At 42.9% G+C, this 72,089-nt stretch overlaps 1 protein-coding gene across 1 annotated transcript; it reads left to right on the top strand.

Annotated features, from left to right (window-relative positions):
- The first annotated feature begins 35,060 nt into the window (after positions 1-35,060).
- Positions 35,061-70,869, top strand: LOC146062534 (visual pigment-like receptor peropsin). Its single transcript, XM_083174648.1, has 6 exons — positions 35,061-35,287; positions 38,772-38,977; positions 60,658-60,757; positions 65,719-65,823; positions 68,254-68,477; positions 70,136-70,869. Exons 1-6 carry the CDS (start codon positions 35,167-35,169, stop codon positions 70,589-70,591), a joined length of 1,212 nt encoding a protein of 403 aa, XP_083030774.1. The 5' UTR covers positions 35,061-35,166; the 3' UTR covers positions 70,592-70,869.
- Positions 70,870-72,089: the final 1,220 nt, after the last annotated feature.

Here is a 72,089-nt window from a genome sequence, read left to right as displayed (position 1 = left end):
AGTAAGTCCCTGGTTACTCCTAGCTCGAGATGACCAGTGCCCAGTGGAAGAACTATTGGATGGTGAGCATCTTGTGACGGGATTTAAACATCTTCACTCGGCTGCTAATTTTTTGCTAGATGTACACCTCCATTTGCAAGGTGAAATTTCTTAATATTGGGGCGGCACCTGCCTAATCACTGGCTGCTGCTAATTCTATCAGCAGCAATCAGGTCTGAATCAGGTTTATAATAAATAACAATAGTGGGTCAAATGTTTACATGATCATCAGAACCGGTGCATTTCTCACTATTTATATACAATTTCTCCAACATACATTTGGCTTTAAGCATGGAGCAGTCATAAAAAAAATCTGTGTTTCCTAATGCTGGCCATGCATGACCAGATAAAGGGCAGGATGCTCTAAACCAAAAATGCTGTAAAAACCCCCTTATCAGGTTTTTACCACATTTTTGTATGCTCTAAAGCCCCTCCGTTGGAGTAGCGCTGCAAAGGGAATCGCCAGCTTTTGCTGGCAATACACTGTACATCCTATGACCTTCTCTCCGCAGCGCTGTGTGAGGGATCCATCATCCATCAATAGGGAGGGGGGGGGGGGGGGGGGATCCGAGCTGGTTTAAGCAGGTGTCAGGCAGGTTGTTAAAGTCCTCTTATTAGGATAATGGTGGGCATATAACGTGTTTTATTGTGTTCACCACAAATTGAATAACTTTGGGCGTTAAACCTGGAGCTGTAGCTGCACCATAAGTTCTGTGGCAAATGGAACCTGCCCCAAAGTGTAATTGAATATGTGATGGCCTGTCCTATCTTTGTCCCCATTTTTTGTCCTACTGTTGCAGTCTGTGGTGTAACACGTATTAATATTCAGTTCTTATGTGTTACATACAGGATACGGTCATTAGGTCTACAACTAGGTCGACAAGCATTGGGTTGACACCACTAGGTCGATAATCAACAAGGTCAACATGGGTTAAGTTCGACATGGGTCAAGGTCAACATATGTCTAGGTCGACAGGTCATTAGGTCGACCCAAGCATTAGGTCGACATGGGCAAGGTCGACAGTCAAGAGCCGATATGTTCCGACAGGCAGTATTTCATGCCCTACCATCCACTAGGGCATAGCGGGAGAATAAAATAGTGTGCCAAGCGAGGCACCATGCCCGAAGCATTGCGAGTGAAGCGAGCGATGCGAGGGGATGTGGTGCACTTCAAACTGTGTCCATGTCGACTGCGTCAACATTCGGGTAAAAAAACAGTGAAAAACCCCATGTCGACCTTGCCCATGTCAACCTTATGCTTGTGTCGACCTAATGTCCTGTCGACCTAGACACATGTGGACCTTGACCCATGTTGACCTAGACCCATGTCGACCTTGCTGCTTGTCGTGTCGACCTAGTTGTTGTAGACCTAACAACCCACACCCTTACATACTGTATATTAGCAAACTTAGGGCAGGGAAGTCTAGTGAGAGGTTGTGGATAGTACCATGTCTCTTTATTCTGTTTGACAATTATTGCTTGAAATTCTTTCTTATTCTGCAGATTTGATGTTGGTTGTTGTATGATCAGGTTCTTTGTTTTCATTTGTCTTTTTTTTCACATGGCAGACATGTGCTCTCCCTGGTGCCACATTCTATCTTCAGTGTTGTGCACATTTTTTATGCACCTTAGAACTCTGAAATGTCCCATCAATGCCCAACAGAAAAACCCACATGAGACCGAAACAGACCACATGCCCATACAAGCCCATCTGACATCTGGCGGTACGCGTCCTCCGACCTTTTCATTCCCCTACTATCCACGTCGGCGTGGAGTTGAGAATAGAATAGTGTGGCGAGCGCAGCGAGCCACCGAGCCCGAAGCGTGGCGAGCGCAGCGAGCCCCGCGAGGGGACGCGTATACCTGTAAAGTTATACGCGTCCCCTTGCGGGGCTCGCTGCGCTCGGCACGCTTCGGGCTCGGTGGCTCGCTGCGCTCGCCACACTATTCTATTCTCAACTCCACGCCGACGTGGATAGTAGGGGAATGAAAAGGTCGGAGGATGCGCACCGACGCCCCTCGCGGGCTCGCTGCGCTCGCCACGCTTCGGGTTGGCGTCTATCGTGGGGTGACGACGGGGACATCTATAATGTGAAATGGGTCATATTGGCCCATTTCACATTTTTCACATTTTCTCACGATTTCAATGTTAAAAAATATTTTAACATTGAAGCCTATGGAAAAATCGGGGGCATCGCGTCGGGACCAATGTTAATGGTCCCGACCGACGCGATGCCCCCGATATTTTACCTTTCCCGACACGATTTCAATGTTAAAATATTTTTTAACATTGAAGCCTATGTAAAAATCGGGGGCATCGCGTCGGTCGCGTCGGGACCAATGTTAATGGTCCCGAGCGACGCGATGCACCCGATATTGTGTCCTAGCCGGCAAAATGGACCTGATTTCAAAGGAAATCGGGTCCATCGTATGGATCGTGTACCTTAACTTAAAGGTACACGATCCATAAGATTGTGGCCGTGCTAGGAAACAAGTACCAAAAAAATATATAATTAAAATAATTATTTATAATGGCAATGTATTCACCATCAATGCACAACCAGTTACACATATAAACTTAAGCTAGGTACACATGACTAGACAATATTTTGAACATATTTGCCAATTCCGACAGGTTGGAACAACAAAATGTTCATATTGTCCACTGTTTATGCATTGTCACCCTTTGGCCCTTATTCAGATCTGATTGCAGTACAAATTTGTTTGGAAACTGGGCAAAACCATGTGCACTGCAGGTGGGGCAGATGTTACATATATAAAGAGAGTTAGATTTGTGTGAGTTATTTTGTTTCTGTGCAGGGTAAATACTGGCTGCATTATTTTTACACTGCAATTAAGATTTCAGTTTCAACACACCCCACCCTAATCTAACTCTCTCTGCACATGTTACATCTGTCCCACCTGCAGTGCACATGGTTTTGCCCATTTTCCTTACAAATCTGTTCTGCGATCAGATCTGAATAAGGGCCTTTGTCGTCTGTAAATGCAGTACAACGCATGGTTCCTGTGATCCCAGAATTGACAGAATTATGCAACTGCCAATGCCGGCACCCCTTCTGGGTCCAATCTGCTGCGATGTCACTGTGTAAACACATCGCCTAGTGTGTATCCAGCATTAGAAACTATAAAATCAAAGTATGGCTAAAATATAGCCCTAGAAAACGGCAACAGTACAATATAAAGTATCTGTGTATAATAATGTGCAATTAATAGATGTTCAAAGTTCTTGTGAATGTCTATGAAGGACCCCAATGAAAATAACCCGCAGTGAATTAGACTTCTATGCAAAGATGTATGGGTTAGCAGAAAATCAACCGTTAAAATGGCAATTGTCTCACTATTATTAGTAACTTGAACGCCATATAATAATAGGCATATAATAATCATTGGTGATATGGTAATTAATGCAGTATTGTAGAGCTCATCACAGGAAACAATTGAATTGCCATTTATTCCAATTCACTTCACCATAGTTCTCGCCACCATAGTTATTCTCTTTGCTGCTCATCATGCTATGATAAGCCTCCTAAAGCCACAAAAAAAAAAAACCATTGTTAATGTCGTCACAAGCTGATAATAAGAGTCAACTTGTAGCTTTTCAGGCAAGTGTTTGGGCCAACTTAATAGGTATGGGATTTAATTACAAGTCAGTTGAATAAAGGTTTAAAGACAAATAGAATATATTTTTATAATATTTTTTAAATAAAAAAATCTTAGAAGGAAATTATTTTAAAACAAGGTTACTCGTTTTTTTTTAAATGTGCTGTTAAAAGAATAGGTATTATTTCAGCAATACAAATATTGCCATATGACTTCTTCCATACTCATGGGGATTAAGCACATACAGATTATTTCAACAACACACCTGCACACAACATACACATAAGTCTTCTCTAGGTCATCTCCCAATCAATGCACATCAACACCTAATATACTTTCAAAAACAAATGTCTTTCAGTTGTACACTAACTCCAACTTTGTGTTTCCGCTATCTGGATGCATGCGCAGTATGACTTACTGTATATGTATGCACAATAAAAAAAAACTCACTGAGAATTAAACTCATATGTTGACTGTTTGTTTGGCTAGCCTTACACAGGTAGGGTTCTAAACTGTCTTGGTTCTCAACCTACACTGTCCTTATCTTTGGGGTGCCCCCATTTAATCAGTGACTGTCACTATTTCTGTACACTCTTCCCAGGGCTCAAGATCACTGAGTACTATTGTTATATAATGATACCAAGGTTTATTCTTTTTTTCAATAAAGTACATTTTGTGGCAGACTGAATAGTTTTGTGGGTGCCCAAAAATATTGGGTGCCCACTGGGGCTATTCAATTGTTTTTCAATTCCTGTTGGCTGTATATGCCCTGTATGTGTGCCAACTAGCATCAAAGTTACTGCACAAAGCTGCTAAACCTGTCTAAAGTGCAGTTAAGGGTTCTTAAACTCCCATTTGAGCCCACAAACTATGAAGTTAGGTACATTTCAGCTTGCATCTCAGGAGGCTGGGGAGACAAACAATTGAATTGGCCCCTATATATGATAATTTGAAAGAAATTCCAAGACTTTTCCATAACCCGATTACTGATTTCATGTTAATATTATTAATCAAAACTACAGATGATTTGACAAACTTCGGCAAAGTAAAATCCCTCCCTTGTGAGTGTGATGGCATTGTCATTCTTCTCAATGTTGCTGATGCTAAATTCAGAGCAGTTGGCATATAGAATGTTCTTGATTAATTAAACACTATAAACAGAATCCTGTTGATAAATCTGGGGTGTAATGTAATGCCGCCCGGACTCAGATTTTTATTTTTTCAACTTTTTTATCATTTACCATCCACGTGGACTGTGATTGAGAATAGTAACCTGTGAAAAGTCCAGTGGCTGAAGCGTGGTGAACCCAACAAGCTTGTAATCGGTTGCTATGGGCAACATTTCATCTTCAAAAGAACTCCCATCTTAGTAAATTTACTCCATAGGGGTAAATTTACTAAGATGGGAGTTCTATTGAAGCTGAGATGTTGCCCATAGCAACCAATCAGATTGTATCTATTATTTTCTAGAATGTGCTAAATATTTACAATCTGATTGGTTGCTTTTGATAAACATCCTATCTTCAATAGAACTCCCATCTTAGTAAATTGACCCCCATAGTGTCTGACATAGGGCGGGATTCACTAATAATCCCCGGTGCACATCACCGGCATTCGCATAGTTAATAATCGCATATGCAGTAACATATGCGATTATTAACGCAAAAGCGATGCCCGGCGATGTGCACCGGGTCCCCCCCTCCCTGCCGGAACCCTTACACAGCTGTAAGGGCTCCGGTTCCTCCTCCCTGCACTCAGAAGTGGTGCAGGCAGGAGGAAATCACTGGTCCGGGCAGCACAGCAGGAGGCTGCCCGGACACAGGTGAGGGAGGGCATCGCAGATCGGCGGGGGGGTGGCGGGGGACACGAAGGGAAGCCCATAGGCTTCCATGGGGTTATGCCAAATAGGAACTGGCGTAACCCCCCGCAGCGAAGCCCCAGCAATGGGGCTTTGCTGCATATGAAAATGCGGTAAAACCCCCGAAAACTGGGTTTTTACAGCATTTTTAGCTTGCTGAATATCACCCATAGTGATTAGTAAAACATGAGACTTCCTCCTAAATATATTGTGTATAGTGGAGCGAATCAATTTTGTTGATCAATTATGCTAAATCCTGGTTTCTGGAAAATGTACCTCCATTTATTTTCCCTTACCACAATAAATGTTTTCATTATAAACTATATGTACTGTATATTCCCATGCACACCTTGGGCTCCTTTTTCAAAATAAATCTTCACTGCTTACTTAGATATCTTTCCTTCCACTTTGGCATGCACAAGTTAGTAGGTATTTATTCCTATGAAAATTGCAGATGTGTGAGTCATGCAGGAGAAGCAAATGTCAATTCATATTTTCTTAAAGTTGTCTAATATCTCCACAAAAAAAAGACACACAAAAAATAGACACACCACATGCGTACACACCAACACAAAAAGAACACAAAACACACACACAACACAAAACATGCACTCCATGAACTACAATTAAAGAAAAGTGAAGATCTTTTCAGGCTGTCCAGCGCATCAGATCTGGAAGTCTTCAGCGCTGAATGCCGTTCGTTAAAGTCGGACTATTTTGAAACAAAACTTGTCAAATGCATCTGGACAGATGACGGCTAATTAATGTGTGAACTTTGAAGAGATTGTGAAAGTAAAATGAAAGGTATTGGATAAATGAGTGCTTATTTTTCCCCTTCAATACTTACAGTTGTTTTGTCATGTGTGTACTTGTACAACCAATTGAAGAGCGCTTGCAAGGATTTCCTTTCATGCCGGAAGCCACGGATGCACCGCAGACATGAACAAGAGGCTTTATGAAACTAAATATATAACCCTTGCCACAGCCAACACTAATAGGTCATTCTATCTTCTATAGTGGCTGTGAGAAAAGGGAGTTTCTTTATATGTTGAGCTTATGTTCTGCTGTAAGCCTTTTTGTAAACGTAGATGTGACCAGGAAAGTGATGCAAGTTTAATAAAAGTGAATGGTCTTTTCATGACCTACTGGTCTCCCATGTTTAAGAAACTTCTTCATTTTGTGTCATGTAATATTTTTAATCACTGAAAACCTCCCTGAAGCTCAAATAATGGTTTGATTCAGACCTGCTCGCTAAGCAGCGTATTTTCGCTACCTACTGAGCAGGTACCTGCCGCCCGCCCCTCCAACCATGTGAATCCCCACATTTGCAGGCAAGGGGATGTGTACGCTTACACATCCCCTTGCATGCGAGAGCATGGGGGGGGAAATCATTTGATGGTCACTGGCTATCGAATGATAGCCAGTCTGAACTGACTTCTATCTGGGCCGGAGATAGCGGAAAAGGGGACGGGAGCTGACATCATGTAATGTCAGCCACCCGCCCCAAGCAGGCATAGGGGAGAACACCCAACATTTTCATGGGGACGCCCATAAAACATTGACCGTTCCCCTGCCCCAGCCCGTTTTCTGCCCTTTTCCCTCCCTTTAGTGTGCAAACGGCCGGCGAGTGGGATACTTGCCAAAGGCATTCGCACAGTGGATCTGCACATGTGTATTTTTGCCCATATGCAGCAACATCGGTCACTGGTCCAAATTTGGCCAAACCACTCAAACGAGAATAAGGCCCAATGGCCAAGATATAATGGGAGACAATTTGGTCTAATTTTGTGAAATGTGCGATTGTCACACAATGTAATAATCTCCAAATTCATGAAAAGGCAGATAGATGTGTTTGGCTCAGAATAAGGTGTTTTGCCCATGTTAAACATACAACTTGGCCCATGAAATAGAGTCTGAGTTAGAAAGTTGGACACAAAACATCTCTTCAAAATCGGACATAGGGCCTGATTCTGGTTCACTTGCAAAAGCAAATTCTCTAATGGACAAAACCACGTGCACTGCAGATGGGACAGATATAACATGTGCAGAGAGAGTTAGATTTGGGTGTAATAATACAACATTTAAAAAAAATTACATGAGCAGTACATGAGCTATTTTGAGAGATCAAACTATATGTTTGATTTTAAGGTTAGAAATATCTATTTGTTACAAATTTGAGGTAATTACTTGTTATTGATTTACAAATTTGCCGAATATAAATGACCTAAAAAAAAGCTTTGTTTATGTCTCACTTTATAGAGCTGGCCTGCAACCAGTATACTATACGACACACTCCCGTTGGTCTGAAAAAGTCTGACGCATCCTGGGTTAAAAATCCAGGCAGTGTACTGGGTAAAAGTCAGAAAAATATAAAGCCCGACTTCCTCCAACTTTTTCCCAGCAGCTAAAATCAGCTCCTATTACAATCCAGTCTATGTGTTTAAAGAAATAGTACAAAAGTGATGCATAGGAAAACAGAACAATGACATTGTAGCTGAGAGAGAAGGTGCAGATATGAGACAGAAAAAAGACAGAGTGGTACAGCGCTGTGCTTAATATAATTAATGAATTTATTAAAACAATTTCATAATTTGAATAACAATTTAAAAATATTTAGTATTCAATGTGGCCAACATTTGGACAAACAAGACTAACAAACATATAATGGAATGAAACTTCCCTCAGGTGAACCCCTTGTAGGTGTTAGTGGGGGTGATTAGTAGCAGCATGCAGTTAGGTTGCAGTAATAGAGGGTTAATAATAGCATTAAAGTTATTGGAGTTATCCCTCTGTTAGTACCGGTAGCTTTTGTAAATCAATCCTTGATTCAATTCAAATGTGCACATTCAATATGATAATACTTAAGTGGGCATCCGGGCAAACAACAGGGAGCTTGCTTGTAGTCTTCTGAACGAACCTCTCCGACCACTGATTATCGATTGGTAGTGGTCCTATCTGAGACCGGTCCGTCAGTGCTGTCAGGTAGTAGCTTCTATCCCCAATCCTCTACGCGTTTTCTAATTACCTCCTGAGGAAGCCGCTGACGGAACCAAAGGCGGAGAAACGCGTAGAGGATTGGGGATAGAAGCTGCTACCTGACAGCACTGACGGACCGGTCTCAGATAGGACCACTACCAATCGATAATCAGTGGTCGGAGAGGTTCGTTCAGAAGACTACAAGCAGGCTCCCTGTTGTTTGCCCGGATGCCCACTTAAGTATTATCATATTGAATGTGCACATTTGAATTGAATCAAGGATTGATTTACAAAAGCTACCGGTACTAACAGAGGGATAACTCCAATAACTTTAATGCTATTATTAACCCTCTATTACTGCAACCTAACTGCATGCTGCTACTAATCACCCCCACTAACACCTACAAGGGGTTTACCTGAGGGAAGTTTCATTCCATTATGGCCAGTATTCAATGGCCGGGGGTCGTGGGCGGCAGCGAATCCTGTGTAGGATTCGCTGCCCTTTCGCCTTGGAATCTCCCTGCTGCGAGATTCGCCAGCAGCCGCCCGTCCCCTCTATTCAATGCGTCAGGGGCTCTCAGCCCCTGACAGCGAAAATTACCCCCCATAGCGAATTGCTCTCCCCTGCTTCCGTGAGCGGAGTCACGGCGGGGGATCACACTAATGCCGCTGGGAGCCTGAGCACGCGTCCAGCAGCAGCATCAGTAGCAGACCTCCGGCTCCAGCGCTGACATCTGCTATCATCGCGCTGGGGCTGCTGGAGGTCTGCTACTGCTGCTGGAGCTGTCTCTCCCTAGCTGCTGAGGCAGAGGCAGGTCAGTGTCCCGCCTGTTGCCCTTCTGGATCGTGGAGCAGAGCGGCGCTGTGTCGGGGGTGTCCCAGGCTGCTGAGCGTCATTTTCCTCCAGGCGCCCCCCCTTTCCCCTCCACAGAGGTCTGCACTGTAATGAACAGGCTGCCGGAGAACTATTGCAGGGGGGTGGTATTGTACCCCAGCCCCGCTGCATGGGCTCCCGATACCTGTGCGCACAGGACCAGGCAGACTCCAGTCCCCGGCTGCACAAATTATTTTATCTCATTCCGCCCGGCTGCCTGGCTGTCTGTGTCCGGGCTCTCTCCCCTCCTACTCTCGCTGCTGCTGCTGGGGCTGTACGTGTACGAGGCAGGGGAAGGAGAGAGGCAGGGGAGGGAGAGCGGCAGCTGTGGTAGAACTAAAAGTAGCAGCATGCCTTTACCAGTGGGACGTCTGCTGGGGCTGCAGGAGCTAGGCTTTCTGCCTGCATTACACGGCCCCCTCACTGCAGTGTCAGGAGTGCATATGTTGCCTTCCATTGTCAGCTGATGGCACCTGCATCCCTACCTAATAAAATAAAGAGGTGCTTGTTATGTGCAAAAAAAGCAAGACCCTTCAAATAAAATGAAAACTTTTTTTTTTTTACATTAAAAAAAGAAAAGAAAACATTTATTTTCCAAGTACACATAACAATTCTCCATAAAAAGCTGCCGAATGCTAAATGGAGAATCATGGCGAATTTCAATGGAGAATGCAGCACTCGAATTGAGCATTGAATACACTGTCGGCGAATTCCACTAAAAACCCCATTGAAAATCACAGGCGAATTGCGGAGAATCATTTTCGGCGAATCGGCAGACATTCGTTGTTCATTTATGGCGAATTGCCTCCATAGAATATGGCGAATTGTTTTTTCTGACAGAAAATTCGCCGTTCACCTAGCGAATTGGCAGATTCACTGAAAAAAACGGCGAATCTGAGGTATTGAATACTGGCCATATGTTTGTTAGTCTTGTTTGTCCAAATGTTGGCCACATTGAATACTAAATATTTTTAAATTGTTATTCAAATTATGAAATTGTTTTAATAAATTCATTAATTATATTAAGCACAGCGCTGTACCACTCTGTCTTTTTTCTTGTCCACAAACCATTAGGGGTATGGTAAATCCCCCTAGGTATTAGCTGCAGTGCTTAATATCAATCAGCGCTAAGTATCAAACCTTGTTTTTGTTTAGATATGAGACAGAGGATGACATTTAATAGGACGCGAAAATGTGATTTTTTTTGCAATTTTTTTTGCCTAAAACGTCCGAAATCGCACTTTTTCCCGAATTCGCACATTTATTGAGATGCGAAAAATGGCAAAAAGCACAGATTTTGCTGCGAAATCGTACATTCTGAAAGTGCGATTTTTAGTCATGCCGGAACTCGCATCCAGATGTTTTTCCCATTGAAAAGTATACAATTTGCATATTTAATGAGATGTGAATTCGGGAAAATGTGTCTAAAAATCGCCAAACATGTAGACCAGGTTCTGACAGGTGAATTGGCCAGAACCCTGCACAGATCATTGAGATCTGTGCATGGTCCTTTGTAAACAAATGTGTAAAAGTGTTTTTTTTTTTTTTAAATGGAGTGGGGTCCCCCCTCCTGAGCATAACCAGCCCCGGGCTCATTGAGCCGGTCCTGGTTCCAAAAATATGGGGGACAAAAAACTGGGGGTCCCCCATATTTTTTAGAACCAGGACCGGTCCAAGAGTCCGGGGCTGGTTTCAGGAATACGGGGGACCCCTACGCTTTTTGTGCCACGTATTTTTGGAACCAGGTCCGGCTCAATGAGCCCGGGGCTGGTTATGCTCAGGAGGGGGGACCTCACACCATTTTTTTTTAACACAAATTCGCACATTACCTCAAATTCAGACATTTTCATGACTAAAAATCGCACATTTTCAAGACTAAAATTTGCACATTATCGCACTTAATCGCACTTTTCCCCCAGAATACGCACCTCATTAAATATGCGAATTCACAGCAAAAAATGCAATTTTAAAAAGTGCGATAATGGGCGAATTTGAAAGTGTCTAAAAATCGCATTCTATTAAATGTCACCCAGAGGGTCTGAGGTCCCTTTGCAGGGGAGAATTCAAAGTTGTACAGCATCAAATTGCCATAATACATAAAATTTTAATCTTTACAATTCTATTTTATAAATACACAAAAGCTTTTAAAATGCATTTTTTTATATCAGAATACTAATTGTTTTGTGATTATTTAAAGCATGGTGGTGATGAAGAGTAATTTATTTTGTAAGCCTATGTAATGAAATTAGATAGACTTCTAATGATATATTTAATTACAGAAACGTGTACATAGATTGCAGGTATAGTCATGTGGAAAAAAAATAAAGTACAAAAATATAATTTGCACTGCAAATAACATTATTCTCAACAGTGCCAATGTGACTGATGTACAGTACTGTATAGAATGCATGATTAGAAGTTCGGGATTTCACAGTTTGTCAGAATCAACACAAACTTCAGCCATATGGAACTAAACGTCTGCATAAAAACCTTTTGAATACAGCGATACAATTGTGTGACTTTATGACATAAACACTTGAGTGCTCACTTTAGAACCACGATTTTGACGCATAAGGCCAGTAAATTGTGTAAAATCGTATATGTCATTTACTTTACAATTGTTATCCGATGCTGGATATCTGGGGAAAATTTAATCGGATGAGAGATTCAAAAAGTGAGAGATTTGGTAAGAATTCTCCAGTTTTTTTTAAAGCGGCAATCATTTACACTGCAAAACCAGTTTGACTTGTAAATGATTGCCACTTTAAAAAACCTGGAGATTTCTTACCAAATCTCTCACTTTCTAAATCTCTCAGCCTATTAAATTTCACCCATGGAGTTTAATTCTACTTCAATAAGGATAAATCGTATCCCCCGGGAAAAGGGGGGCGAATGGGTTCACATGCTATACATCATATGCAAAATGACTGCATATGATGTATCGCATCTAGCCACTGAGGAGTTGCCAAGGTATTGCATGTGAGGCTGCATGCAACACCCCAGCCTAGTGTATGGGGACCTTAGAATTTGGCTGATAAAATCATTTTACAACACATTCTCTGGTATTCTATACATTTGGAAAAACTCAAATCTTAGTGACTAAGTTCTCAGAAGGCCAAGGGTCTAATTCCTAACCAATCTTATTACAAACCTAGGTGCATCTCCTACCTCATTCATCTTTTCGTACCCATTTTAAAACCATGAATAAAGAAACAAGAATCAAGTTTAAAAATGACCCACAGCTTTCTGCTGGATACTTTAGATGTGGGCTTCTGGTAAAACGGTATACCAATCAGATGCTGAATTATACATCGGCTCCTCCATCTTTATGTCTTAGCCAAGAGCATCATAACCCCTGCCACAGGAATGCAAGAAGGCAGCCTTAAAGTAGACAAGAATGGTCCATCTTTTACCTCTAACATGGCATTTGCATATTGGGTATGGAAATGGTTAGAATAATTGATGTGACTGTCATTATTTAGGACACTCATAGACTAAGTTACTCTGTAAAATAATGAACTTCCTCTGAAACATGAAAGGCCCCTTTTTGCAAGACCACATACTAAACTCAGGAGAGACCTTTGAACTTGCTAATAAGATGAACAGTACTGTATATCTGATATGCATGAAAATGGTTCCAGAATACAGTCAACTCCAAAATTATACATACTGTATCTCATGTTCATAAGTAACGTTTATATTTATTAAAGGTGAAAGTAGCTATTTCAAGTAAAAGAGTAATAAAACATACCTGTTTGTTGGTTGTACAAATGTTTTGGATCTTGTTTAAGTTTAAAATACTTCAAAAGGTTATTTGTAACAGATACAGTAGCTTTAATCCACAAAGCCTGAAGACAAAGGTCACAGCGGTCAGGACCTGCACTTGGAAAATTACTTTAACCCAGTCAGCCTGAGGTGGTTCCATGAGAGTATCTACAGGTCAAATCATTCCATGTAAAGGACCGATACAGATTTGAAAAGTTATGGAAATTACATTTGTTTTACTCTATGCAGATTGCAATGGTTTGTTTCTGCCATTTTGCTAAATAAAAGTATGGTTTCTACACACTGCATCTTTCTATATTACTAAAAATATACGAGAGACATACAATGATGACAAACAAAAGCATGAATAAAACATAGGATGCAAAACAGGGCATAAAAACAGGTTACCTGAGGTTATCCTTAGAATTTTTGATGTGCGATAAACAAAAATGTTTTGTAAGTTTTCCATGCCACCAACAATTGGCCGTAACCCAACTCATTAACTAAGAATGCGTTTAGGCCTTAGAGCAAACCACATTTAAGAGCTATGGTATGAAAATGAAATGATGGATTATCAGAATTTCTTCTTATCTTTAAGACCATCGGAGAACTTTAACCAGCGTTGCAATAACTCTTGATTTATGTTTTAATGTATATAAAAGCTTTGTTTTTATCACTGTAAATGTTTGTCTCGTGTCGAAACGTACGTGGTGTACTGACTACTGTAGGGTTGGTTGTTAGTTGATCATTTCTATTCTATATATACTAGTATTATGTTGTTTATTATTAGTTCCTTGTATACAATTTAGAGCATTATGTACTGTTACCCCTCTATGAATAATGGGTAGTTATAATGATAACCTTTAAGATACGAGAGCCCATGGCAGAAAAACATCACTAAATGTTAATGGTGCAGGGTTGTTTCCTTGGTAACCAGTCACCCCAAAATGCTGTCTGTGTGGCATTTGTTTGTACTTCTAGTCTTCATATGGATAATAGTCCCCCCCCAACACACATCCAGCAGGAGGTTCCAGTTTCAGTAATAAATCTCCCACTAACCAGCATTGAACTCCTTATCTCCCAGATTCTTCAAATTCTGCCAGGGGTGCCCACTAAAGAGTTTCAGTAAATGCTCAGGAGTCCATGCTGACGACCCTTGTGGGAACCCTTCAGAGGAGAGAAAAAGACAACATATCACACAGGGTCTTCTGTGATGCTGACCATTGACCCATATTGACTCTTCTGCTGCTGCGCCTGTGACTAAGGGTAAGAATACTACACTATACGCCACACACCATAATGCCACTTACACAATACGCCACCTACCATAAAGCCACTTACACTATACGCCACACATCCTAATGCCCCTTACATTGTATGCCACACACTGTAATGTTTCATACGCTACACACCACACACCATAATGCACCTTAAACTATATGCCACACACCATAATGCACCTTACACTACAGATAGAGCCATTCTCATCTAGCCCTTTAATAGGATTGAGTGAGCCAGAGCTATAGGACTTAATCCTATGATAATCTCCTACTGTATTCTTCTATGTATTGTATTGCAGCTGAGAATAATAGGCCTTGGCTCACCATGGTTATCCAGAGAAGGCTAGCTGAAGAAGGCTCCATCTGTGCATTTCACACATGGTATGCTACTTGAACTATACACCACACACCATAATACTCCTTACACTATACGCCACACACCAAAATGCCCCATACACTATACGCCACACACCGCCAGTTGCGGTAGTAGAAATTGTAAAGGTGCAGGTTTGTGTAGACACAACCCAGATCAAGCGCTAGGGAATAAGCAAAGGGGGTGGGAGGGGTGAGCTGGAAGAGGGGAGAAAGAGATGAGCATTGGAAAATAGAAAATAGACAACATCTACCAGCTTTTCACTGCAGCTTTGTAAGCGGTTCTCCGAGTCCCACTAAAAGGACTGTGATATTCCTAACTTATGATTAAACTAGTTTTATGGGAAATCTCTGTTTTCACAGAATAAAATAAAATGTAAGCATCTCCAAGATGGGGGCTACTGTATCATGAGATTTACAAGCTCCAGTTAGTGCATGGAGCCAGTAACTAAAGTCTATAGGCCACATAATTTACATATTTTTCCCAGTAAGATCCCCCCCAGTAATGTACAGAACCAACAGGTTGTAAATTCCTAAAGGTTTGCACAAGAGCGACTAATGTGTAGCCTCTATAATTCATAAGTAGGTATCGGGCAGTACGGACAGTGTAATGGTTAGCATTACTGCCTCACAGCACTGGGGTCATGGGTTCAATTCCCACCATGGCTCTAACGGTGCAGAGTTTGTATTATCTCCCCGTACTTGCGTGGGTTTCCCCCCACAATCCAAAACTATACTGGAAGGCTAATTGGCTCCCAACAAAATTAACCCTAGAATGTCTGTGTGTGCGTGTACATGTGGTAGGGAATATAGATCGAAAGCTCCACTGGGGCAGGGACTGACGTGGATGTTCAAATATTCTCTGTAAAGCGCTGCGGAATATGTGTGCACTATATAAGAAACTGTTAGGGGGAAATTTACTAAAGGAAATTTGTAAAAAATAGGTGTATTTGTATCCAGAAATACACTTATTTTTGACATTTACTATCCCGAAAATATGGCAATTCATATTCGTATTGATAGCACATCAATGCGACTACGAATTGCCGTATTTCCGGGATAGTAAATGTCAAAAATAAGTGTATTTCTGGATACAAATACACCTATTTTTTACAAATTTCCTTTAGTAAATTTCCCCCTTAATAAATAATGTGTTTCCCATCACGGCACCCTACAGTATCAGAATATTTTTCACGTCACCCCTAGGCCAAAAGTTTGTTACTGAGAATTTTTTTAAATATATACAGTATTAAATTCAATTAGTTGTGATTAAATTTTATCCTTAGGTCCAGTTATATGGTGAGTAACATGATTCCCTTCTTGTCCACATATTTTATAATTGCAAGCCACAAGCACTGATTTTTCCTATTTCATTGACCATAAATAATTTGAATTGGTTCTGGACCACCAACCTGAGGCACCCCTGCAAGTGCTTCAAGGCACCCTGGGGAGCCTAGGCACACAGTTTGGGAACCACTGGTACAGTATATACAACATAAATTATAAAATAGAAACAATAATAGCCACTTTGTATATAGAAATAAAAAAATAAAAAAATACATACACAAATACATAATGTGAGAAGGGTCACTTTAAAATGTATTTGTGTTTTGCTAATAGATGAGTGTATCCCACTCACACTTAATAGGTAGTGTTTAAAGAGGGCAGACTAGATAGGCCAAGTGGTTCTTATCTGCTATCAAATTCTATGTTTCTATGTATTTCAACAGGTTTCTTTATCCTCCGTAAGAGGTGTTTTACCCTTCATCAAGTATAGTAGGTATTGGTGGCGTACCCAAGCTCACTTCTGATGTATCAAGATCTTTAGTTGTTTTTTTTTTGGGGGGTAGGTTTTCAATCACAAAAAGATGACATACCACACTTACAATTCCAATGATGAATCAACACATATAAAGGTATCTTTATCTCCATATTTGTTGATGTTCAATGGACAATCAATCAAACTCCACAGGATCAGGGAAATGTGGGTATAAGAATAGAAAACAACAATGGGTAGTATTCTCACTTTAAATTGTGTTTGTGCTTTGCCAATAGAGGAGTGTACCCTACTCACATGTGGATGGGTGATAGTGATTATCAAAATGTTTCTTTGTTTTTCATAAAAAGTGATGTACCCTTCACCACATAAGGTAAGTAGTATAGGTAGAGTACCCAGACTCACATCTAGTGTATAATGGTGACATATATAAAGGTTTATTTAGTTTTCTAAAGGATCAATAACCAAAGATGGCATACCACACCAACTCCCATGTTCTTTGATAGTCAAGAAAGGGATTTTCTCCAAAACGTAGATGTGTGTGGATTGAATCCCCCCAAAAAGGGAGGGGGAATGGGTATTAATATTAAACTATACTGTATATGTGTTGTTTACTGCGATATCAGTGTATTAGTAATCAAGTGTTTTGCCAAATAACGTAGCGTACCCCACTCACATAGAATGAGTTGTACTAGGTATCAATATTTATATTTTTATGCCACTTAACGTGTGTGACCTTCAGTGTAGAAAGTGGGTGTGGGTAGCATACCCTTACTCGCATCCAATGTATAGAAATAAAGAACGTAAAGGTATCTTTAGTCTTTTCAATGGTCTAAAGGTTTCCCAAAAGGTGGCATACCACACTCCCAATTTCAAAGGTGTGGGTTCTCCTATCAGGGTAGCTTATTCCATGAGTGTTCCGGGGATAGTGATGTTTTATGTGCAGAGAGAGTTATATTTGGGGTGTAATTTTTATTTTTTTGTGCAGAGTAAATACTGGCTGCACTGCAATATAGATATCAGTTTGAAGTACAAACCCCACTTAAATCTAACTCTCTCTGCACATGTTACATCTGGAACCCCCTCCCATGCAGTGTACGTGGTTTTGTCCATTAAAGAGATAATTTGCATTTGCAAGTAAACCAGAATTAGGGCACATAATAGTTTGATAAATAAGGTTTTTATTCTACATACACAAACCCATCGATGGGTTTAAAAATATCAAAAAGAGCAAAAAATATATTCTAAAAACATATTTCTGTCCAGACAAATATTTCGATACACAGGAAAAAATGAAGCACTTTAAAAAGAGGCCACACAACACCTAAACAGTCACAAAAAAGGTGTTATAGTCCAGACTTGTGAGAGACAGAAAGATGTTGAGTAACCTCATTGATGACAGAGGTCCAATAGCGTGTAGAGTCCCCAATGTGCCGACGCTTTTCGGATCAATAGGAACCTTTTCCAGAAATGGGGGCTCTTTCAGAAACTCTGATATTTAAATAATAAAGGACCAATCCCTTCACAGCAGGAAATTGCGTCACATTTTTTACACCATGCAGGCTTTTTCTACCTTAGAACACGTGTACAAAGTTCCAGATGTTTGGGCATCACGTGCAATAAAAATTTAATTTGTAATTATTGGAGTAAAAAGCTAGTACTATAACCAAAATGCTAAGGTGGAATACAATGTGCTTTCCAAACCAGCATATAAACAAAGGCCCGGATTGGAGAGGATAACTACTTCCTCCCATTCCTCCCAGTGCAATGGTGGTACAATTATGCGATTCATGACCACTTATACGCAGTAACACGGTGAAGGCCCCTCTCCAGGAAGTAAAGTGTTTGCATCAGAGATCACATTACACATCACACTGATGGGCTACTATCTGTATTCCTCTGGAAGTGTATAATCATTCATTCAGGTGGTGCATAATTTCATAACAAATTATAAATATCACATCTAAAACCTGAAAAATAATAACTTAAATATCAAATCAAGGTACAAAGTGTAATAAACAATTCTAAGGAATGCAAAAAAAAAAAGTGAATTGATAAAAATAAAAAGATTTAACGCAAAATAATTTGGAATAAACTTTCACATGGTAATGTTACTGTATATACTATATACTCCCCAAAAGTAGTGCTTCAGTGCACTCCTGGCACCATGTACAGTAAATAAAAGCTAATAATAATAACAATAATTATAATAATAACACTGTTGCTATTAAGGTATACAACTAGGTTGATTGTGCGGTCTTTCTGTGAAGTTTCATTAAAAAAAATTAAAATTTCCAGTTTACTGAGGCTGAGATTGAAGACATGTTAGCAACCACAGAGCGTGTTTATTTGAACTGTCTTTTGCAAATATTGGACAACTTCCTCCCTTCAAGCAGGTAGTTGTGTGGTCAAAATCAATAAAGTTCCTACCAGGAAGCTCTGCTGAAGAGCCTTTTAAATACAGTTTGGGAATACTCCGATTTGGGAAATAATGAAGCTCTGTGTAAATGCAGAAATGTTTTCTACAAAATAACATGTAAATCCCCATTTATTTTCTCATGTGATTTAAACAGCTTAACCCCTAATGAGATTATGGTCCTCTTACCAGGAACCTGAGGTAGCAATATTAATCTTCCCTTGGATTTCACTTTAACCCTTTAAATATTTGTGAAGAAAGACCATGTTCTGAGGTGTACGTATATATGCAGTGCAATGCATAGAGAAGTCAAGGTCCTGAGAAGGTTCATAAGCCCACTTGAAACAGGTGAAAGAAAACATAATTACCATGGTGTCTCTAAACTGTAAATATAAAATGAAAGTCTAGTTCTCTTTATCTGTTATTGCACTAGTCAGCCCACTCAAAGCAAATGCTTCAAAAGCTAGTCTGCCCCTATGCGTACGTTTCAGAGACACACAAATGGACACTAGACATATATATATATTTAGAGAGAGAGCGAGCAGGATGCTCTAAACCAGAAATGCGGTAAAAACCCCGTTATCAGGTTTTTACCGCATTTCTGTATTCTTTAATTCCCCTCTGCAGCGTCAGTGCTGTGGGGGCAATTGCCTGCAAAAGCTGGCGATTACCTGCAGAAGCCTATGGGCTTCTTACCACAGCACTGTGTGAGGGACCCAGGGCCGGTGCAAGGCTTCTCATTACCCAAGGCAAAACTTCAACCTACTCCCCCCCCTGGGAAGGTGGCCAAGTCCCCTGCTTTTCCTGGAGGTCCTCTGCACCCACAAAAGAGTACAAGGAGAAGGGGCAGCAATGTAGGAAGTATGACTCAGGGGAAAGTATAGAGGTGAGGTCTTAGAAGTTCCACAGCCACCGCCTGCATTAAATACTACAAGGATCCTCATAGATATATTTGATTTTTTTATTTGCAGACTTGGTGGCGCCCCCTAGATCCCGGCGCCCTAGGCAGATGCCTAAAGCTGCCTAGTGGTAGAAACGGCCCTGGAGGGACCCATCACAGATCCCTCCCATCATGCCCTGTGGCCGGCTCCGGTGCTCTGTGCATGCGCAGACGGACTCCTGGGTCTCAGATCAAGAAGTCCAGCGCCGTGGCCGCATTGCAAGGGACAGCTATTATCGCAAGGGGGGCTTAAGAGGGCTGCGAACATCCTGCCCAGAGAGAGACGCAACATTAAAATGCCACTGCTATGGTACTCTTACAAAGTTTGTATTGTAGTATATATGATAGCTTTGGGGGCATAGGGGGAAATATTTCAAAGATTGGAAAGAAATATAGTGAAGACAGAAGTACAATCCAATCAGCTCCTATCATATTTCAAACAAAAATGTTCCTATAAAATGATATAGTTAGAAGCTGACGGGTTATTGCTTTATCTCTCTTCAAATTATCTCACTTCAAGCTTTAATAAATCTCACCAATTGGGCCTAATTCAGCTTGGATCACTAGTTAGAGAAAAAACAGTTGTCTGTGAGCAAAAGTCGCCATCGACACAGAAACTGCCCCTTGCAAAACTGCGATGCATCACAACTAGTGATTGATTCCCATAGACGGAACCATTGAACATTTTTTTTTTTTACGTCTTTGTCAGTCTAGGGCTTACACTAATCTGCTCAAGACCCAGGCTGGAAGTGGTCATCACTGGCATCAAAAACCCACCAGAAATGTGCCTGGGTACATATGCCTGGGTGTGTTTTTACAAACACACCCCAAAAACATCATGTTTCTACCCCTAAACACCAGCTTCCTGGTGTTCAGACTGCAGATACTCTTCTATGCGCACTAATTGATCCTGTGCATACACAATACGCACGCTGCAAACAAGCAGTCGTTCGGTAATAGCTCAATTTGATGATTCTCTGATTAGTTATCCATCCTGCATTAGGCCTATAGTAAGATAAAAACATGGCATGACATGGTGAAAAGTGGGCATGTCCTACCAGTTTATAAGGGGGAGAACACGCACATTTTCACAAATCCATGCCCATGGGGCAAAAAGTCCTAGTGACATGTCAGTCGCTAAATAAAAGCTGGTAGTGTCAGTTTTATATTTACTGGAGAAATCTAACATATGGATATCCTATGTAATAAAACCGAACGCTGCTTCTCACCTACAGTATATGGTGCGCCAGTGGCCAGTAGATAGAGCTCAGTTGGAGCGCGCGCATACTGTACACACCGGCTCCCAGCAGCTTCGCCATTCGGGCAGGCTGGTCACTAGTAAAATGTTATAAAACTAGAATAAATTGTGAATCCCCCATGCTTGTACATCTTTGGAATTGCCCAGGAACATCAATCTTAGTTTTATGAGTGCTTCTGAAAATGTGTATGGTGGAAAAAGTGAAATGTTAGTTCAATGTCCAAGTTTTATACACAGTAAAACCACTTATTTTACTGCAAGCTATCTTCACCTTATGTGTCATGTGCTTTTGAATGTTTTGGCTACATTGGTTCAATTATGACTAAAGACCCGTACACTCGGGCGATGGGAGCCCCGTGCTGAGTGATGTGCTTAAGCACAGATCGCTCAGCACACATCGCTGACACACATGCAATGCAAGTGTGCTGCGTGATCTGCGCTGACCAGCGTTCTCTGGTGACTGCATGCAGACAAAATCTAGTCAGACGATGACAACATGCGGGACTGCGCATCGCCAATGCCATGGGCTCTACACACGGGGCGATGTGTGCTTAATTTCTAAGCAATCTAGTCAGATCGCTTGAAAATAGTTATGAAATCAGCCCGTGTGCATGCCCATTAAAATGTGCAAAATTCCCTCAAATAACATGTGTAGGAGAAGATCCAGTCTGGAGAGTCACCTAGGTAGGTTCCACATACTGTAGCATTGAAAACCCCTGTTATTAAGCTTATCGATAAAATACTGTTTCGCCAGCAAAGTAACTTCAGTCGATCTTCAGAAAGGAACTTCTTTGACCTAACCAATTCCTCTCTTAAAAGATTAGCAATGCCTCAGTGACTCTGACCTTACGGAACACTGTGCCAATGGTCATTAATTACACTAGATTATCTGACCTGTTATTTTTAGAAGTCTACTGCTATTTTTATATTTACCAATGTATTTAGCTGACCATGAAGTTATATATATAAGTTCATATACTTATTTAAAAATGTTGAATATATAAGATTGTCTCTCTAGGGACTAATATGTGTTTTTCTAATTGGATGACTTAATAGCTGTAATTAATTGTATTGTTAATTCCACAGTATTTAAGAGGACTTTGGCAGCACACTCACCATATGCTTCTGAAGCAGCTGAGTGCTCCTTACTCAGCGAAAGCACCAAGACAAGACTCCTATATACTTCTTCTTAGATCAGAGCTCTGCAGTATAGCTGGATGAGCCCTGTTTCATCTGCAAGGTTGTCTTGCTAAGGATAGAATGGACCCTTCTTTTCCACTGCTTGGTAATATATAAATGCTAATACTGGACATTGATTAAATATCGTGTGACTTACCAGACTATACTATCGAACAGTAAATATTCACACTCTCACCTGTTGGGACACAGGACTATGTAAACTATTAACACACAGCATGTACTCAGTATGTGGGACAACATTGGGGCTGATTCAGTCCCCGATAGTCGGGGTTTGTACATGTGCAAATATGTGCATGTGAAAACCGGGAGCAAATGTCTTCGGTGAGTTTTACACTAGACAGGCAGTTTGCTGAATGGTGGGCGGGAAGGGGACGGGCATGGGTCGAAGCAGGGTAACGCCCAGCGTTTTATGAGTGTGCCCATAAAATTACTGGCCATACCCCTGCATACGCAGGCATGTCAATGCTTGCTTGGGGCAGACGCACATACAAATGTGGGAATTCGCTTGGAGGGGGGAGGCAGGAGAATGGCGGGGCAGCGTTACCTGCTCGTCTAGCAAGCAGGTCTGAATTAGGCCCATTGTTTCATATCATTTTAACCAATTTTAATTACACTAGATTTACATCTATATTTATTTATTTAATAAGTTTGTGTATTTTGAAGTTAAGCCATACAATATATTGTGCATAGCTGTTTGGAATAGTAGAGCACTGTCTCTTTTATTTTTCCTGGATTTTTTGGGCAGCATTGCTCAGACGCGATAGATACAGTTGTGATCATAAGTTTACATACCCTAGCAGATTTGCCATTTGTCAGAGAATATGGGCGGGATGTTGTAACATCCGCGGCCCCCTTCGCCGGCTACCGCATTATTAATAACGGCATATGCTATAACATATGCCGTTATTCATGCAAGGGACAGCTCTTGCGATAAGCGCTGTCCCTTGCGATGCGGTGCCGGCGCTGGACTTCCGGGTCTGTGACCCGGGAGTCCATCTGCGCATGCGCAGACCCCGGCGCCGGCCGCAGGGCACGCTGGGAGGGATCCGTGACGGATCCCTCAAACAGCGCTGCGGTAAGAAGCCCATAGGCTTCTGCAGGGATTCGCCAGCTTTAGCTGGCGATTCCCTCCGCAGCGCTGACACTGCGGAGGGGGCATATAGCATATAGAAATGCGGTAGAAACCCCGAAAACGGGGTTTTTACCGCATTTCTGCTATATAGCATCCCGCCCCATGAATGATAACACAAACTTTTTTTTCACTCATTGATAGTGGTTGGGTGAAGCCATTTATTGACAAACAACTGTGTTTACTCTTTTTAAATCATAATGACAACAGAAACTACCCAAATGACCCTGATCAAAAGTTTACATACCCCAGTTCTTAATACCGTGTATTGCCCCCTTTAATATCAGTGACAGCTTGAAGTCTTTTGTGGTAGTTGTGGATGAGGCTCTTTATTTTCTAAGATGGTAAAGCTGCCAATTCTTCTTGGCAAAAAGCCTCCAGTTCCTTTAAATTCTTGGGTTGTCGTGAATAAAATGTAAAAAAGGCATTCTGCAATCTCACAAATACTGTATACATAAATATGTTCAGTACAGCGATGTGGCATGCTGCATGGTGTGTATGGCTGTGACTATTTGCAGCCAGTGATCGCTCCATTAAGCTGAGACCCATCCATGCCCATGCTCACACCCCATAGTGCAAGGGGGAACTGGTTAACACATACACACACACTAAACATACATAGATGTATGTAATACAGTATATGTGCTGGATTGTTTTATCTTTGACAACAGCACTGTGCCTATTACAAGTGCCATGTAGCTGTAGGGACTCAGCATTAGGCATAAGTTTCCTTCTAAGCCCACCCCTTAGATGAAGGACAGTAAAGGCAGGTGCAGTGTCCAGGGTGCAGCAGTTATGGTAGACACAGCACTGCCAATCCCTGTGGACCTTAATCCAGCACATATGTTACATACATCTCTGCATAAACAGAAAGGATTGGTTGGCGCTAACCCAGATGAGAACGTATTCACACACAAGCTGCAGGTCCTCAAAGAGGGGGGGCTACCCTCTAATAGATAATATGAACTGTGGTTTTCTTGAGGCCTGCACTAGGTGTGTGTTTGGAGAAATAATGCTGGATGTACACTGTGATTGCAAGTGAAAAACACACATTTAATGCTGGCGCACTATACAAAGTATTACACATGAACCTATTACGGCATGTTAATGACAATGTCAAGTGAAGATACGTATAAGCAATAAGCAAGTGATGCAGTGCAAACAATAATGAGACTACTAATTGCTCAAGTTCTCAGTGGTGGCGGGCAGTGGGGTATGCTGCACAAGAGTGGTGGGATGGTAATGTCTGGAGTGGGGGAGGAAAGTTTAGGTGACACAGGTTTAGTGGTACGGGGGGCTGGCGTTCCGTCCCGCCCACAGTACACCTCTAACCTGTGTGCGCTGGAATGTCCTGTCTCTGAAGACAGAAGGGGGATGACGCAGACTACAGAGAGACAGAAGGGGGCGAGATGGAGGCTGTACAGAGATAGAAGGGCGGGAGACGATGGCTACAGAGACAGAAGGGTGGGAGATGCAGACTACAGAGACAGGAGTATATATATTTATATAAAAACACCCCTCAAATACAGAAACCTCCTCCCGCCCTGTAAATCCTGCAGAACCACCGCTCCCCTCCTCCAGGGCCAAACGCAGGATTTACATGGGGGGGGGGTGTTTATATAATTAACTATATATCCTATATAATAAAAGTCGAATGCAACACCTTGGGGGAGGGGGGGGGGGATTCAAGTGTTTTTATGTTTTATACACATAGAGATTTATTTGGATAGCTGGTGGTCAGGATGACAGCGGTCAGAATAGAGGGGGACCTGGGGATACTTTAGAGATGTAGTCAAGGCCATAGGCGAATCTAGGGGGTGGTCCGGGGGTGCACAGGACCACCCATTAGCCCATTTTGTAGCCGAGGGATGGGGCTTTCCAACGAGCCCCCTGGGAACCAGAGATACGGCCAGGCAAAGCTGGAAAGTTTTCCCTATAGGATAACATGGGACCCACTAATTCCGACCCCCACCCAGTTCAACGGCTGCCAGTTCCCCCTTCGGCATCACTGAAGCTCGAGGTTGATCTCAGTCGAACCCAAATCGCTGGGCCTTCAATCTGATACCAGGATGGATCCATATGGGTTAATTGGCATCACCCCTGCAGCTTCCGCTCCAATTCTTCTCCCTGCTTTCACCTCAGCCCGTCCCCCCTTTAATCATGTGGTGCCAGCGCCCGGCGTGCTCCCCCGACGTCACGCACAACAACAGCACGCACAATATTTCAAATGTCCACTCGGCTAGAGGGGTTCCCACGAGGGGAGTGGGAGCGTGCTCTGTGCTGCGCTCTGCTCCTTTCCCCATAGAAGCAGCTGCACCGCTCTCTATCTCTCCCTGCAGCAGCAGCGAAGGCTCATATAAAAATTTACAGTAAGTGGCACTTTTGGGCGCATTGCTTAAGGGACGCTACAAGTGGCGGTATGTGGGGGCATTACGCAAAATGTGTGGCTTAATGTGTAAGGGGCATTACGGTGTGCAGCATCATGTGTAAGCGGCATTATGTGTGCAGCATCATGTGTAAGGGACATTATGTGTGCAGCATCATGTGTAATGGGTACTATGGTGCGCGGCATCATGTGTAATGGGTACTATGGTGTGCGGCATCATGTGTAATGGGTACGATGGTGTGCGGCATCATGTGTAATGGGTACTATGGTGTGCGGCATCATGTGTAATGGGTACTATGGTGCCATCAAGCAAGAACTCCCTAGCAATGAGCACGTAGGTAAGCAGCACTTATGTGGCAAATATGTAATGGGCATTACGGTTTGTTATATAGTATGTAATGGGCATCATGATGTGTGGCACAATGTGTAATGGGCATCATGGTGTGTGGCCTTATGTGTAATTGGCATTACGGCGAGTGGCTTTATGTGTAATGGGTATTACGGAGTTTGCTAAAATGTGTAATGGCCATTACTGTGTATGGTCTAAAGTGTAATACCACACCCCTTTTTGTGATGCCACGTCTCCTTCCCATGAGGCCACGCCCCATTTTTGACGCGCGGCTATGCTGCGCAAAGGTCCCCCTGCTGTTGTGTCTAGATCTGGGACCACCCATTACCATAATTCTAGATTCGCCTATGGTCAAGGCTGCCACAGTCCTTTAGTGCCCGCATCCCTCACTCACTCCTGCTGCTGGAGATTATCTAGACGGCTGCTGCATTCTGCTCCCAGCAAGCAGAAATTTGGTGGACCCCAGAAGCTAGTTGTCTTGGCTCCTCAGTAAAATGTTATTCTAGTCCATGACACCTGCACCCCTGCAATTTCAGAACCTCCCATGTTACTATGTTGTGTTTAAGTTAATAATATGCAACAGCTGTATATTATACAAAAATGACAAGCGTACTGCTGTGTTTACAAAAATTCTCTCAGTATGTAATACAGGTCATTTTTAAACCTATTTACGGCAATTTACAGTCTTTCATGGAGTTTGCCTGTAAATTAATAATGAATAACAAATAACAGCTGTCTCTGCAGCTGCGATTCTGCCTTCAAATATATACAAACATCTATATTTAAATCTCTCTTCAACATAATCAAAACTAACATAGAAATAGAACAAATATTTGTCACTTATTCTAATACTATTCTAATACTATGAAGTTATTAAAGACCAACAGCTGTATATTAAATAATAATAGCAATCAGACTACCACGTTCTCAAAAATGCCATCAATTTGCATTAAACGTTATGACAAATATTTTAATTAATTTAAGTAAAAATATTGAATTGTGTATTTTTACGGTTGGGATGAATTTATTTTCTGCATGTATAAAATCCTAGCTTACCCATAGAAGTATGCTTTGATTGTGTATGGATCATTAGGTTGACAATAACTAGGTTGAAAATCTGTACACCAGCATTCATTCAACAATGTGTATGGTATCTCATAAAATGTAGGCAATCGATGAATAACAAATAATGGGGCAATTGTATTAAACCTTATCAAGAGATAAATGCAAGGGTGATAAAGAGAGATAAACGTCCAGCCAATCAGATCCTTACTGACTTTTTTCAAACACAGCCTGTAGTATGGCAGTTAGCAGGTGATTGGCTGGACGTTTATCTCTCTTTATCACCCTTGCATTTATCTCTTGTTAAGGCTTAATACATCTGCCCCTTTATCACTGTTGCATTTATCTCTTGTTAAGGTTTAATACATTTACCCCATTGTAATATAAAATGTTCGTAGTTTGGGGCAGCAGTTTTATGTAAATGGCACTTTCTGTCTTTTTCCTGTGGTTTCTTCTCCTCGTGTCTATGTATTGTCAGCTGTCCATCTCTACCATGTCTGTATCCTGCCCGCTGTCTCCCTGATAGCACAGAAGTGTCTACAAGCCTAATCAGTACATGGTATAGGACATCTGTGGTTGATGGATGGTACCACAGGTTGTGATTGCCACCATCTATTATTACTCTTAGGTTATGCAATTGTTATGTAGCCCCCATCCAGGGCCAGAATGGGACTACAAATCAGCCCTCCATTTTACAGCACACAGGTCCAGCTCAACAAAAGTTTCTGGCTCCTGGAGTCTTTCTCTTAGCTCCTCAAGTGGCTCCCAGTCTCACCCAGTATGACATGTGTCATGATATCATGCTGTGCCTTACATCCATTTTGTTGAGCAGAACGCCAGGAGGAGGACCTACGAATACAAATACAGAAGGGATATAAAAGAAAAAACACTTGCAGCACATTCTACAGATATGAGAAGAATTTACAGTAAAGGACATAATAACCAAAGACCAACAATCAAACATAATAATAGAGAAAATCAGAGGACCACAAACTTCACGATCAAGCAAAGAGAACCACTGATAAAGCAGACCCCACAACATGTACAAGCTCAACGTAACTACAAACCATACCACCGCCAACACTTTACTTATGCCCAGGTCACAGCAAACCAATCACACAGACAATCCTTTGAAAGAGGCAAGAACATAGTAAGACAGGAGGAACAAGAAAAAGTAAAAACCCTGATGCACTTTACGTCCAGTGTTGCAAGTAAGGGGGTACGGCGTGGAACGGAGTACCTGTAAGAAATATGTTGCAGGTACGCAGTTCCACTTACCCCTGATCCACTGTCATTTCTATTTTAATTTTAAGTCTAAATATAATGCATCCGCAGCCCGCCCACCCAGCGTTATGATTGGTGCTGTATGCAGCTACCGGCTACTGCTGATTTAGCCTGTCACACTGACAGGCATCAGCAGCGCCGACAGCATGAAGAGCAGGCTCCACTATTGTAAGCACAAGCTGCCTGGCTCTCCCCCAAGCAAGAGCCAACCCACCCCCAGTCATTCCCTGTCTCGTGTGTCCACGCCTCTATTGTCATTTAGTCACTCCTCTAGCTTTGTGTGACCACGCCCCCTGATGACACATGACCATGCCCATTTTTGGTGGAGGCTATCAGTACCACCAAGAAAAAAATTCTACTTGCACCACTGTTTACGTCACATCAACCTCCCCTCACTAGACCAATCCACACTACACAACCTGGTCTGAGGATGAGATCCACCTAGTCATTGATAACCTCCAAACAGAAAAGGCCCCGGGCCCCGGGCCCAGATGGCTATATTAATAAATTCTATAAAACTTACAGAGACCAACTAACTCCCTTATTAACCCCCCTTTATAATGAAGCATCAGCGCAAGGCTCATTCCCAGCCGAAATACTGGAGGCACGAATTGTTATGTTCCCAAAACCAGGTAAAAATCCCAAAATTCTAACAAACTACCGCCCCATAGTTTTGCTAAATACCGATGTAATTTACGCTAAATTGATAGCGAATAGACTAAACCCGATCCTCCCACATCTAATCAACCAGGATCAGGTGGGGTTCATGATGGGACGACAGGCACCTGACAACACGAGGAGGACTTTACACCTGTTGGACGCCTTCTCCGTGTCAATAGAGCCGCTACTGTTCCTATCACCAGACGCGGAGAAGGCGTTCGATAGACTCCACTGGGGGTATTTACAGGCAGTCCTGCAGAAATTCGGAATTAAAGATAGGGCCCTATCCTCTATTATGGCCCTCTACTCCAATCCGTCGGCCAAAGTTTTTGTGGACGGCATGCTTTCATCCACTTTTGTAATATCTAATGGCACCCGTCAAGAGTGCCCATTATCCCCACTAATGTTTGTTCTCGCGATTGAGCCCCTAGCAGAAGTGATCAGATCAAACCCTGAGATCGAGGGCCCCTACCTGTGTAGTCGCTCGTATAAGATCTGCTTATTCGCAGATTATGTTCTCCTCACCATTGCCAACCCTCCCACCTCCCTGACCGCTCTACATAAGATTCTCCATACGTATTCTTCCGTTTCTTACTATAAATTAAATAGCTGAGGCTTTACCCATAAATATACCGGCAAACACCCTAGCAGAATTAAAGCTAAGCTACAGTATGACTACTCATGGCAGACTAACAGCCTAAAGTATCGACATAACCCCTAAAGTATCGGATATACTGTAATCACCGCTAACTACCTCCTACTATTACAGAAATTCTCCCAGATGACCAGCGAATGGATGCTTCTTGAGACCTCGTGGCTTGGCCGAATCTCAGCCCTAAAAATGATCCTACTACCTAAGCTACTCTATCTTTTTAGAACTATCCCTATCCTCCTCCACAAACATTTGCTAACTAAATTTAATACAGCATTCTCAAAGTATGTTTGGAGAGGCAAGAAACCCAGACTAGCCAGAAGCAAAATGTGCCTTCCTAAATCCAAGGGAGGATTGGCATTTCCAGATCTCCTCTCATACCAAATTGCATGTATTTTAGCCCCGCTCCACGCTTGGTTTGTAAACGACGCTATTAAACCGTGGGTCCTCTTGGAAAGAGGAATCTCTTCCCAGATGGACCTCACTGACATCTTGTGGCTTCCCCCATCGGAATCTCCAAACTCCATTGAACACTCCTCTATCCTACTATCCACAAGACGTTCATGGCTAACACTGGTATCGACAATACCGGCGATATCCCTCCCTTCCCCCAATTTGTCCCTAAAGGGAATAGCTCACATGATTCCAAACTTATCACTGGACAACTGGGTTGCCCAGGGCATCCCTACACTAGGAACTATCCTCAGAGAGGGCTCCATGATCCCATTTGGCGATATCCAAACCTCCTTCTCAATCTCAGCTAAGCAGTTTTATAAGTTTCTCCAATTGCGACATTGGGTACAGAGCACAAGCCCCTTCCCACACAAAATAGTGCCAATTCCCAATTACATTCATCATAGACTTACAAGAACAAACACCAAGGGCTCTATTTCATGGTGGTACAACGTATTAACGGATCCGCAGCACCCGGTTAAAACACAATCCCAATTAAAATGGGAACATGATCTTACGAGCCCTCTGTCTGATGACGAATGGAAAACCATCTTCCACAACTGCTTTCACATTTTCAAATTCCAATCTCATATATAGCAATTCTTTAAACTAGTTCACAGCCAATACATGACCCCGGCCCTCCTCCAATCAATCTGGCCATCTACCTCCAACACATGCTGGAGACAATGTGGAGGAGTGGGAACACTATTCCATATATTTTGGTCATGTCCTAAGCTGAAGAGAATGTGGACTAAGATATTTACTTTACTCTCAGACATCTCGGGTGTCCTTATATCCCAACATCCGAAAATAGCTATATTCCACCTATTCCCAGACTTTGTCCCTAAGGATACTCAATATGTACTCAGCCATATTCTGATATCGGCCAAGCTGTTTCTGGCCAGTCACTGGCGAACCCCCTTGGTTCCTACGATACTAACCATCGAAGAAGCGGTCCATAACCACTTCCGATTCGAGACAGAGGGCTCCACCTATGTTAAGCCCTCTACGCCCTCTACAACTAAATGGTCAGCCTGGCTCGCTTATACAATAGCAAAGGCCTAAAAACACACCCCAAAAAAAACTATCAGCACATATTCAATTTACACATCCCTTCTAGAGTCACTTATCGTTGAAAGTGGCATGTTACCGATGACCTCTGTATCATTATAACCAAATGTCTGTACCATGTATATATATTGTTTATTACTGCAAGTTGTAAAGTGTTGTTCCCTCCCCCCTTCTCCCTCCCTACCCCACCCCGTCTCTTCATTCTGTATCCCCCCCCGTAGCTGTCTATTTGACATGCTCTTGAAAATCTAATAAAAATTCAATCTTTAAAAAAAAAAACCCTGATGCACACTATACAAGAGAAAAACACAACAACAAAGAATCCTAGAAAACATACCCAGATGGATGAAGAAACTGAAAACGAAAGATACGAGGAGGAAGATTTTTTAGAACTGGTTTGGGACAAAGACCACCCACCGGAAGCAACACCATACAAGAGACCACGAACCAATATAGAAGAAAACGTGGAACAAGAGGAGGAAAACGGTCAAAGAAAAAACAAACAATAAGTGAAGAAGTGGAAAAAGAAACCATCTTTAACCTGAGTGACAAGACGCTAACCACAGATCAAGTAGATCTTTTAAAAAAAGACCTAAAATTCGCTCCACAATCCACAACGAATAAATTTAATACGTACATTGATACGCAGAAATTCATCCGCAAATTATGCCTTTAGAAATATTTCCTAAGACACCCGATAGAAGCATCATTACCAAACTTTCATCAAGAATATGTACATACAGATTTAAAACCTGCTTCCACCTTCTATCCGGCACATATAAAGTTCCACACATAGAGACCTTTCATAGATTAGTCGAAGAAGATACTAGAAAACTACCCGATCACGCTAAGAACTACTATAACATAACCAGACAACAGAAACAAGCACTTAAAGAACAAAAAAATGACAAAACAATTACAATAAAACCAGCAGACAAGGGTGGCGGACTTGTCATTATGAACACCACCGATTATAAGAATGAAGCCGAAAAACTAATATCAGATGAGACAACCTACAGGAAACTGCCTACAGATCCAACTGAAAAATTCCAGAAAATGTTAACAAATCAATTACAAGAAGGACTAGAAACTGGAATCCTAACAAAGAAAGAATTTGACTTCATAAACATCTCAAACCCACGAATACCCACTTTCTACCAACTTCCGAAGATCCACAAGGATCTGAAGAACCCTCCCGGGAGACCAATAGTGTCGGGAATAGGGTCACTATCCTCCAATCTATCGAAATATATAGACAAGTTTTTACAGCCAATAGTAAAAAATCAGAAAAGCTATCTAAAGGACACTTCACATGTCCTACAAATCTTGAAGGACATAGAATGGAACCAATCATACATCCTATGTACCAGTGACGTGAAGTCCCTATACACCTGCATTGACCATGAATTAGGTTGTGAACAAACAAGACACCATTTATCAACAGGAACAGAAATATCGAATGCACAAATCAACTTCATAATGGCACAGATAGATTTTATATTACAAAATAACTACTTCTGGTATGAAGGTAACTTCTATGTACAAGTAAAAGGAACCGCGATGGGGACCCCATTCGCACCGTCGTATGCAAATCTTTTTGCAGCCCAGTGGGAAAATGAATAAATCTGGTCAAATAACATCTACCAAAAAAACATCAAAAGCATTTATATGGGATGGCCCAATAGAAGAACTCAAACTTTTCAAAGAACATCTGAACACAAACACCTATGGTCTCGAGTTTACTACTGTAACCAGCAAAGAAATTATAGTCTTTTTAGATTTGGAGATTTACATCAAAAACAATATGATAATGACAAGAACCCATACAAAACAAGTAGACGGCAATAATTTCTTGCCCTACAATAGCAACCACCACAGAAAATGGGTACAGAACATCCCCAATGGTAACTTCCGACGAATAAAAAGGAACTGTACCGAAATAGAGACATACAACACACAGAGCTTGGTTGCAAAACAGGAATTTCTGAAAAAACTGGAAGCAGATAGAATCAAAGTACACCAAATGGACAGACAACAAATGATTCAATACAAACAACAAGAAATTGGAAAAAAAGGACCCTCAAATTACATTCATTACTCAGTATAGTAGTAATCACAAACAAATAGAGGACATATTCAATGAACACTGGCATGTACTGCAACTTGATCAAGAATTAAACAAAATCATACAACAGAAACCCAAAATAATATATAGATGGGCAACAACACTAAACCAGGAATTAACAAAAAGCTTTATCCCTCTGGAACAAGAAAAAAGAAAAACAATTTCCCCAGGTTTTTTTCCATGTCTCAATTGTATGGGATGTAGAACAACAGGACAAAAAATATCTAAACCAATTACAACCATTTCTTCAAACCAAACAAAGAAATTGAAACAACAAACAAGTTGTGAAACAATAGGGGTCATTTATGTACTTGAATGCCCGTGCAAACATCAATATGTGGGCCAGACAAAAAGAAAAATGAAGATCAGACTGGCAGAACATATACATAATATAAAAAGAGGTCTAGCATCTCATAGCATGTCAGACCACTATGCAAAATACCACAATAAGGATCCATCACGTTTAAAATTTGCTGCAATACAAAAGGTAAAACCACACTGGCGAGGAGGAGATATTACGACACTAAGAAAAAATGAAACAAAATGGATCTACGAACTAAAAACACTCACTCCAGCTGGTTTAAACATCGACATAGATCTAAATCCCTTCCTTTAAACTTTTTGCCATATACTTATATAGAACATGTGCTTGCCGCCGAAAATGATGACAACTTCCTCCCTTCCTGAAGATCACTTCCGGAACGGACATTGTGTTTTTTAAATTTTCAATAAAGTTTTTTTAGAATAAAAAGGTAGTCCCAACAAGGGCTCAGTATCCTTGACAAAAGGTGCCAAACTTGAAACGCGTTGGACGAACACTGCCGGGAGCGTGGAACGAAGAAACCGGAAACACGCTACCCGAACTTCCGGTCACCACGATCGGACGGAGAACCTGGGAGACGGAGACGCAACAACATCGAGAGTGACAGCCCTGCACAAGATCCCCGCAAGACACAGGAGAGGTATTGTAGGGACAGTGTAGGTCTGTTTCACCCAAGCGTGATCCCCGGAGTCTCCGCTATTACAAAACGCAAAAACCTCAAACAGTACTCAAAAAAGAGCTGTATACATTTTAAACCTTTTTAACCCCCCTTCTTTTCACAGGCAAGCACATTGTTATACATTGTCATATATGCACATATTACTATTATTATAAGTAATTGTTTCAAAAATAATGTACCACTATCATTAACATAAAAAACAAAGAAAAATGATACATTGGATTGTGCCAAACAATCATATAATCTATAGCTCATATAACATGTATGTTAACAAGGCTAAAAGCAGCTTATGGAACACAACCTTACAAGATAATAACCCAACGTGCCATAATGTTACTTTGATGTATATCCAGTAATCTTAGAAGACATCTTTTCATAGACCCATCTCTTAAATTCTATCCAATGACACAAAGTGAAGTATTTATAGAAAGGATTAGAAGGGGGGGTCAAACGTTTACCTAGCTCGCTGTCTGTTGAGAAGATTTCCATTCTTAATTTGTTAATCTAGAATGCAAGGCAGAAACTAGCACCCAAATGCTGGACAGTAGAGAAATTCGCTCTACTTATGCAATTGGCTAAGTAATTCATTTGCCACAAATCAAGCAACATAGTACAACAATGTCCATACATTTTCCAAGACCGGCACCATGGAGAAACAACAACATGACTCTACTGCAAAAAGAAAATCCACTTTCAGAACAAGGAGAGACTGTCATAGGAATATATCTACTAATGCTCGGTATGTAATGCCATATGATATGAAGCTACCATTTTATTGTTATTTACCATTAGCATAGTAATCATGGGGATGGTGAACAGCAAACTGGCAAAAACTATGAGGCAGACCAAGGGGGTATTTATCAAAGCTTGGAGAGAAATTAAATTGTGAGATAGTCCAGCCAATCAGATCCTAACTGCAATGTTACAGGCATAGCATAAAAATGACAGCTCGGAGTTAATTGGATGGCAGTTTATCTCTCATAATTCCAACTGTTTCCAAGCTGCGATAATACCCACCAAATGTTTTATTGATAACATAGTTTCTGGTAGACAAAATGTTTTATATCATATGGCACTGACAAGGTCACTGGTTAATTCCTATGCAATTGTGCCATGGTATGACAAACATAGATGTTTTGTTTTAGCTAATTATGGTATTAAATTATGTGTATCTTTCTTTATTGAAACCACTTTGCCCTACCAAAATAAAAATAAAATTTTCTATCATATAATCACTACAAAAGACAAATTGCTTAATTGCTAACTACAGGATAAATTTTGATCACCATGCATGGAAACATTTAGCAACTTTACACACTGGTCCTTATCCATCCTCTGCCCGTGCATTCTACACATCACTGATCAGGCACAAGTGGATCTGTCATTAGCACAAGTAGATCTGTTGAAGTAACTGAACAGCAAATGTTATCACCAGTCACGTTTGTATATATTATATCAATACAATGACCGATGTCTTATTGCACATTTCACTTATGTCAATCTGCAATAAAAAAAATTGTAGAACCAAACAGCCAGGGCCTCATTAATGGTTCCAGGTGCCCAAGGCTAATACACATGTAGCTCCCCTTGTAATGCTATCAACACATGTGTACGGGCGCTCAGGGACTCACCATTCATACTGCCCATGTGCATGTAATGAAGGTTATACAACTGGCATGTAGGATCTAATGCTTGTGTTGTGGGAAGGAGACTGTAGCGCAATGCACATTAAGTAATGGTTCCATCAGTAAGTTACATTGGCACAGCCACCTGGCAGTCACCTTAAAAATATTTCCCCCACGGTTTACACCTATTTGCTGTTTATATTCTTCTCTGCTGCTGCAGCCTGGAAATCACATATTAACAATGGGATGACTGGTTTATCAGCTTGGTTTCACAATTGTGTTCTAAAATCTTAAAGCCGTGTTTAAAATTTTGAATGCATTATGGCCTATTTCTCATTCATTATCTCAGGATACCAGTAGGAATGTATCCATAGGTATTAATAATGCCAGCCAAGCATGTGAAAATCATGTGACATCTGCAGTGATGCGTGGTTTTGGCCATTTTGAGCACAAATAGACCTGCCCCGTGTTAGGTGCACTCTGCTTCCTTCATACACCAAGCAGCATGAAGCAGGACTTGCTTCCTGACAAAGACCTGGCAGCTGCTGACAGATCCCCAAGATCCAAGTTGGGACACCTGTCAGGCTGTGCTGCTAACTCCAACCGGTTCATGGAGCGTTTACTACCTGCTGCTGCCAGTGTCTTAAGCTCAGTTGCTGTTCGGCCGGATGCTGGCTTGTTAGCTTGTTAATTGTTTGGTTCCTATTTGAAAAATGGATGAGGTACGAACCCAAAGATAACATTAATTTGATTTAACATTGAATTTATATTGAATAAATAGGCCTATTGCCTTACACCAGTTCTCACATAATACTAATTTACTAATTACCAGTCCTGACTCCTTACATAACATGAACCCAGGGATTCAGTATGAAATCCCGGCGGTCGGGATCCCGGTGTTCAAAATCCCGACGCCGGAATCACAACCGCCGAAATCCCGACAAGGGGAGGACTCGCTGCGCTCGCCATGCAGCGGGCCCGCTGCGCTCGCCATGCAGCGGGCCCGCTGCGCTCGCCACGCAGCGGGCCCGGTGCCTCGCTACGCTCGGCACGCTACACTCGGCACGCTAATTTATTCTCCCTCCAGGGGTGTCGTGGACACCCACGGAGGGAGAAAGTGTCGGGATTTCGGCGGTCCGGATTCCAGCGTCAGGATTCTGAACACCGGGATCCCGACCGCCGGGATTTAAACTGCATCCCGAACCCAGGGCCATCTTAACAGCAGTGTGGGTCCCTGGGCAAAGCAATGCACTGGGGCCCTTACCCATTCTCCCCTCCTAGGGGTGGGGGGGGGGGGGTGCTATCAGCAGCAGCTAATTACTCCTGTACTGCACAGGTGGTGGGAGGGAGAACACTAACGTGTGGAAGGGGGCACTGAGCTGAATGAAGGGTTCCTTGTAAATGACTTCCAGGGAGGTAGTGGGTGTTTTATATGCAGGGGAGGGTTGGATGATGGAGTGGGCTTAATATTCGTCATTTTCCGGTGGATGTGCAGCTTGTTTGACTGCAGATATTGCCATTATCTGGAAATAGATTTCTTAGCCTTCAATAGTATAAAAACCTAGAGTCCCAACTTTCAGGAGGTGCTGGGAACTTAGGGATCAGAGATCAGGAGCCAGAGCAATCCATTGACAAAAATATAAAACTGTACAGCAGACGTTTGGAGCTGGAGCAGGGTCCGGCTGCTGGAAGACTGATATCTCTGGTTCTGGGCATGATAGAGACAAGCCTCTAGTGTCAACAGAAAGGGGAGAGTCCCATCTTTTGGAATATACTCTTAGAAAGAATCTAAGTCAGAGAGAACCTGAGAAATATGGCTGGGAATTGCAATTAACAGGTCGGATGTGGACTGCTGCTTTGAAGTTGGATATCTCTAGTTCACCAGGGCCGATTTTCAAAATTCTGGTATCTCTGGGAAAAGGGGATCCTCAGCTATCAGAATAGGACTCTTATACACCTGGAGCCCCTGGGCAAGTGCCCATTAAGCCCATAGGAAAAGACGGCCCTGCATGAACCACTCCACCAGTGCCCACATAGTATGAATTTATCACAGAGGTTCACACATATAGTAAAATAACACCCCCCCCCCCTCTTAAGACACTACGCTCCCAACAAACCTGTTAACCTTCTACACAACTGTTCCCACATACCTTATCTCATCACACCAGCTAATGTCAAACATTATCCCCTCAATTCAAAAGTCCCCACTTAACATTTCTACTTCTGTACACCAATTTTCACATAGCCCCAAACCCCAACAACAGTCCCCATATAACACTAACCTAACCCACACACACACACCACACACACACACACACACACACACACAAACCAGTCCGCACATAACATTAGCTCCCACATCAGTAATCACATAAGATAAATAACCCTGAGATTACCCATATTAAACTAATATACCCCGAAATACACTAAAGTATTCAAGTATTTGCATGTGCAGACAGTGGGCGGGAGAAAGGGGCCTATGAGTAAAAGGGATGTATTTAAAATGTATTTGTAAGAGAATAATTCATTATTAAAAACTGTTGCATTGTTTTTCATTTATTCATACATTCATCATCTATATCTTTTATTTTTCTTTAGGATGGATGTCATGGTTTGGCAACAGTATTGTTATATTTATATTGTACAAACAGAGAGCCAGTTTGCTCCCCACTGACTATCTTACTTTTAACTTGGCGGTGTCCGATGCCAGTGTGTCAGTATTTGGCTACTCAAGAGGCATCATTGATATCTTTAATGTTTTCCGAGATGATGGCTTTCTCATTACCTCAATATGGACATGTCAGGTAGGAATACATGTACACTATGTCTATGAGTGTATTTGCCTTTCTGTTTTCAAGAGAAACTAAATGTAATTATTCAGTTTTCTTGTGAACTGAAGATAACGATTCTTAATCCGATAATCTCCAGCATCTCTTGTCAAGAGTAGAGGACCTTATGTGACTGGTTAATTCTAACAATTCAATGAAAGCTGGCCATCTCCCAACCACCACCTCACATGGTCTCCACGTCCAGCAGTTTGTTACTGCCAGCTCCCAACCACCAACTCACAGGGTCTCCACTGTCCAGCAGTCTGTTACTGCTAGCTCCCAACCACCAGCTCACATGGGGCCAGATGTATCAAGCTTCAAAAGTGATAAAATGGAGAGTGATAAACAACCAGCCAATCAGCTCTTATGTGTTATTTTTCAAACCCAGACAGTAACATGGCAGATAGGAGCTGATTGGCTGGCTGTTTATCACTCTTCATTTGATCACCTTTTGAAGCTTGATACATCTGGCCCCGGGTGTCCACCGTCCAGCAGTATATTACTGCCAGCTCCCAACCACCAGCTCACAGTGTATCCATTGTCCAGCAGTCTGTTGCTGCTAGCTCCCAACCATCAGCTTAAAGGGTCTCCACCATCTAGCAGTCTGTTACTGCCAGCTCCCAACCACCAGTTCTCGGGGTCTCCACCATCCAGCAAACTGGTACTTCCAGCTCCCAGACATCAGCTCACAGGGTCTTCGCAGTCCAGAAGTCTGTTACTGCCAGCTCCCAACCATCAGCCTACAGCATCTCCACCGTCCAGCAGTCTGTTACTGCCAGCTCCCAACCATCAGCCTACAGCATCTCCACCATCCAGCAGTCTGTTACTGCCAGCTCCCAACCATCAGCATACAGCATCTCCACCATCCAGCAGTCCGTTACTGCCAGCTCCCAACCACCAGCTCACAGTGTCTCCATTGTCCAGTAGTCTGTTACTACTAGCTCCCAACCATCAGCTCATAGGGTCTCCACCGTCCAGTCGTCTGTTACTGCCAGCTCCCAACCACCAGTTCTCGGGGTCTCCATTGTCCAGTAGTCTGTTACTGCTAGCTCCCAACCATCAGCTCATAGGGTCTCCACCGTCCAGCCGTCTGTTGTTCTTATCAGCATGTACCTTTGCACATTCTTTCTTGTTTGATGTGAACTGTCTAGTTACATAATTCAAAATTATATCTAACAGTATACAATAATATTTTTTTGAAATATATTGGGCCAAATGTAATGGAATGTGATTCAGCTAAACTCACACATTTTGCTGAACTCGCAAATGTTATAGGGTGAGAATGTGGATGAACACATTTTTAAGGTATTTGACAACTGACATCCAGATGTTTTTCAAGGTGAAAATATAGATCTCAAGCTATGTATTGCAGTGCAAGTTTGCAACTCACAACCTTAACATTACCAAAAAGTTCAAAAACAATAAATCAGGTTCAAATAGGCAAGTTTGCCAGAAGCATTCACCGATCATTGAGACCCGTGCATGCTTTTGTCAGAAAACATGTACAAATTGCTACAAAAAAATCTAAGAAAGACAAGCAGTCCCCACCCCCTAAATCATAACCAGTCTGGGCTCTTTGAGCAGGGCCGTAACTAGGGGGGGGCTGGGGGGTCACGCGCACCGGGCGCTACATGGGTGGGGCGCTATCGGGCCAGGCAGCGGGGGTCCAGGGACGATGGGAGTAACGTTCCCTTTGTGTTACCTTCTGCATGGCGGCGGGGGGTGATATCAGCCTTCCCCCGCTGACGGAGACCTCGCTGCTGGAGCTTCCCCGCGCGCAGGTCGGACACAGAGTGCCACTGCCAGCACCCCGGCACGCACACTCCGCTCACTGGCCGGCTCCCTGAGGTACTGACACAGATAGCACACCGCTCAACACAGCCGCTAATCCCCTCAAAGCCCGTTCTGTGCACCCCTCGTCGGCGCGTTGTGGGGATGTCCCAGAGCCCTGCGAGCATCTGCGACGCGCACACGCTTGGTACATCCCGGCAGAGGGGGGGGATGGATATGTAACAGTCCTATGCACGGCAGCTGTAGGAGAAACTGCGGCAAACACAGCACCGACCCCCTGTATATCCCGTATCATGGACTACTCCACAATCCCCGGACCCCGCTGCACAACAGAGGTATGTGGGCGCAGGTTTCACTCAGCCTCCGGCACCAGGGGCAAGGCAGTCATTTGCCCCCCCCAGTCAGGGGGGGGCGACCAAATGACTGCCTTGCCCCGGGCGCCGGAAACCCTAGTTTCGGCCCTGCTTTGAAGCCATTCTTGGTTGCATAAATACAGGGGGAAAATGAGTGGTTGTATTTTTACAACCAGTACCAGGCTCTTGGACCAGTCTTGGTTCCAAAAATACAGGAAAACAAGAGGAGGAGTCACTCATGTTTTTGGAACCAGCACTGGGCTCTACTAGCCAGGGAGGTAATGCTGCTGCATGGGGACACACTTATGTGGGTCTCCGCAGCAGCATCATCCACCCACCCCCATACTAGCCATCCTTAGCTAAGGTACCCCTGTAAGTAGTGACCCCTCTAATAAAGCCTTTCCACTCCAGGACACTTAAGGGCCAGGGCTGAATCCCAAGGCTAGCCCCAGCAACCCTAGGCAATGAGTGCTGAGTTTATTTTTAGATAAGTGTAAACAAAATAATTAATATTGACTTCTACAGGTTAAAATACAGGTCCCAGCAAGCCTCCATTGGAATGCTTGTACTCGGAGAACCATATTAAAGGTCCTGCTGGTACCTGTAGTTTTTCCTGTAAAATAAATATTAAAATAAACACTGTGCTCACACACACAACATCATTAATGCAATACTTACATTCGCTCACACCACACTCACACATACTTACCTACAGTACATCCCACATTGCCTTTCACATCTTCAGTAGTGATCCATGTCACCTTTTCCAGTGTAGATCACATCATTCCATGTATGATTCCCAGGGGTTAAGCAAATAAAAAAAATGCTAACCCACTCAAATCCAGACTGTTTGAATGACAGGGACCTGGGTGACTCCTGTCAATGGGAAACCCCTGAGTCAATCACATTAGAGCACTTAGAGTTGATTGGCTTAATTAACCTAAACCAGTTAATTAACCTTAACCATAATGTTAATAAAGGTCAATTAACTTTGCGTCAGCTCCCAGCAGCACTCTACCCTCCCTGCTGGTCCCCAATTCGAATAGCGTGGGCCCCTTCACCCACTTGTAGCACTAGGCATAGTATTTATTTTTTGAGCGCTCACGACCCTGGCTCCTGTATTTGCCACACTCCCCCTATTAACCGGGCATGTCTGCTGTGCTCTAAAAGGGCCTGGTCTGTATCAGATCAGTGTAGCGTAGGACTACAGAGTATTGTATGAATGGCATGCCACCGCACTGAATGTTATTTTACAATTATGTAGAATAATCTATACTTTTAGTTAAGCTAATGGGAGATCAGATATGTTACACAAAATAACTATTAATTATTAGCTATATTTCCCCATTCACTGCAATACAAAGTCTTTTCTGTGCAAAAATGACAACATAATTCCCAACAATCTTGATTCCACTTATTGGGGCAGATGTATTAAGCCTTAACAAGAGATAAATGCAAGGGTGATAAGGAGAGATAAACGTCCAGCCAATCAGCTCCTTACTGACTTTTTTCAAACACAGCCTATAACATGGCAGTTAGCAGGTGATTGGCTGGACGTTTGTCTCTCCTTATCACCCTTGCATTTATCTCTTGTTAAGGCTTAATACATCTGCCCCATTGGAGACTATCCCACTGCTCCAAGCACAGATCTCGGTGTCCTGTGGGTGGCGGTGACAGTAGGGGACAACGGTGATCACTGCTCTGCATGGTATCTATTCAGTGCAGGGAGGAGAGCTGGGGTCTACCTAGCTGCTCAGGGAGTGCTGGGCATGCCCCCTACAATGCTGAACAAAAGTACCGAGCCACGAGGTTTTGCCCCTGACATGAGGCCACACCCCTCAGAACAGAGGCCACACACCCTTTCCGGGTCACACGCAGCTTTGGCGTGCAAATGCAAAGTTCCTGATCTGTGGTCCAGAAAAGTTGGGAGGTATGTGACAGTAAATGAGCTATATTCACCTGTTCTATAATACATGATACATTCATGTCAGACATTGCTGTGATTTCACTTTCAATGTGGCTTCTGGCATCAAGGTTTCCTATTAGTAAAAATAAGGGGAAAGTAAAAAAGTGAATACAAAAAAAAAAAATAACTAAATAAACCTTGAAAAAAATCTGGCATCCCTATATAATAAAATCTGACATAACTGCTACCAGCAAAAACATGCAAAATAATTGTGATTAATTAGATGCAATCTGCATACAGTCGTGAATGGGTTACAAGACTTAAATTGTTCCTATTACTTAATAAACCACTAAATATATCTCATTGTATATGAAAATTTAATGAGCAATGTAAGAATGGCAAACATTTACAAATAATCCTTATTTACTCCAACATGGATACACATGACACAAACACAGAAGTCTTTGGCTACAGAACAATAAGGTGGGCTCCGAGAAATAAAACTCAGCAAAAACCAATTGACAAAAAAAATCGGATGTTCCTCCTGTAGCAGCTTTAGTAGCAGATAATGGAAGGATTAGGACTTCAGACTAAATTGACACACAATAGCTACTTTGACAATCTGTCTTCAATCCATTCCTACTCTGTTAAAAAGGGATTAGTAGAAAAATGCTGGTAATATTTTCAGAGACAGCTGCAATGCTAAGTAGAGCTATCTCAGCATAGCAAAAGCTAATTATTTCATTTACTGGTGAAGGTAGGTGGACAGTCATTCTAATGTGTTTCTGTCCTTATTAGCACTCTGGTATTCTGGTTTCCCCGGTTGGTGGGCCCTGTTGCAGGAGATGCTCCAGATCAGCAATTTCTCAGATCACCAGCAACAGGGAATCTAAACAAAATGGCAGCTCTTCTGCTTGTCTCGGCCCTAGAAGAGAATATGGGTTACAATGGCCAGAAGAGGGTATGTTACCTTTTAGGCACTAGAGGTACACCACCACTAAACCGGAACCCTCAGTTCTGACACTAAACCAGAATATCTGTTCTGCTGTATTATTGGTGGTATTGGTAGCAGCCCCTCTGCAGCTTGACCCCCCACCCACAGCCCAACTACATAACACCCACAGTCAGTATCCTCGGTGCAACATGACACCCCTACAACTCATCTCCTCCTGCAGCTTATATCCCCCTTCAGCATGTCCCCCACTGCAGTGCGATTTTCCCCTGCTGCCTCACTAAACCCTGCAGCCACCCCTCTAAGCCTCCCCACAGCGTACATCCCATCAAATGCTAATCCCCCCCCCCCCCCCCCCGACACCTTATTTGTCCAGATTAAAAAAGGTGCCAGACCATTAGGTGCCAGAAAATCAGTTACAGGTATTACACTTAACACAGAGTACAAATGTATGCAGGTTGAGTGTTCCTTATCCAAAATGCTCGGGACCACGGTTTTTGGAATATATATTTTTAACATACTCACCTGGTGTCTCCCATCCCCCAACCCCCGATGGTCCCCTGGCGTCCGCCGGCATCCACACCGTCCACGGCGGCCTTCCGGATCTTCTTCAGGGGTCCCAGGGGTGCAATGTGGTCAACCTGTACATCTTTTTTTTTTTTCATAATATTTTAATCAACCTCAAATAGGATTTTGACATTTTTGGATATTTACAAGGTTCAAAATCCGGTGCTTAGGTTCCCACATAGCCAGGGCCACCTTAACAGGATTGCAAGGCCTGGGCAAATCAATTTACTGGGGCAACTAGACACCAATTAATGGCAATGAATGAATACAAAAATCATAAATTATTCCTCATTTGGCTTCTATGCAGTGATGGGCTGTCAGCACTATGATTGGTGGATAGCTTCAGCCATTCACTGATCAACATGCTGACAGCCCATCGCTGCATGAAATTCACCCTTGCACGAGGCCTCTTAGAATTATGTGGCCCTGGGCAGCTGCCCAATGTGTCTTGTATTAACTTAATATGGCTTAATATGGCCTTGCAGACAGCTTGCTATACCAAATTCAGATTATTTGTATATTTAAACAGCTGTACAACTCCTTGCAAAGAAGAAACACAACATAATTGATCATTTCCCCTTTATTCATAACGCAAATTTGCTAGATTTGGAAATCATTGCTGAAATTGTGGGCATACCTTTGGAACAGAAATAGCTTTGGTGCTCTTTGACACGTTCTTGCTTTGTTTCTCATTGGAGTTGAACGTGCATTATTTTGTAAACAGATGTTGGGATTGTTGCACTGTGCTTTCTCAATAGCAAGCACGGCACGGGCAATGCAGAATTGCACGGATGTTTGCATGTCTGACCTTCATTCACTGATCGATACCACAGAATATTTGTCATATTAAATTGGGAATATTTAAGTTATATATATATATATTTATGAAGAACAGACCTGAAGTGCACACACGCAATATATGTATGAATGCTGTATGGATGATGTATGCGATTCTCAGCATGAGTAAGATACATTTGAATCAGTTTGAAAAACAAAAATAAAGATAAAAAACAGTTTGACTCGACTTACCTCTATATAACATAAGGGAATGTACTAAATAACGATAACCCTAATCTCCCCTTCCAGCAGCCCAAGTCTTACCATTTCTCTAGTGCCTAACCCTTAAACTGATACCGTAGGGACTCGTCTGTATTTTCACTGTTGGGATTCTGCAGCAGGTTACTGGTGACCCAGGATCCTGACTACATTCCATTGAAAATTCCATTATATTCAGGGATTATTAGAGTTTAGGTCTTTTTTGTAATTTGGAGCACAATTGCCAAGTATTCTACTTTAAAATTTAAAAGTATTTCTGCTTGGTACTTGTTTCCTATCTGGGCGCCCACGATTGAAATCGCGGGCATCGGGGGTAAAATCGCGGCCATCGCGGGCATCGCGGCCGATAAAAAATCGGGTGCGATGCCCGCGATTTTCCCATAGAGAACAATGTTAAATGCCTCAATTTACCCGCGATGACCGCGATTTACCATAGGAAAAAATGTTAAATGGATCAATTTCCCCAAATTATCATAGGGAACAATGGGAAATGGGGCAAAAACACCCCTGAACATAAAAATGTCCCCCCAAAAGTAGTTGACGCCACCCCGCCATCACCGTGAACCCGAAGCGTGGCGAGCGCAGCGAGCCCGCGAGGGGCGGCGGTACGCGTCCTCCGACCTTTTCATGCCCTACTATCCACTAGGGCGTGGAGTGAGAATAGAATAGTGTGGCGAGCGCAGCGAGCCACCGAGCCCGAAGCGTGGCGAGCGCAGCGAGCCCCGCGAGGGGACGCGGATACCTTCACAGGTAGACGCGTCCCCTCGCGGGCTTCACAGGTGTCGGCGTCGCCACGGACACCTGTGAAGCCCGCGAGGGGACGCGTATAACTGTGAAGGTATCCGCGTCCCCTCGCGGGGCTCGCTGCGCTCGCCACGCTTCGGGCTCGGTGGCTCGCTGCGCTCGCCACACTATTCTATTCTCACTCCACGCCCTAGTGGATAGTAGGGCATGAAAAGGTCGGAGGACGCGTACCGCCGCCCCTCGCGGGCTCGCTGCGCTCGCCACGCTTCGGGTTCACATTGATGGCGGGGTGGCGTTAAAAATTTGGGGGGACATTTAAGGGTTAATGGGCTCTGTGGCCCATTTAACATTGATTCCTATGGCCAAATCGGGTCCATTGAGCCATTTAACAGTAAAATCGGGTCCATCGCGCCTTTTAACATTGATTCCTATGGTAAATCGGGAGCATCGCGTCGCGGGCATCGCGGGTACATTTATGGCCGGCCGCGACGCGACCGACACGATTTCCATGTTTAACATGGGTTTCAATGGGAAATCGCGGGCATCGCGTCGGTCGCGTCGCGGCCATACATAAATGTACCCGCGATCACCACGACGGGCGCCCAGATAGGAAACAAGTACCCATTTACTATATATATACTTAGAATGTTAAGCAGTGACAGAAGGCATATTATTATTTTGCTGGCCATTGGTAGATTTCCCACTAGGCACATGAGACACATACCTAGAGACATAGGCGCCGAAACAGTGGGTGCTCCGGGGCCCGAGCATCCACGGAAAGTGAGGAGCACCCACGGCACAGGCCACGGCAGCGGGGTCCCGGCAGCGGATATGCCGTCAGCAGCGGGGGTATTAATACAGCTGCTAGTTCCCATCTTCTGCAGGGACCCTGCTGCTGATGGCATATCCGCTGCTGGGACCCCGCTGTGGTGCTGCTGCTGCTAGGATCCCGGACCGTGATGACGAGCAGCGGGTGAGTCCGGGATGGGGTATTCGTCTGTGGGAGCACCCACCAGAAAAAATGTCAATCGGCGCCCCTGCCTAGAGATACCATTTGCTGAGGGGCAGTATAGTAGAGTCCCCTGCATGAGACCCTTACTAGGTTACCAAGCAAATGTTTTTTAATCACCTGCGTTATAGCCATAGTTGCCTACCCTCCTGCATTCTGCAGGAGACTTCCTGAAATAACAGCAATCTCCCTCTCTCCCTTTTTAGTCTAGCAATCTCCCTCATTTCACCCAGCTCACATTACACTGTTACATTTTTTGGGGAAAAAAAGGAATGAGAGATAGATACATTTACACTGAATCATCAGCACCATTTCCCAGCACTTTACCAAGTATAGTATCTCTTACTAACTGCTTTGGGGCTCATTTACGTATAAGTCATTTTAAAAGATTCCTCTCAGATGTAGCAGTACACACCCACGCTTCTAGGTGCCACCCACGCTTCTAAGTTCACACTCTCTTTTCACAATCTCTCCATATATGGAACTAGACACGCCCTTTGGGTGGGACATGACACGACCCCTCAATGGGGCACTTTGCAAAATTCTACTACCAACTATAATCTCCCTGAAACTAGTTTTTAAAAGTAGGCAAGTATGGTTATAGCATATGCCAATATACTATGAGAATAATGTGACTTAAAAAATCATATCTTGTTGCTTCCAGGCAAACGTAAGCAACAGAACCATCAGGACAATTTTAAGAAAGAGAGAAATATTAAAAGTTGGGCATGTATTGCTGGATAAAAGGATACCATTAACAAATGTATATATAGGCCTGCCATCAGCACCACCAGGACATGGTAAAAAAAAATGGGCATGGTCAATGGAACGTGGCCAATGGGAGGGGCATGGTCATGTCCCTTTAAAATGCAGGGGTATAGTGTGCTGACTGGCGACGGCATCCGGTGGGTGCGACACCCGCTCTAGGAGAGAGAAGACAGGCTGGTGTTGCAGCTGCTTCTCTCCCCCTGCTCAACAGACGACACTGAGTAGCATGCGCTGATCGTAGGAGAGAGGCTGTGATTCAGCACCAGCCTGTCCTCTACTCCCACTGCCCTGCTCCTCACAGTGGGGGAGGGGGCATGGCCCTGGCCCCATGCCCATTCATCAGACCCAGCCTAGGTAAAAAGTACCCACTCCCCCCCCCTCTATAAACTGAAAATGTTGCTGTTTTATTTATCTCAAAACATATATATTCCAAACCAATCAACACAAACCTGTGTGTTTTACTTTTATTAGTGATATTGTCTACAACACCCAATGTTAGGAGGTTACAATTTGATGGGTCTGCATTATATTACTGTAGGTGTCCTAGTTACTTGACTGTACAGTACCTACAGTAGTTGTCAGTTTGTGTCTTAGATATATATTATATTTATTTTAGAACTAGTTAAAAGCCAGTCAAAACGACAGCTTCTGTACTTTCACTTTGAGCTGTGAAAGTTTTTAGCCCACAAACTCCTGTCCCAATCCCTATATCCTCCTACCGCCAATCTCTTTTTTTTATTTACATTTTTTATTGTATCGAGGCATCAAAATACAATTGCACGATGTTAATCATTATATAAGTGCAGTTACATCAATGTTATGTATGGTTGTACAATTTTCCAGTAATATTACCTACCTCCAATCTCTGTCTTCAGAGCTCCCTCTCTCCATATCCAGCAAAATTTAAACAGATCCGTGTCCATGCTAATACTTCTTTCAGTTTCTGTTATGACATATTTTAGCACACAAAGGAGTAATTTGGCAGGTTGAGTGGCCTCTAGTGGTCACTGACGGTACTTTACCTCATAGAGGTGAGGGGTAGTTAGCTATATATATATATATATATATATAGAGAGAGAGAGAGAGAGAGAGAGAGAGAGAGAGAGAGAGAGAGCAGGATGCACACATGAAAATGCATTAAAAACCCAGTTATCAGGGTTTTAACCACAATTTTGCATGCTCTATTGTCTCTGGAGCAGCCTATGTGCTTCTCTCCACAGTACAGTGTGAGGGATCCATCACGGATTCCTCCCAGCATGCCCCGCGGGCGGTTTGTCACTTTGCGCATGTGCAGAGGGACTCCTGGGTCTCAGACCTGGAAGTCCTGCACCGGAGCCGCATCCCAAGGGACAGCTCTTAGTGCAAGAGCTTTCCTTTGCGTTACTAATAATAATAATGTGGGGGGCGTGATCAGTGTTCTGGTTGGGTGGTATGCTCATGGGTGTGTCTCTATTTGTGTAAATACTTTCAACTAATTATATATGCCTGGAAAAGGCAGGGGGCTGGCGTAGGAAAAATGCAAAAGGTTTAGTATAGGGTGGAAAATGGCAAAGAGGTTGGCATATGCAAGGGCCTGGCACAGAAAAGAGGGAAAATAGAAGCTGCAGATATACTTACCATATATTGCCGGGTGCCCTCCAAAGGTGCACCCACAGGATGCCGATGTCCTAGAATACTTGAGGGGTGAGGCGACACTCCAGTCATAAAAAAAATACTGAAAGCCAAAATTTGGTAGACAACATTTCAGCACCTTTTATGTGGTCACCTAAGTTTACCACACCATATACCCCTTATACAAATCATGCAACATAATAGTAACCCCCTTACACTGTATTTGCCTCTTACACATTATGCCACATGGAATGAGCCAAAATTTACACTGTGGCACATGGAGTGAGACAACATTCTTGTTATGCCACACAGATTAAGGCAAAATTCACATTTTTCCACATGGATTGAGCCAAAATACACACTATACCAAATGGATTGAACAAAAATACACAATATTCTTCATAAACAGGGGCATTACATGCCAAAATTGCACATTAAAAATTGACACCATAATGCCCATTGCATGTTAAGCCACACACCATAATATCCATTACGTATTATGCCAAACACCATAATGCCTATTAAAAATTATGCTACATAAGTGCTGCTTACCTACATGCTTATTGCCAAGGGTTCCATGCTCATTGCCAGGGGTTCCATGCTCGTTGCCATGTGGGATTACATGATCATTGCCAAGGGAGAATACATGCTTGCGGTAACAGGGGGACAACCTCCGCCGGGCAGAAGTGACAGCCATTGACAGCCAGGCAGAGCGGGGGGCTGCCTGGCTGTATTCAGAGCACTGAAGGTCCCGGCTATTTGAAGTAATACCCCTTTCACACCAGAAAATGTAGGGATTTACCTGTAATATGGTCTCAGGATCATGCAGGTACTTTCCCGGGCTGGCCCCTTTTACACCAGCCTAGTCCCTGCATTTTCTGGTGTCAGGGGGAGAGAACCCCCCCCCCCCCTTTAACCAACTGGCTATATCTTCGGAACAAACTGACCCATTTACATATACATGTGACCAGTATCATATTGAAGAATGTTTGAGTGGGCTTCAAATGATTTTGGTCCCGTGAAACTGGGCCATTTGGTTCTAGAGAAATCTGCCCTCAAACAACATGAACAGCCATGAAATTACATTTCAGAAATGAACAAATCGGTTTACCTCCAATATCTCCGGAACCAATTAACCCATATGGCCTGGTATGAGATTAAAGGCCCAGCGATTTGGATTCAACTGAGAACAACCTCGAGCTTCTGTGATGCCGTAGGGGGAACCGGGTGAGGGTTGGAATTAGCGGGTTCCATGTTATCCTAAGGGGAAAACATTTCAGTTTTGCGCGGCGGTATCTCCGGTTCCCGGGGGGGCTAGCGACACGGGGCCAGGCTTATTGGAAAGCCCTAGCCCTATAGCTCCATCAGGCCCATTGTTAATCCAGCCCTGACATTGGAGAGGCTTTCCAAAGCCAGAAATTTTATTAGTCATTATAGGAAAGTGACAAATTCTTCTTGCTTGAGGCTTTAGTGCTAATGTATTTGAAATGTGATCTAACCAGAGTAGAAAGATGTCTTGTTGGTCTCATGGGATAGTTTATGACTGATCTGTAGGAATGATGTCAAATGCCCCTTGGCATAGCAATGATTCATACACTGCTGTGGTGGAAAGGTCATTGCGATTTTATTTCTTTGTTTTCTTTAAATTATGATTCTGACTAATCGTTATGACAGATTCAAGGAAAATTAAGAAAACCATTTAAAAATAAATAATAACTACAAAGGGAACTGACATGACAATGCAAAGGCAATACATATTGGGGGAAATTTACTAAGTTGTGTATTCTACTTCACATGTGATGTTGCTATGGGCAACCAATCAGAATCTACTTCTTATTTATTTAGCACCCTCTAGAAGATAGTAGACAGGATCTGATTGGTTGCTCATAGCAACATCACATTTGAAGTAGTATTTTTCCCCCATTATGTCTATATAAAGGTCACATAAAGTCAGTTATGGTACATTAAAAGCCATTAATTGAGAAAACTTATTTAAAATCTGTATTTAGTTTGATCCTATTTTATACATATACAGCCAATACTATATGTTTGATATTTGCCATAGAATATCTGAGTTCTAAGGGGTAAATTTTCTAAGATGGGAGTTCTATTGAATATGGGATGGTGCCAAAAGCAACCAATCAGATTCTGCTTGTCATTTATTTAGCACCTTCTAGAAGAAAATATATAAAATCTGTTGGTTGCCGATAGCAACATCCTATCTTCAATAGAACATCTCCCATCTTAGTAAATGTACTTCTAAAATAACAAGATATCTCTAAGGGCATCAGATAAATTATTGCTTCAAGATACAGTATGACTTTGTAGGGCCCAGGACTAGTGGAGACAGTGGGGAAGACGACTATGTAGTACCCCACCCCCGTGTTTTGATTGGCCTACAGGCCAATCAATAAAAACAATGGATGACCATCGATAGGTTAAACATTGATGGTCATCCATTGGATAGTTTAACACTATAGATGACCAGTTGCACTATTGCCATCGATGGCAATGGCAACATTGGACATCCATATGGTACACACCAGGAAATGTCCTGAAGTGAAGGATCAGACATTACTAGTTAATGGTAATGGAGGAGGGACAAAATTGTGGTGCATGGCCTCCCAGGGGCCGTCATAATGCATGGGCTTGAAGGGCAGTTAACCAAGGGCCCCAAAATGCTAGGGGCCCAAAGCCTGTCACCCCGTTGGTAAGGCCCAGCCCCCCCCCCGATCGCAGCCTGTACCCCACACGCCAGCCACCTGTGTTATAAAGGGCCCCAGCATTATATTATAATATATTGGTTTATGTGTGACTTGAAGTATATAAAATGTGAATATTTCTTAAATTGCGGGGCAAATTTTATCTCGATAGACAAAACCATGTTGCACTGCAGGTAGGGCAGATGTAATATGTGCAGAGAAAATTAGATTTTTGGTGAATCTCGGGAGCGCGCATCGGCAGCGCATCGGGTTTGTTAGCCCTAAAAAGCCGACAATTATTATGCGATATGGCTTCCGATGTTCACTATATCCGGAACATCGGAAGCCATATCGCCCCCATGTGTACACACCATAAGAATGATAATCATAACATTTTGAGACATTATTTTAACCTTGGTTTTATTGCATGCTAGTTTTTCTTTCGTCCAGTACCTGCCACTTGTACCTGATCACTTGTATTGGTTATCTCTATTTGTAATGGTAAATTTTACCAAAGCTTCTAAAAATGAAAAGTGGCGCTTTTGCCCATAGCAACCAAACAGATATTGTCTATCATTTCTCCATATCATCTTAGAATATGATAGAATCTGATTTGCGTTGGGCAGCATCACCTCTTTTCATTTTTAGAAGCTGTAGTAAATGTACAACATAGGGGGTATTTAATGTTCATTTCCACTGAAAAACTGCAAAATAGCGTCAGATTCCGCAAAGAATAAGTTGAATTCGCATTCCATCTATTCAGTGTTTTTCCCACTTTCATGATTTTCACGAATTCCAAAATTTTGTGGCTTTTTCCACGAATGCTGAATCGGTTTTTCAAAAAACAGATCTGCAAATGTGAATCCCGGCCGTTTCCCTTGCAAAAATGGCCTGGGATTGAATAGCCAAATCTGATTCTTTCTGAAAATCGGAAATAATGGGAGACATTGAATACCCCCTATAGTGTTTTAAAAAAAATAGTGGTAATCACGATGGTAAGTTCATCAAAAGACAGAGGTAATTAGATAGACATTGTCTGCATATGGTGATCCATTAAGAAAATTCACAAATAAATAAATACAGTAAGATAGCGGGAAACCCGATTTTGAGGCGTGGCCACGGACGAGCAGGAGTGAGGAGTGAGAGCTGCTGCTCCCCCGGCTGAACCATCCGTGCAGAAGCTACATGCATTAAGTGGCCGGCCGCCTGCACACATTCTCGGCAGAGCACCAGGAAGTGACGCGGACTGAGGGCGCCGCTGGGAGCATACAGAGACGCGTGCAGCAGGACGCTGCCTCTCGCTCCAGTCCCCGGGTCTAGGCGCATGGCATCGGGCAACTAAGAGAAGCTGCACACACAGGAGGGTGCCCAGTGGAAGCGGTGACCAGCGCCAGTAAAACCTACAATTACTCTGGCCAAGCATATAGCGTGGAAACCCCAAACAGTATATCAGCTGGCCGAGCGGGTGCCCCTGTCCCAGCGTGAAGGAGGACACCACGTGTGAACAGTGCTGCGTGTTGACAATCACAGTGTTCGTCCCAGCAGCGTGCCCAACAGCGGATGGCATAGTAAGGGGGCAAAGGAGAGCACCGGTGCCTAAGTGAAGGACGCGGGTGAGAGCTGTTTTCCTTCGCTAAACATTTGCGACTACCAGTTAAAACTGCAGCATCGGTGGTCAAGGTGATATCCCTGGTGAAACAGGATTCAAACAAGTAAGGTGGTCTGGCTGGGTGCAGTGGGAGAAAGTAGCTTGTTTATTGTCGTTTGCAAAAAAGTCATCCAGGATGGAACTGGTTAAAAGCGGATGCTGAATCCCTGCTGTTAAGAACACAGCATACACGGAACTGTTTGTTGGGGTATAAAAAAGCTTCTTTGTTTTCTCCTTAAAAAAAAAAAAAAAAAAAAAAAAACAGCAGTACATAGCCTGGAAAGGTGCAAAAATCAAAGAAAGTCCTTTCAAGAGTAGCTGGACTGTTTGTTCTGCATAAAGGTCATACGATCATGGGAGAAATATTGTGATCCCTGTATATGTGTAAAGTGTATAAGGAGAGACAAGCAAAAGAGCTGTCTTGTACAGGGGAAAGTGTAACTGTGTAATTTGTGAGCCTGTGCTATAACTCTTCCATAATGGGTAAAACAGGTACCACAACTGCGGCAGCACGCCTGGAAAAATATGCTAGAACCCAGGCAAGCAACACATCTCAGACAACTATTACTACCCCACAAACCACCCCAGCTAAGGGGTCAAAATCTGTCGACACTCCCGCTGCTACCCCAGATATAACCCTGCAACAGATACTTGATGCCATTAACAGCAGCGAGAACCGTCTGCTGGACAAAATTAATGATGTGCAGACAGATATAGCACAAATTAAACAAGACATCAAAACCGTGAAAGAGAGAATGAAAGAGGCAGAAAATCGGGTCTCTAATTTAGAGGACTCCAATAATAAGCTCCTAAAAGCAGTGGATACAATGGCTGGGCAAATTCGGGACATTAATCTCAAACTGTCCGACGTGGAAGGAAGGTTACGCCGTAACAATATAAGGTTGGTGGGCTTGCCCGAGAGAGAAGAGGGGAAGGAGACGACGAAGTTTGTGGAACAGTTATTAAAGAACAACTATAGTGCATCCTCCTTCTCGAATCAATTTGCTGTGGAAAGGGCACATAGAGTACCATCAAAACCCTTGCCACCAGGGGCCCCACCTCGTACCCTAATCTTCAAAATGCTCAATTATCAAGACCGCGATACAATTTTGAGCCTCTCAAGGCTGAAAGGCCCATTGGAATTTAATGGCACAAAACTGTCGGTATTTCCAGACTTTTCAATGGAGGTGCAAAAAAGTAGATCCAAATTTGCAGAAATAAAAAAACGGCTGAGGTCTTTGGACTTAAAGTACTCCATGCAGTTTCCTGCTAAATTAAGAGTTATATCGGGCGATGTAACCAAATTCTTTTACACACCAAAAGAAGCTGGAGAATGGCTGGACAGTAATTTCCCAGCAAAACACCAATTAGCAACCTGATTTAATGATAAGTAGTGAATGTGTTGCCTAGTAGGTTATAAGTGAGGGGTCACAGGTTACTTAAAAAAAAAAAATGTATATAAAAAAAAAAAAAACGGAAAAAAAAAAAAAAAAATGGTGTCATATCATTGTAAGACATGTAGCTTGTAATATCATAAAGGGGAAAAATATATGTAAATAAGCCGGGGGAGGGGGACTATTACTGCCTTAAGGGTATAAGTGGTTACAGGGGAGTTAGCCTCAAAAGAAGTGGGGATAGAATAGGTTAATTTAGCCTGCATAGGGGTAAGGGGGGAGGTGAATAAAAGTATGCCAAGGGGGGGTAGGTATACAGGGTGGGGGGAGGGGGTATATGTGATGGGTTGTGTATGTATTTTGGTATGTATGTTGGACAAGGACACCGAGGCGCAAAAAATGCTTATGTAGATTATTGGTCATGGAGGGGACATGGGAGACATGGAACAGCCCTATAACAAGTAGATGGTCCGGTTGTTAACCTGGAATACCAGGGGGTTGAATGATAAGATAAAACGTTCATTGGTGTTACGATATATAAGGAAGTGTGGCACTGACATAGTGTGCCTAACAGAAACACACTTGTGTGGGGGTAAACTTTTAGCTCTTAAAAGGGCCTGGGTGGGCCATGTTTTCCATGCTCCCTTTACATCATCAGCACGTGGCATTTCTATACTTATTAAAAAATCGATAGTTTTCACATATACTAGAGTCAAGTTAGATCCAGGAGGGAGATTTATTTGTTTAGACTGCGTTGTTAATAATCTTCATATTCTCCTGCTTGCTGTGTATATCCCACCCCCTTTTTCTTTCGATGTATTGGTGAAGATTGCAGACTTTGTGGCACAAACCCCAGACGTCCCAGTAGTTTGTCTGGGTGATTTCAATAATGTATTAGATCATAAGTTGGATAGATGGCATAAAAATGCGTCAGTAACCAGCAGCGATAGCAGTTCCAGGAACTTTTGTAGTTTTGTGGGGGATATGGGCTGGGTTGACCCGTGGAGGGAAAGAAACCCAGATTTAACACAGTATTCCTGTTTTTCTGCCTCACATATTGCCTTTTCAAGAATCGACATGGTTCTAACCTCCAGGGCCCTATTGCCATCAATCACAGAAGTTAGCTATAAAACTAGGGGTATCTCTGACCACTCCACGCTGTTGATCGAACTAAAAGAAACTACTGAGAAAGGTTGCCAGTTTTGGAAGTGCGATGCAGCATGGTTAAATAACCCTGAAATAACAACAGGGCTCATTGAGCAATGGGGTGAATACTGGGCAATCAACAGGGGGACAGCATCAGAGAACATAACATGGGATGCATTTAAAGCATACCTGCGAGGTACGCTTAAAAAAAAAATAGGTATAGTGAAAAGAGCAAGCTGTAAAAAATTAATGGAACTGGAAAAAAAGTGTAATGAAATGGAGGCTAAGTTTTTGGCAGATGGCACATTGAAGTCAAAGGAGGCCTGGGAGACAGCCAGGGAATTGTGGCTGGGGTATCTGAGCACAACTAATATGAAAAGTATGAAGTACAATGCACAAAATTTATATAATAACTCCGACAGATCGGGGAAATATCTGGCCCTATTGGCCAATGTGGATAAACCTTTAAATATAATACACAAAGTTAAAGATACAATGGGGACAATGCAATATAAAACACCTGAAATAGGAGGGGCATTTAGGGACTATTTTTGTAAACTGTATGAGGCAAGATCATCATACACGCAGTCCCAAATATGGGAGTATATTGGGAAAATCAGGGTACCATCCTTAGATGAGGTGGACAGTCAGGGTATGGAAGGCCCTATTGAGCTAGATGAAATAATTAGCGCCATCAAAGAACTACCAGCCGGAAAAGCTCCGGGAATGGATGGTATCCCCATTGATATCTATAAAAAATATGTTGAATTTTTGGCCCCATTGTTGCTTGAGCTATTCACGTCCTGTTTTGAGTCTGGTGTATGCCCTCAATCAATGATGGAGGCAAAAATTATTCTGCTGCCCAAGCAAGGGAAGGACCAGGATGATATGGAAGCATATAGACCAATTTCCTTGTTGCCGTCAGAGGCTAAGATACTGGCAAAACTGCTGTCAAAAAGGTTGAGTGGTAATATTGACAAAATCATACATTCGGACCAAACCGGTTTCATGCCGGGGAAGTCTACTTCTACCAATATTAGAAAAGTATTCAGACACCTACAAATTGCCAATAATAATATAGATGATGCAGCCATAATGTCGTTAGACGCCATAAAGGCGTTCGACGCAGTTGAATGGCCATACTTATGGGAAGTCTTAAGGGCATTCGGGTTTGGGCCAAATTTTGTGAGATGGGTACGGCTCCTTTACTCAGCCCCAAGGGCCAGGGTGTCAGTAAATGGGTGGACGTCCTCTGCCTTCTCCCTTTCAAGGGGGACGAGGCAGGGATGCCCACTGTCACCGAGCCTGTTCGCATTGGCAGTGGAGCCCCTGGCCTGTGCCTTAAGGAACCATCCCGGTATAACGGGCTTTGGAGCAGGATTGGTGTCTGACACGGTGGCCTTATACGCCGACGATGTATTGATATTTATAAAGAACTATAGCCATTCTGCTCCTGAGGTACTACAACTGATCAAAATACATGGGGGATTCTCGGGTTTTGAAATCAACGTTCTTAAGTCCTGTATAATGGCAACAAAAAAACAGCTTACCAATGGTCCCCGGGAGATAATGTCAATTAGATGGACAGAGGCATTTAAATACCTCGGGATTTGGATTACTAGAGACCCATTTGAATTTTTTAAATTAAACATACAACCACTGATGGATTACGTCATCAGCAAGTTTAAGACATGGAGTAGGCTTCCGCTCTCAATGTCAGGACGTGTAAATCTGATAAAAATGACTGTATTACCAAAATTCCTGTATGTCCTGCAGCAGTCTCCCGTGTATTTGCCGATGGCCATGTTTGATAAATTAAATAGTCTTATATCCTCCTTTCTGTGGGACAATAAAAGGGCAAAAATTAAGTTAGACACTCTGATGAGAAAGAAGGGGCAAGGTGGATTATCACTCCCCAACTTCAGATTGTACTATTTGGCGGGCCAACTGGCGCATATGCGGGAGTGGGTTGCGGAAGATACGGGGAGTAACCTGGTCAGGTTACTGTTGGCACAGGGGAGTGAAAATAATAATCCAATACAATACTTGTTGAAAGGGGTAGTATCTAAATATGACCCACCACTAGTGGTCCAGGCGGTAAAAGTATGGCGGGAGGTGGGCAAAATAATTAAATACAATGACATAGAAATAGAACACCCATTATCGGATTATAGACGGTTCAGTGAACTAAGTAAGTTACAGCCAGAGGTACCCTGGGGAAAATATGGGATTAGAGCTATTAGTCAATTGTTTAACACAGATGGACTGAAGTCCTTTACACAGCTGGTAGATGAATACTCGCTCCCTCGGTCATTCTTTTTCAGATTCCTGCAAATAAGAAGTGCTTTGGAGGCCCAATTTATAAATGAAAAACCGATATTCTCAGTCTCCCCAATTAAAAAAGCGTTAAGGGAAGGTGGAAAAAAGAAAGTAGTATCGAGACTATATAATCAGATGGTAGAAGTAGTGTATGAGGATAGGCTGTGGGAACTCAGTTTGAAATGGACAGATGATGTGGGTATAATAACAGAAATGGAATGGAATATGGCCCTGAAGATGGTACCAACAGCAACGAATTCTATAAAGGTTCAACAGGTACAACTGTTTTTTTTGCATAGGTGTTATATGTCTACACCAAGACTGGCAAAGATAAAGGGCAACAATTCATTGCTTTGTCCCAAGTGCCAGAATAAAACTGGTACATTGTGGCACTTAATGTGGGACTGCACAGTTCTTAAAACTTTTTGGAATAGGGTGATTCAGACAGTGATAAATACAGGGATACCGGAGACAGCTTTGGGGCCAAGAAGTTGCATTCTTGGAATAGGAATGGAGGGAAATCTAAATAAATATGATAAAGCCTATATAATAAATCTATGTGCCCTGGCAAAATTGCTTATAGCTAGAAAGTGGATGGCAAAAGAAGGACCAGAGCACGCAGCTTGGATTAATTTGGTTAATCTCACGGTGGAACAAGAAAAATATGTGTACACATGTAGAAATAATATAAACACATACACAAAAATTTGGCACAGATGGTATAATTCCGGTCACACTGTAAGTCCGGTCTTAGGTTAGTAAGTATACACTAGGCACATAGAATTAAATAAAAAACAAATATAAACAACAGAAGAGGTGAGGGTAAACATTTATTAAAACAACACAAACAACGAGGCAAGGAAAAAATAATCTTTTCTTTAAATAAGCACAAGGAGATGAAAAAAAAAAAAAATATATAATAAAATAAAAAGAGTGAGAGGGGGGGAATACACAATATATAAAACAAACTAGTTGAAAGCTGCTAGCCGTGAATACTGGAATTCATCGTAGCTGATAGTAAAACTTGAGAAACCCAGATGTAATAAGAGATTACATCCAATATACCAAAACGTTAAACAACCTGTGAAAATAGGGAGGGTTAGTAGGTATAAACAGAAAGTCACCCAGATGCTTAAATCTCATGGCCAGAGGGTAAAAAAAAAAAAAAAAAAAGTAGTCATTGCTGAAGGTGCCTCGATGTCCACAAGAATGAAGGGTGAAATGTAATAGGATGAGAGATTCAGAAAGTGAGAGATTTGGTAAGAAATCTCCAGGTTTTTTTAAAGCAGCAATCATTTACACTGCAAATGCAGTTTGATTGTAAAGTGTAAATGATTTCCGCTTTAAAAAACCTGGAGATTTCTTACCAAATCTCTCACTTTCTGAATCTCTCATCCTATTACATTTCACCCGAAATGTCCGAAATTAGTGTAAAGCATGTATGATGTATGTTAGGTTATGTGGTAATGTAAAAGTAAATGTATTCTGACATAATAATCAAATACTGTAAAGTGCAATGCATAAGGAAGTCAGATACGTTTAATGTGTTTGGAATATATGTGAAATGTATGTAATGTATATGTGTAATCTTTTTTTATTATGCAAACAAAATAAATTCAAATTTAAAAAAAAAAAAAGATAGCGGGAAACCCCTTTGTATGAACTAAACGTGTATATCTTTCATTTACAGGTTGATGGATTCCTGACACTTCTGTTTGGTCTGGCCAGTATTAATACCCTCACACTAATCAGCGTGACTCGCTATATTAAAGGCTGTCATCCTCAGAGAGGTAAGAAGCAAGTCAGGGAAACCTGCAGTAACATCTGTGATGAATTTGGGACACAATTATTGAAATATTTTATTTCTTGCATCATTAAACCAGTCTGCTGATGTGATTTATGAGGAAAGGTTTGTGTGTCATCAACTTTGAAATCTTATAATACACCTGTTTCTTTTTATACAGTAATACTTTGCAGATTATTGCTCATGTTCAGAAAGAACATAGCATTGATAAATTGTCACTGATAAATTCATACATGTATCCTGCCTAGCGTCTGAGAGCTAAGCATTCCCATTACAGTATAAAGTGCATCACTCTCTTTATATGTATTTTTCATTTTCAACATACATACTGTAGGCCTAAAAGTCATTATAAGTTAGTTGCCATGATACTTGGATACAGACAATGGGGGTGATTTAGAGGTCAGTGCTGTTTTGATGGTGATGCAGATTTCCAATGTATAGAGCACTGTGCTTGCATCAGCCACACAGCCCCCATACCGATATGAGGCTATTTAATATAATTTTTTACTTACTTTTGGGTTGAAAATATATTTTCAATATTCTTCAAATGCATTACAATTGTCCCACGGGTACATGCTGGAATTTTGGACAGCGACAGAAAGCCCCCAAGCCCTTACTCTTTGGGCATTATTGAAGCCCGTGGGGAGAAGTAGTATAATTGCAATGTATTGATACCACTTCTCCTCCATGTATTCATACTGTACTTGCTCCTGAAAACCGGGTCCCCCTCCCAACCCCCCGGGAATGTACGCGCAAGTTTCCCACTTTCCCCCCACAGCCCCTGCACCCCCCTTACCCGCGGCGCCGAGTCCAGGATATTGTGGGTCTGCGGCAAATCACGTAATTTTGTGTCAGTTTAGCCCCTCCCCAATCCACGGACCAGCAAATTACCGCATTTGAGTGGTATGGGGGTGGGGTTTGCTGACATCAGCCAAGTCTTGCCCCCCCTGGCAGCAGTATCTGGTCTCCTCTCCTAGCTTGTCACCTCATCCCTTTAAAACTGGAGACATATTAATTACACAGGTTCTGTGGCTGGCTCACTTCAAGACTCAATTTCAACTGTATTTTTTTAATCAACCTGTGTAATTAATATGTCTCCAGTTTTAAAGGGATGAGGTGGCAACCGCTGCAGGTGACATTGCCCAATCTCCACAGCAAGGACAGCGTTGTCTCTGTCTGTAGCATGGGCTGCATGTAATATCTCACTTGAGAAGCGAGTTTACACACATGTGCCGGGAAGCTGGCTAGGCAGGGAGACACAGAATGGCAGCACTAGGTTGATGCACTGTGCACTCAAGCAGAGATTGTCGGAAGGGGGAAGTTTTCAGGCAGGCATGATGTTCATTCATCTTTTCAATGTAGCTTTCTACTTCATCTCGGTAATGAGGCGCAACAGGAAGTGCTATTGAGGCACCATATGTATCCCCAACAACATACCATATGCCAGAGGGGGCGAGGCATCATGAGATTGCAAGCCAGGCCCCCATTTTATGTCACTATGGGGGCATGGCTGCTGGCGCATGCGGGGGAGAATAGACATTGTGCAGAGCAGCAGTATGCCGGGGGGACTCCCAATTGCACCCCACCCACAGCGGGACACTGCCCACCCTTGGTGTGACAGCCACTCAAAAAAACAGGACTGTCCTGCAAAAATTGGGACAGTTGGGAGATATGCTCACAGTTTCAGTAGTCCTTTCTTTTTTGGACATCCTGAGTAATCTGAGACTTAAGTGGTGTACACACAGAGCGAATTCCTTGCTATTGGGCAGTATGGATGGGGTAATGGTTAGCATTACTGCCTCACAGCACTGAGGTCACAGCACTGTGCATTGTTTGTATATTCTCCCTGTACTCTGGTTTTCCCCCACATTCCAAAAATATATGGGTAGGTTGTTTGGCTCCTAACAAAAACTAACCCTAGAATGTCTGTGTGCATGTACATGTGGAAAGGAATATAGATTGAAAACTCCACTGGGGCAGGTGTGAGTGTTCATATGTTCAATGTAAAGTGCTGCAGAATATGTGTGCGCTATATAAGAAACTGTTAATAAATAATAAATAAATAAATTAGATTGGGATCGAATTGCACATCAAGGCAAACACATTTGATTTGGACTATATACGTACAGATCTGTATTATATAGTCTTGCCTGAACTGTATATTTTTCTATTTGATTTAGATGCCGCGGGGCCGCGCATTGGGATCGAATCGAAATTTTAAATGCACTTGATTTTGCTTAAATGATTTAACATCACTGAGTTTAACCATCAATAGCATCCATCAATCGGTAACCCACTGATGGCCAATCCAATTTGGGGCAGGCAGGCTGCTGGACTGAGCACACTAGTCTCCTCTGCTGCACTCCCCTCCCTCCTGCTTCCCTCCTGAATCTAAAGGCTCTCTACAGCCCTAACTGGGTGGGTGACAAAAATGACTGTCCATGACAGGGAAAACAATATCCTGCCCATCAGCGGCGTAGCTACCGTCAAGCACTTGTCTGAGTCTCCTCCTGGCCAGCATCCACCCAGCCTCCTGCCGGGCGGCTGGGGAGCAAGCAGTGGGGCAGCAGCGCGTTACCAGATCAGTGCTGGGGCGGGCGGCGGTGACCATCAGTCTCACTCTCCACTGTCCAGCGCTAGCGGGCGGGCAGCTGCCTGCGGCTATTACATCTTTACAATAACATGTCAAATGACTGCCCGGCTAATGATTGGCTGAGAAAGAGCACTCTCAGCCAATCAGTGGCCTCCGTCCGCGGCCGCTGATTGGCTGAGAGTGCTCTATCTCAGCCAATCAAAAGCCGGAGAGTCATTTGACACTTTATTTTAAAGATGTAATAGCCGCGGCTGCCCGCCTGCTAGCGCTGGACAGCGGAGAGTGAGACTGATGGTCACCGCCGCCCGCCCCAATCTGGTAACGCGCTGCTGCCCCACTGCTTCCTCCCCAGCCGCCCGCCCCCACTGCTCCTCACCGCCCTGCAGCTCCCTGTTATTTTTTTTACATGTGATAAATCGCATGCGATTTATCACATGTAAAAAATGGCACATCAAAGTCCTAATCGTATGTGAGCCTCCCGGGGAGCTGCCGGGCGGCTTGGAGGAGAATAGGGTCCGACTTGTCCTCAGGACAAGTCGACTCTATGTATGGGGGCCTTTAGAAAAGGCAAGAGCCTTGCATAGGGAGAAATAATCATATGTTCCAGTGTGGCTATGGCACTAATTTGTGTATGTGTTTACAGTATGTGGGGCCTGTTGTTTTCTTAACCGCTTGAGGTCCACACCACAAAAAAAGCAAAGGAAAAAAAATGTCTTTGCATTTTTTATTCACTGAGGGTAATATTAACAACAACCAACAACAATCAATAGTTTTTAAAAATGAGACCCCACAGTTTTTGAGATATACAGTAGGCCTCTAACGGTTGAGAAATCCGTTTATGATACACTTTTTTTTTTGGTGCAGACCTCAAAGGGTCAATTATATATGTGTTTATGGACTGTGTTTGTATATGAGTGTATGGAAAATATGTGTGTGGCATATGTGTGGGGGGTTGGGGGGCTAAGTATCTGTATGTTAAGAGACACTTTCTTTTTTTCTGTGGAGAGCTGGTAGATTTGTTATATACAGTTCCAAAATACCCTGCATATCCAAAGAATTCATGCAAAAAAAGACTTTCAAAAACATATACAAGTTTAGCAGCAATACCTAAAGTGTATGTATGTACTGTATAATCCAGCATCTACAGACATACTATCTGGGCACACGTGTGCTGTGCCACTTGTGCAGCTGAATACACAGCGGTGTCTAGCCTTAGCCCAATGTATTTCTTATGGAGGCTTGTGAATATACACCACTATGCTATTACTGGTGCCTGTCCTTGAGTTTCCCTACTATGTCCCTATAGTTTGCAGCAGGGCCCTCTTACCTCCAAGTCTGTGTGTTGTTACCCAGTTTGTTTTACCTCTGTCTACAATTGTAAAGCGCAATGGAATCTGCTGCGCTATATACGAAACTAACGGAATCTGCTGCGCTATATAAGACACTGTAAAAAATAATAATACTAGGGTGTTCAGTGGCAAAGCGGAGTGTCGCTTCATCTCTACATAGACCGGAGGTATTAATGAGAAATAAATAGCATATATGTCAGTGTGGTCAATGCAAAAATCTGTTTCAGTGCTGTTAGCGCACCTTTGTCATGGGCCGCTCCCAGTCATTAGTCAGTCACTTGTTATGTGTGTGTGTGTGTGTGTGTGGGGGGGGGGGGGGTGCACAAACTTTTTGGCAGGGGGAGCAAAATTTATAGTTATGCCACTGCTGCCCATAGTTGCCTAACCCTCCTGCATTCTGCAGGAGACTCCCTCAAACAACAGCAATCTCCCTCTCTCCCTGATTAGTCTAGCAATTTCCCTCATTTCACCCAGACCACATTACACTGTTACATTTTTGGAGAAAAAAGGAACGAGAGATAGATACATTTACATTGAATCATCAGCACCATTACCCAGCAGTTTAGCAAGTTCAGTAGCTCTTACTAACTGCTTTGGGGCTCATCTACATTTGGATAGAAGTAATTTTAAAAGATTCCTCTCAGATGTAACAGTACGCGCCCACGCTTCTAGGTGCCACGTTCACAATCGCTTTTCACAATCTCTCAATATATAGACCTAGCCACACCCTTTGGGTGGAGCATGACACGCCCCCTCAATGGGGCGCTGTGCAAAATCCTATTACCAATTATAATCTCCCTGAAACTCATTTTCAAAAGTAGGCAAGTATGAGCCTGCCCCTGCTGTATTGTATGTGTGAGGTTGTATTACACTCTGAGGAGGCAGCACTGCTTCAGGAAATTAGAAAATAGAGGTCAAAATAGATGTAGCAATACTCAAATCTACGATGTAGATGTAGCAATACTCAAATGTTGACACTATATGTTTCTGAACTTATCATTACAGCTAATTGCATCAGCAACGGCAGCATCACAATATCGCTGGTACTGATATGGATTGCAGCACTGTTTTGGTCAGTGGCTCCTCTCCTAGGCTGGGGAAGCTATAGAGGTAAGTTACCTGTACTATTCATAGGGTAATTGCACACATTCCCCTAAAATTGTGTAATTCCCCTATAATCCAGTACATTGTAGAATTTACCATCAAATATAATCTAGCAATTGTATTCCCAGCCCAAGAAATGTGTATATAATAAATTATATGTGCGTGATTCTCATTTATGAATGATTTATGCGCATGTACAGGGTACATGGAGGAACGGTTTTGGCGACTTGCATAGTCGCCGAGTACTTCGCACAATGATGCGGGCCCAGGGCGGCAGACTCGGGTTTTGCCCATTGGAATGCTCAGCGTTTCATGGCCATACCATGAAAACGCTAGGTGTTCCCAAGGGATTGTGGGTGGGATGAGGTGTGCCGGGCCAGATTCCTGCAAATATAGGTCAGTCTCCCCTGACTTATATTTGCAAACCCTGGAGAAATCAGTCAATGGTTGCCGACCATCAAATGATTTTTCCAGCGGCGGGCACATGCGAGGGGATGTGTCTCCGTGAGGAGAAATGGCGGCGGGGGGACATGTAATAGCCATGCGGCGGGGCGGCGATACAAGGACTCGGTAAGCTGCAAGCTTCGCAGCTTACCAAGTCAAATAGAATCAGGGGCTATGAGTTTACTGATGGTTCATTGCTTCACCCTTCACTGGATATAGGAAACTTATTCCAGTTATTCCACTTGCCTGTAAATGTACAGTATGTATGGCAGAACTTCCAAGTGACCGGCAGAAAGCACATACCATGGTTGTCCCAGTGACCCTATAGTTAAAATGGAAATATACATCAAAGCTCTCTCAATGTGCACATATATCATTGCTGCAGTTTTGTCATCAACAGATGTGTGTAGCTCTTGCATACTCATTCAGTGTTCCAACATGCTGCTGAATAGTGGAAGAACTATCATCTACAGATATCCACCACACCACTATTATACAGCTCATTAGCAAAAATCCCTCCAGCTGGGGCACCTGGAATGCATTATGGAGGCTAACACCCCCCCACCCCCATATCCAGGTGCTTCAAATATCAACATGTAAATAAAAGCGGATGTAATTAAGCTTCAAAAGTGATAAAATGGAGAGTGATAAACAGCCAGCCAATCAGCTCCTACCTGCTATGTCACATACTGTGTTTAAAAAATGTCAGGAACAACTTTTATATGCAAAACTTTAATAAAAACGTTTTGAAAAAAAAAAAAAAAAAATGTCAGGAAGGAGCTGATTGGCTGGTTGTTTATTACTCTCCATTTTATCACTTTTTAAGCTTCTGGCCCTATAGAGTATATCCAGTGGTGATAGAGTCTCACTGCAGTAGCGTGATGTGGTGTAGTATGCCAGCTGATTATAAAGTATACCTACAGTAGCAGTGGTGATATAGAATACACTGGCAGTCTCACTGCAGTACTGTAAGAAGCAGTGGTCTACCTTCTCTTGCCTGGTGGGAAATTAGAATCAGAGGCATTAGTTTATACGAGTTGCCCGGAGGCAAGTTGGAGTTTGGAGTCCCCCCTCTCAGAAAAGGGAAAACAAAAATGTATATATACAAAGTAGATAAAGAGAACCAAATCTGAAAATACGGTTAAATACCTGAAAACAGGTGTTTTACCACAATTTTAGTTTAGTACATACCGCCTGGATTCTTCTGTACATGAATATGCCCCTCAGGACTTGGAGCCCGGAGGCAGAAGAAGCCCCTGATAAAAATGAAATAGAGAACATTACACACTTGAACGCCTTGTTAGTTGTTACCTTACTTATTTAACCACCCTCGTATAAAAATGTAATATACTGTATAATCATTATTTATAAAATTGGAAAGAATCACTAAGTAGATTGAATTAACTAGAGACTCAAGCCCCTATTACATTGAAACCCTATACACCAGGCATGTCCAAACTATGGCCCTCCAGCTGTTGTGAAACTACACATCCCAGCATGCCTTGCCATAGTTTTAGCTTTCCCTAATAGTAAAACTGGGGCAAGGCATGATGGGACTTGTAGTTTCACAACAGCTGGAGGGCCATAGTTTGGACATGCATGCTATACACAGTAGATGAAAAAGTGAAAGATATCGCTCAGAAGGGCCCCCATTCCTGTCTCTCCCTACGCCCCGGCATCACCAAGTCTGTATTCACTTGTCGATGTCGGGACCCTACTGGGTCCCCACCTCTGCCAATATTACTGGGTACACATATCAGCTGGTGCATACCCCCTTCTGCATATATATATATATATAGGAGAGATATAAAGTACAAGGCAATCAGCTCAAAACAGTCATGTTAGAGGCTATGTTCGAAAACTGGCAGAAGCTGGTTGGTCAGTGTTTTATCTATCTCCGAGACTTAATAATTAGTCCCCTTAATGATTTTACATACTAATAAGCATGATTTGTTTTGGAATTACTAACAATTAATGTTCTGCTTTCCTCAGATCGTATGTATGGGACCTGTGAAATTGACTGGACAAAAGCCAGCTTCTCTACAATTTATAAGTCATATATTGTGTCCATTTTTATTTGCTGTTTCTTCCTACCTGTAATAGTTATGGTATTTTGCTATGTTTCCATAATCAACACTGTCAAATCAAATCGTGCTCTAAGTACTGAAGGAAATTTATCAGATAGACAAAGGAAGATAGAACGCGATGTAACCAGGGTATGTATTATTAGAATATACTGTTAGTTTCTCACACCTACAGCATACCTCACAACTTTTTTTAATAAAAACATCAGGACCTGACAGGCCAAAGGCGAGTGGGCATGACATCAGACAGATAGGGTGTGGTCTAGCGGTGCGGCCCCCCCCCCCCATTCACGTCACTTTGAGGGCATGTCCAGTGCTCCCCTAGCAGTTGGGCAGCCCACAGCTCCCTCCCTGCAATGAAGAGATTCCATGCACATCTCTTCATCGATCACCGGCTGCTTTGCAGAGCAGAGCAGCGGTGATCTCCAGCTCCCCCCAACTGTCCCACGCGGGAGATTGGGACCCGTGGGAGGGACAGCGGGACAGTCTCCAATTAACTGGACTCAGTAGGGAGGTATGCTACATTAACTTCCATAGATTGAACTGTGATAACCTTATCTGCTCTTTGTGGTTCATTTGATGTTGTTTAATATGATTCATAATGATCTTTAGGTTCCGTTATATACCTCAGTTCCCATCATATACATTTCCAACTATATTACAGGAAAGACAAATTAGAGCTCAATGTAGCTCAATTTTCCATTTTGAGCCACTCTGAGCTGAAAATCGCCTAGTGTGTATGGGTGGGCGATGAGCGCTCTGACATCATCGCCTACCACCGCCTAGTATTATAGGATGAGTGAAACATTTCCATAGTCTCTTATACCATTTAAACATTGCACCTTGGATCCAGGTTATTGCCAGATTAGTGGCATATGGACCCAGATTGAGGTGCGGTGTGAAAGGACAATTTCTTATAACCTGAATCAACAGACCTGGCAATTAGACCCTGGTTATAAGAAGGGTTAAAACCAGGTCACCCTCTATATAATGAATGATCCTGAGTCCGACCTGGGTTTCCAATGTATTACTCTGGAAAGTGGTTCATTCACATGTGATGTTGCTATGGGCAACCAAGATCCTGTCTACTAACTTCTAGAGGGTGCTAAATAAGTAAGAATTAGTTTCTGATTGGTTGCCAACATCACATGTGAAGTAGAATTCACATCTTAGTAATTTTCCTGTTTTTGTTTGTGGCTACAGTGCCAGCGCTGTGCACTCATCCCCCCTCTGCACAGAGCTACAGTTGTGTTATTGACAACCACCCTGGATCAGCCAATGGCAGCAGAACCTCCTGTATGTGTGAGTCCGGGATGATAATTCCAACATTCCCCCCCAGATGGCAGCCCACATACTTGCCAGATGTGTCATAGAAGGACTATTTACATTTTTCAATTTTAATGTATGTTATTCTAATACATGTTGGGAATAATGTAATAGGATGAGAGATTCATAAAGTGAGAGATTTGGCAATGAAAACTGACAATTAGAAAATGGCTGCCCCCATACTGCAGACAGTTTTCTGTCTGCAGTATGTGGGCAGCCATTTTCTAAGAGTAGCAGCAGGACCCGGCCGGGACCGTGACGGTCAGGCAGGTCCCGGCAGAGAGCCGGGCGAGATGCAGACCGCGGGTTCAGGTACGGGTAAGAAGGGGGGAGGCAGGTTAGGTGTGTGCGGGGGTGGGGTGCCGAAAAAACCTGTGGCGGGGGGGGGGGGGAGCAAGGAAGTTAGTTACGCCCCTGCCAGGAGGTGATGATAAATAGTTATTTATTTTATTTTCTATTTCTAGGTATCGATTGTCATATGCACAGCCTTCATAATTGCCTGGTCTCCGTATGCCGTCATATCTATCTGGTCTGCATTCGGGTATTATGTCCCCAACCTCACCAGTATTTTAGCAAGCCTTTTTGCAAAGTCTGCCAGCTTCTATAATCCTTTGATCTACTTTGGGATGAGCTCCAAGTTCCGAAAGGATCTAAGCATATTAATTCCTTGCACAAAGACCAGTGGCAAGGACCCAGTCAGGCTCAAACGTTTTAAACGTTTAAAGCACAAACAGGAACCTGTCCAGCATCTTAGAGAACAAAAACATATTGAAACACCACAAGAGGCGCATGCAGTACCAAGTCAAGACTCCGGGGTGGGCAGTCCCAGCAATACCCCACCACTTGAAATGAAAGATGTCTGCACCTGTCATCTAGATAAACCATCTGAAAGCCCCACTTATGAATGCGATCGTCTATGAGTTGATGTATGTGACCAAGTGATCTTAAAATTCATCACATTTTATGCAGTATTTGAAAAGTAAATTTGTTTTTGGGTTGTCTTTTTTTTATACTTTTCATGTGTTATCTTAAAGAGTGTTAGGCAATGAAAGCACATAACTGCCTTACGACAAACAATATTTATGCCTTCAAATACCAAATCAACCCTATTCAGGGGCATAATAAAGATTCTAAACATTTTGGGGCAAAAATATTGTCATTTGCTAAGATTTAATTCTGCATGCAAATAAAGAGATTACCAAAGGGCGTCTGTTTTGGTTCCTAAAAGGACAGTAACATGCCTCTGTGTTATATCTTCCTTCTTTTTCCAATTGGAGGGTCACCTTCTAGATACCCTAAGGTTTTCAAATATGTTTATAAAATGTCCCTAAACTAATAGAATCAAAAACATCATAAATATCACTGTCAATGTGGGATTTATTTTATTTACATTTAGGTGCTTTAGTTTTTACACTGGTGTAGTCGTAGAAAATGTATCATTGTTTACATTAAAATATCTTATATAGCGCACACATATTCCACAGCACTTTACAGAGAATATTTGAGCATTCACATCAGTCCCTGCCCCAATGGAGCTTACAATCTATATTCCTTACCACATGCAAACGCACATATTCTAGGGCAGTGGCGTAACTAGCTTTTGGGCGCCCCCCCGCCGTTAAAGGGAGGGCGCCCACCCACGCACCCCGCCGCACCACCCACCCACGCACCCCGCCGCACAAACCCCCGCCCGCCCCGCCGCGCCACCGCACCAACCCTCGCCCGCCCCGCCGCACCAACCCCCGCCTCGCCGCCCATGCAATCCCCCCCAGTCTTACCTGGCTACGTTCAGTACGCGCTGGTCCCGGCTCCCTTCTTCTGCTATGAGGACCACCACAAAATGTCTGCCCCCATGCAGCAGACAGTTTCAGAGAACTATCTGCTACATGGGGGCGGACATTTTGTTGTGGTCCTCATAGCAGAAGAAGGGAGCCGGGACCAGCGCGTACTGAAGACTGACAGGTAAGACTGTGGGGGATGGCGGCGGGGCGGCGGGGTGTAACTATAGCACTGCAGCCCCCGGCGCCCGCACATGCACAGCGCCCCTGTTCTAGGGTTAATTTTGTTGGAAGCCAATTAACCTACCTGTATATTTTTGGATTGTGGAAGGAAGCCACACAATAACAGGGAGAATATACAAGCTCCGCACAGTTAGAGCCATGGTGGAAATCGAACCCATGACCTCAGTGCTGTGAGGCAGTAATGCTATCCATTACACCATCCGTGCTGCCCACAGAAAATATGACTGAAATACAGCAAGCCAGTGGCAACACCTGCTGCTCTGCAGATGCGCGCAAGCCACCTAGACTGGATAGAAGGGAAAAAACTCTGACAGCAGCAGTGCCCAAGCACACTGACTTCTTTGGGCTGCATCCAGCCCATAGGAGGACCTTATGGCTGTTGAAGGGGGGGGGGGGG

Source organism: Crinia signifera, chromosome 3 (assembly GCF_055691185.1).
Source record: "Crinia signifera chromosome 3, ASM5569118v1, whole genome shotgun sequence".
Lineage (NCBI taxonomy): Eukaryota > Metazoa > Chordata > Amphibia > Anura > Myobatrachidae > Crinia > Crinia signifera.
This window is presented reverse-complemented; position numbering and strand designations above follow the sequence as displayed.

What these genes read in the sequence shown, in the direction of transcription:
- LOC146062534 (XM_083174648.1), top strand. Translation starts at nt 35,167, where the DNA reads ATGTCCATACATTTTCCAAGACCGGCACCATGGAGAAACAACAACATG. An exon ending in AATATATCTACTAATGCTCG is followed by an intron (nt 35,288 to 38,771) that starts GTATGTAATGCC and finishes ATTTTTCTTTAG; the next exon opens with GATGGATGTCATGGTTTGGC. An exon ending in AGGCTGTCATCCTCAGAGAG is followed by an intron (nt 60,758 to 65,718) that starts GTAAGAAGCAAG and finishes TTATCATTACAG; the next exon opens with CTAATTGCATCAGCAACGGC.